The sequence below is a fragment of the Chanos chanos genome, chromosome 8 (assembly GCF_902362185.1).
Source record: "Chanos chanos chromosome 8, fChaCha1.1, whole genome shotgun sequence".
Lineage (NCBI taxonomy): Eukaryota > Metazoa > Chordata > Actinopteri > Gonorynchiformes > Chanidae > Chanos > Chanos chanos.
Window position 1 is genome coordinate 35,742,017 of NC_044502.1, and position 71,559 is coordinate 35,813,575.

General features: G+C 39.9%; 5 protein-coding genes and 1 non-coding gene across 6 annotated transcripts; 1 reads left to right on the forward strand and 5 right to left on the reverse strand.

Moving 5' to 3' along the window:
- Positions 1-8,616: 8,616 nt before the first annotated feature.
- On the reverse strand, positions 8,617-12,387 carry cfap418 (cilia and flagella associated protein 418). The gene is made up of 6 exons (XM_030783148.1): positions 12,248-12,387; positions 11,488-11,587; positions 11,267-11,325; positions 11,068-11,133; positions 10,506-10,601; positions 8,617-8,770 (listed from the first exon to the last, which is right to left on the reverse strand). Exons 1-6 carry the CDS (start codon positions 12,385-12,387, stop codon positions 8,617-8,619), a joined length of 615 nt encoding a protein of 204 aa, XP_030639008.1.
- Positions 12,388-12,591: 204 nt separating this feature from the next.
- trnas-aga (transfer RNA serine (anticodon AGA)) lies at positions 12,592-12,673 on the reverse strand. The gene has a single exon. It is a non-coding gene; the product is annotated as a tRNA-Ser (tRNA).
- A 1,635-nt stretch (positions 12,674-14,308) lies between these two features.
- Positions 14,309-15,988, reverse strand: cd83 (CD83 molecule). The gene is made up of 5 exons (XM_030782608.1): positions 15,899-15,988; positions 15,680-15,801; positions 15,118-15,352; positions 14,940-15,031; positions 14,309-14,731 (listed from the first exon to the last, which is right to left on the reverse strand). The coding sequence occupies exons 1-5, from the start codon at positions 15,948-15,950 to the stop codon at positions 14,603-14,605; spliced, it is 630 nt and encodes a 209-aa protein (XP_030638468.1). The 5' UTR covers positions 15,951-15,988; the 3' UTR covers positions 14,309-14,602.
- A 4,509-nt stretch (positions 15,989-20,497) lies between these two features.
- Positions 20,498-30,574, reverse strand: LOC115819646 (collagen alpha-3(IV) chain). Its single transcript, XM_030783149.1, has 25 exons — positions 30,536-30,574; positions 27,329-27,413; positions 27,150-27,218; positions 26,534-26,829; positions 26,347-26,400; positions 26,068-26,121; positions 25,818-25,871; positions 25,627-25,680; positions 25,297-25,350; positions 25,107-25,160; positions 24,833-24,886; positions 24,648-24,701; positions 24,503-24,547; positions 24,191-24,244; positions 24,029-24,082; positions 23,823-23,876; positions 22,982-23,053; positions 22,764-22,799; positions 22,403-22,447; positions 22,237-22,269; positions 21,966-22,112; positions 21,394-21,570; positions 21,122-21,212; positions 20,859-20,936; positions 20,498-20,703 (listed from the first exon to the last, which is right to left on the reverse strand). Exons 1-25 carry the CDS (start codon positions 30,572-30,574, stop codon positions 20,498-20,500), a joined length of 2,013 nt encoding a protein of 670 aa, XP_030639009.1.
- A 1,420-nt stretch (positions 30,575-31,994) lies between these two features.
- snrnp48 (small nuclear ribonucleoprotein 48 (U11/U12)) lies at positions 31,995-36,979 on the reverse strand. Its single transcript, XM_030782525.1, has 9 exons — positions 36,786-36,979; positions 36,447-36,557; positions 36,278-36,338; positions 35,817-35,897; positions 33,880-34,065; positions 32,914-33,035; positions 32,652-32,767; positions 32,266-32,448; positions 31,995-32,138 (listed from the first exon to the last, which is right to left on the reverse strand). Exons 1-9 carry the CDS (start codon positions 36,933-36,935, stop codon positions 32,069-32,071), a joined length of 1,080 nt encoding a protein of 359 aa, XP_030638385.1. The 5' UTR covers positions 36,936-36,979; the 3' UTR covers positions 31,995-32,068.
- Positions 36,980-41,674: 4,695 nt separating this feature from the next.
- Positions 41,675-47,128, forward strand: sri (sorcin). The gene is made up of 8 exons (XM_030781662.1): positions 41,675-41,815; positions 44,529-44,621; positions 44,869-44,938; positions 45,248-45,291; positions 45,760-45,907; positions 46,068-46,181; positions 46,372-46,430; positions 46,801-47,128. The coding sequence occupies exons 1-8, from the start codon at positions 41,768-41,770 to the stop codon at positions 46,825-46,827; spliced, it is 603 nt and encodes a 200-aa protein (XP_030637522.1). The 5' UTR covers positions 41,675-41,767; the 3' UTR covers positions 46,828-47,128.
- The last annotated feature ends 24,431 nt before the right edge of the window (positions 47,129-71,559 follow it).

Here is a 71,559-nt window from a genome sequence, read left to right on the forward strand (position 1 = left end):
AATGAGACTTCATTTAGACATCTGGTGAAGCATCTGCTAATCAAGCTCACTTTTCTTCTCATCTTTGATCGTTGCGGTGTTGTATACCTCTACGTCCATTCCAAGAAAGACAGATGTTCTTTACCTCCTGATAATTCAAATGCCCATCTTATAATGCGTCAGTGCTTTTTTTTCATCTCATCCTTAATTTGGCCCTCTCTCCATACTGGAGGAAATCGGCTTGCATTCCTAGTCGCTTAGCGAGAATTTACAGCGATGCATATTTATATGGTTGAATATTTCCTCTCAGGATTGTAGACTGACGTTTTCTCGCGAATTTTCACTGTTCATTATTCCAAAGATATTCCTTTAGAATCCAGTGCTCTTTTCATTTTTTTTTTCTTCCAAAGACAATTAGAATGCAAAACAGCACTCTGAAAGTCTCTATGCTGAAATATCTATGCTGTTTCAAAACGCTCGTGCCATGTTCCATAATAAACGGTATGTTCAGTGCGTCTGTTATTGACTAAGGTGCACCTTCACAGAAAATGAAAAATTGTCCTCAACTGATTTTGCTAAAAGATTTTAAAGTAAATCAAGTAGAATGGGTAAAAAGGTAAAAAAATAAACAAAATCAATTTTTTTTTTTCAGAATATACACAAATAGTTTTACTGTGTGTGATGCAACATTTGTAAATATGTCCAAAAGTTCAGTCGGTAATCACACCTTACAGAAGACAACTGAATTTGGCCGATTAAGATGAATTAAGGATGGGACGAATAAAAGAGAGAGAGAGAGAGGGAGGGAGAAGGATATTATTAAAAGATGACATCACTTGTAAGAACAACTGGATCTATGCTCAGTTATATTTGCCTGGCAAACTGATGTAACATATGTCATAGGATTTGAGTAGAACAATAATAATGAGGCATCAGATAAGAGCAATTGGACAATAAGTGATTACGTACTGTACCTGATCAACACCGGTATGGTGATTGCATAAATTCTGGCTGTCGCTGGAGAGTTCGCAAACGCCAAATTAACCTTAATGCGATAAGTAGGCCTACATACTGATCTAATGACAGAGTGATCTCACACCTCTGAGGAAAACATGCAAGAGGGTATATTACATTCACAGCAGAGTATTATTTCCTAACCTTTTGATTTTTTTTTCTTTTAGCTTTTTGAAAATGTATCTTTCAACTTGTGAAAGCGTCTCACCAGACCACAGTCCTTAACAAAAGATTTTCTTTGTTCTGCTTTTGCTTGTTTGTTTTGCAAAATTCTCTAAACTTTAAAATGTCTTCTGACTATTGTCTCACATACATCACACACATATTCAATATCTGAGCCTTCTGACGCTTAGAGAAAGGTATGTATTACTTTGATATTTAACATATGTGGGAAACGAGAGACATTTAACCAATGCCAAACCTCCACTCTCCACTTTTAACAAAAAAAAAACTCCAATAGAGTGACAGCACTGTTCATGACCCTGGGTAGACTTGCTGTGTGATAATTTACGCGTAATGTTCGTCTTGTCATTGTCATCACCATCATCATCCTCATCCTCATCCTCATCCTCATGATCATCTTTTAATCGATTACCATCTCTGTTCTTTTGAGTTAATGTCAGTGTAAATGCTTCACTAATGATTTGAGATCTGGAGATATGTGGAACTGTGCAAGTCTATGAAAAATCCAAGAATTTTCCATTAACTATACAAATAACTGACCACCCGGCCCAAATTTTAAGCAATGTATTGATCCCGAAAATGATAATTGATGTGCAATTAACCATAAAAAACTTTCCTGTAAGCGGTACAGGATATAAAGAAAATTCAAAGAGTCTTAACTCAATTAGCTTACCTTTTCCCTCCTGTAAGGTGTTCATCTAAATGGACACAAAGAACGTGTATGTCAGAACTAACTTATATTGTTCATTTTTGCATAAATTTTTTTCCTACATACTATTGCAATGTTGTAGAACATCTTAAATATAGTTTCTGTACCTTATTTTTGTCTCCAGCTTCTAACAGTACATCTGATAATGCTCAGGAGGGCTCCTCGGTGTCTGACGAAGACGGAGGACTGGTAAATCAGAGTAAGAAAAATGATCGTTATTATGCTAACGTAGGCCTGAACCTTTAACACTGCCAACAGTATGTTCAAGTTAATGAGCCTGTGTCCAGAACTTTGTCAAAGATAATTTCATCTCTCCGTGGAACCATATTACCATGGAACCTCACTATTCTTTAAACAAAAGGCCATTTAGCGAGGCTGTTTATGTAAAAAGTCTAAGATGATTTTCTTATAAAAAGAAAGAAAGAAAGAATAGTGGAAAATCCTACCCTTAGAGATATACGCTTGTTAGGACACAGCCAGACTCTGAAATAGATGCTAATTATATTAATGGAAAATCCTTGTTTTCACTTGGGACACCTAAATCAATTTCCAGTTACTTCTGCCATATCAGATGTCCTGTTTTGTTTAGAAAGAGTAATTCCTGAGGTGTTGGAATGTATTTTCCTCAGCAGTACTGAGATATTTTCATGCGTCAGTGTCTGAGTTGTAACCACCCCCTCCAAAACACTCTCTGCTGCCTGCAAGGTATACAACCATGCGAAAAGAACCTCATACTCTAAAACCACACTCGCTATTTAATGCCATAAATATTCTAAAAAAAAAACACAACTTTTTTTTTTCTCCCGTGTCCCCCATGCCACTGTTTGACATTTCCACAGGAAGTGACTCACGGGATGTGGCTGTGTTGCAGTCTAGTGCTACAAATTTTGTACCTCTGCAAGTACAAACACAACAATGCCATCAGTCTTAGGTCTTTTGCTATATTGTTTGCTGCTCCACCTAAGTTAAGAGGATGCTTTGTAAGAGAAACAAACCAGAGTCAAGTTCAAAGATACTGTAGATTGGTTTAATAATACCACCTCAGTGCTGTATCTCCTCAAGTTTACCCTAAACGGTGCTTGCATCACAAACAAACACAGAAAAACATTTAATAAAATGGCTATTAATAAAAGTTAAAACTCTTTTCATTTCTATTTATTTTAATATGCAGATGAAACCTGGATCCCAAGGCTGACTGAGGTCTGTTCTGGAATCCTGGTAGTTCCTCATCAGAACACAACAATACCTGTGAAATTTCACCAGCAGGACAGCGAGAATGTGATGAAACAAGTCTGCAAGAGTCTTGGCTGTGGAGGACTGTTTAAACTAAAAGAAAATGGAACAGCACCACATGCGTGCTTGACAAATTGCATCTACAAAAACTCCAAGCTGCTGAGCTGCACCGAAGCTGCACAGAGTGAATGCAACAACGTGACTGAAGTAGTCTGCGGTGAGTCATCCAACAGCATTTGTCCAGATTGCAAACACTGTTCAGTGAATGCGACAATAATAAAATCTAAATGAGCCTGATATGATATAAAATACATCTTGGTCAAGTGATTTGATTGGTTAACACGACTCTCTGCCCCTAGAGCATGATGTCGTTCGATTAGACGGCGGAAAGAACAGATGCGAGGGACGAGTAGAACTGCTCCTGAATGGGTTTTGGGGCACTGTGTGTGATGACGAATGGAGCCTAGAAAGTGGTGCAGTGGTGTGTGCCCAGCTGGACTGCGGCACGGCCCTGAGTGTGACGGGTGAGGGGTCTGAATTTGGAGCGGGTTCTGGTCGCGTTCATGTGAATGGACTTAACTGCACCGGTGCCGAGAGGAACCTTTGGGAATGCGAGGACCTGAGACTTGGAAATAACACCTACTACTGCGGCCATAAGGAAGACTCCGGGGTAGTGTGCTCAGGTACCCAATGCTAATAAGAACGTAAGAATGTTCGATGTTAAAGTCATTATATATATCCACCCTTAACTGACATGCAAATAAAAAGTAGTATAATCTGTGGTTTTTCTAATAACCTCACTGGCAGACAAAGTAGTAAAGTGAAATTACTATTGCATCATAATTGGTCCCTAGCAATGGAAAATTGTCTCTCTCTGTGTGTTGGAGGTTATGAACTTGCAACCTTGTGGTGGAACCGTTCTCTGACACAGTCCTGTTAGAGCTGTGTGGGCCCTGAGGTTTCACATCAGGGTAAAATGTTTTACATTTTGAGAGAGTAATTTCCATGTGTCTGGGTCTTCAAATGGGGCACTGAGGCATTAATGGTAATCACTGCCCAGAGTAGTTATCTGGGTCAGAAAGAGACTGGGACCTGGGACTATCAGCGGTTCTGATGAAATACTGATGGCTGCAGTAGGAAGTCCCAGCTCTCATCAGCATGCTAGCTCTCTGCAGTCAGACTCACCAGAATGAAGCCATGGTCAAATGCAATCAGATGAACTGCCTCAGTGTGACTAGTCTCCTTTCCCCTTCCCATACAGGAAGCACCACTGCTCCCCTCACAAACAACATCACAGCTGAGACAAAAGCCACAACCACTGGGACAACAGGTAATGTTCATACAAGGATTGTAATGAAATGGTCAAATTAACAAATAAACAAAAAAAAAAAGATTATAGTAGGTAAGAGATCCGTAATTTTACATTCATACTCTGTTGTATTCTTTTGAAGATGAACCCACAGCTGGGCCAGATGGTTTAAGAATTTAAACTATTCTGTCTTCCCTCTCAGAGTTTACTGTGCTCGTACCTCAAACCAGCCAGTCTGGCGTCTCTGCAGCTATACTAGGCTGTATCTTTCTGACAATTGCCTTGGTTCTGCTGCTCCTATCTAACGCAACACATTGTTTATTGCGGAGGAAAAGACGCGGTGAGTCTGCTTAACATGCTCGTGTTTAATTAAACTTCAAGACGCTACACTCAGCTCAAATGCATGAATGCACATGTCTGATTGCTGTATTAATAGTACTTGTGAATATGTGTGTATGTGTGTGTGGTTTTATCACATCTTCCTTCCAGCAAGAAGACACTTTAAGCAAGACTTTCATATATAACTCATCGGTAATAGGCTGTGTAATCTCCCTTGTCACGCATCATTTTACGCCAAAACATATTTATTATTTTAAAAGGGTTTATGTTTTATTAATTTTACGTATACAACCCTTTTTTACCAGACCAAGAATGTGAGAAAACAGATGCCCTTCATGTTTCATCTCCCTTGTTGAAATGATGGTTTTCCTTATTCAAAAGAAGCTGGTAAAGATAGTGCACCTCATCTGTTTTGTGGCTCTCTGAGGTTTATATCATTCTCTTACATGCTTGGTGTTTCCAGCATGTGTGATTCACCAAAGGCAAAGCAACTCCCACACATCCATAGCGTCTGAGCAACAGAGGGAGAGAACGGACAGCGTCAACCTCCTAGGAGTCACTACGCAAGCCTCTGGATGTAGCGGTCTGTCTTTTTTCAGCTTTTGCTTTCTCCGGTTAGACCCAAAAGCTTTTGCATAAAAAAAAAAAAAAAAAAAATATCACCAAAAAAAGATCCATGTTAGAAATGCATTACTGAACACAGCAAGGCGCCCCGACGTTTCCCTTCACATACATTTTCGACTCGTGTGTTTATTTCCCATCCGACTCTTCTCCAGATGAACATGTTAACAGGAGAGAGGAGCGAGAGGAGAGTACAGACAGCTCCTGTGGCTCTGATTATGAGCCTCACTGGCCCACCCTGCCACACTATGTCCAACAAAACCTGTACGGTGAGCTCATTTCAACTTTTATCTTATCACCTTTGCAAAATAATCCTGCCAAATGATGGAGATGTCTATGATCATGTTTGCTGGTGTAAGAAGTCACAGTAAGAAGTCTAAAAATTACATTCGTAGATCCGTTCAAATTATAATAACCAGTAGACACCCCCCCCCCCCCACACACACACACACTCTCCCCCCAACTCAGCTTTCTTTGAACTCCTCTAAAGAGTGCGGATGACAACATACTGATAACATGCCACGCTCATTGAAACGTCTGATTTCAGTTCATCCTTCGACAGAAGGAGCCAATTCAAGCCAAGCGTACGAAGGAAACTTCTGTGATATCCCCTCTGAAAAAAATACAGCAGTTAACACTGGTGAGATATTTTGCTGTTGCTCATTCTCCTGTGCATGTCCGTTTACAGTTACTCAAATTAGTCATGTGTAGCACCTGAATGTGAATTTATATGGAGTGTAACTAAGAAAGAGAACGGTGTATATACTCCATTAAAGCTTATCTCTGTGGCCCAGGTGACAATGCTGATTCAGAGAGCACATCCTCCGGTGAATGTTATGTAAATAGGCCTTCACACGAGACACTAGGTCAGTTATATTGATTTCACCTTCCCCCAGTCTCGTAGTTTTGTGTTATAGCGTAATTCTGGTGTGATCCTGATCCCTTTTGTCACTTGTTTGTAAAAGATGAGGTAAACACCTTTGATCCTGAGGAGACAGCCTCAACACACTCGTTTCAGAACGTCAACAGTTTTCCACAGACAGGAGACCGTGAGTGCACGCACGAAAATTTCCATAAAACTAAAAATGAAAAGAATACTCTCTACGGTTACAAAATAACCTGTTGCATAAGGCCGCAGATAAGCAAACAGTCTGTGGTTGAAACATTTCAAAGCCTGCTAAAAACTTAAACTGATGTAAAATCAATATAAATGTTACTAATCTGAGTGCAGCGAATTTCCAAATTATATTATCATCTTTAATCACCCATCAGGACACACCCACGGTTTGTAAATGCAGTGCACGAGTGTTGGTTGACTAAAGCGTAAGTGACACACCTCACACACCTCTACATCTTCTCCCTGCAGATAACGTCTCTGACTCTGACAGCACCTCGTCTGGAGAGTGCTATGAAAACACAGGACTTGCCGTTGACATGCTATTGAAATCAGGTCAGTAAATGGTTAAAACCACAAGTAAAATGGGCACAGGATACTGTATCATGCATAAAATATAGGAAATGAGAATTAAAAAAAAAAAAAAAAAAACATAGTTTACTCAGCAGGTTAGTAAGTTTTAGGTGTTTTTTTCCCCTTTTTTCATCTAAAGCCGAGGAAAGCCCACCACTTCCTGAGCAGCTGGAGCAAATTCCTGTGAACCACTACAACAGTCTACCAGGGCAAAACAGCCAGAGTTATCATCCGTCATACACCCACAACCAAGGTACTGATCTGACTGAATAACTATTAAATTCTCATCTATTCAAAATCTTAAAATTGTTCAAAATCCAGCACCAGGCTACATAAGATTACATTAACTCCAGTGGTCGTTCAGAGCAACTGGGAGGGAAAAAAAACCCTGCAGGACATTATCTCTGCCTTGTAGGTTTCATTTGTGAGTACCAGATTCAATTTAATAGGCATGCAACTCTAACGAGAGACATATCTGATTCATCAGCTACAAGAAGAAAATGTCCACTTTAAAAAAGAAAACAAGTCAATTAAGAGCCTCTTATACCTCACAACAAATCAAACAGTATGTTCTCAAACTCCGTGCATGCGTACTGACTGCATAAAACAATGTGTGATTAAAAAAAAATATATACATATGTATATACTGAAAGTGAAAACAGTAATAAGATCATACAGTGTTTTTAAAACCAAATTAGAAAAAAACCATACAATGTAATGTAATGTGGATGAAGTGAAGAGCTCTCTCCCTCTGCTTTCCAGATGACAACAGCACTTCATCTGAAGATGCTTACGAAAACGTTCCCGACATCGATGAAGAGGAGACCCACTCGAGCCAGTCCTCTTCAGACGGCGATTATGACGACATTGCAGACTACAGTCACTATTTACGTTCAGAAAACTAGTGCAATGGTTACGCTGGGACGATGGTTCTCAATATGGAAAATACCTGAGTCAGGTGAAAGAATGTGACACTGAGAATGTTTGCTTCAAGCATTTTTTTTTTAATTTATTTTGCAAAGTGAAGAGAATCTTAAGATGTTCATTTGTACTTCTGTCAAATAAAATGTTCAGTCCATTCATCTGGAGAAATCTTTGGTCTATAAAATAGTTTTCTCAGAGTATATACACACAACTAATGGATTAGTAACAAGTACCAAAGTAATGCGCACTGAACACTACATAAGACCTCCAACTGTGTCATACATTTGTTTATATCAATCAGTTGTATAACACGTTTTTGGCATACACAGCAACCACAGAGGCATACGTTTCTCTTAGCAAAGTACTCACATAGTACAGTACCAGATAATTTTACAGTATTACAGAATTTCACAATATATCCACAACCAAGCCGAAATATGCCATCTATGGACTGATCTGTGATCCATGGGATGTGTTTCACCTCCAGAGGCCTAAAGTCAGTTTTATCCTTTATTTCACACACAGACATGGGACACACACCTACAGTCCATATTGTGAATGAGACGACGTCTGCTTTAATTAAGCGGCAGCCCATAATCTCATTTCAGAATCATGAACTACGTATTAACAAAACCAGAGGAACTGATAGACAGACATCTTACTTCTTAATTACTATGCAAGGAACACTGCACATAGAATATAGATGACAACATGGAAAATGGCCAGCATTTTCTGAAATCATGATGGACTTACACAGACAAACAATACTGCATTAAAAAGAGAAATTGATAAAAAAAAAAAAAAAAAAAGGAAAACAAAGTCATAACTTGGTTAGAGTTAATGTTTGCCACAAACCCATTTAAGTTGGTGCTGCTCTCTCAAATCTGTGAGGGCAAGGGCAGAATGCCAGCTACACTGGCAGGCGTACGCCCGCGCCCCCTTCCTCCTCTTCAGCTTGGCTTTCAGCTTATGATGGTCTGGCATGTTATTCCTGCAGACAAAAAAAAACGCCCATAAAAACAGGCAACAGACTGTGCAAGCTAGAAGGTTTTTCAAGAGGTGAAGCAGACCACAGACCTCCAATTAAGCCCAAACCCCCCCCCCCCCCACACACACACACACTCACACTTATTCTGTTTGACCTCAGAATATGTCAGACAGTAGCACCATGTAGAACTGAATGCCCAAATGCATAAACACAGTCTCACTGATTCCAGAACAGGTTGACTGTGTATTTCTGCTCCGTTACAACAAACAAAACGAATCACTCGTTAGGAGGGTTTCAAATGCACCACTCCTTTCTCTTTAGAAAGAGGAGCAAGCTTGAGTGGCCGTGTGACCTGTAAACAAGCGTTCAAGAATCATCGCAAACTCGGTACAGAGCTTTTAAGGGTCAACTGACTTCGAGTCTACTCTGACAGCAAACCATACATCATACAGCTTAATACTGTGTAACGTTTACCCCACCGCAGTGTGAGTTACCATTTAAATACCAACACGACCTCAAATGAAAAAAAAAATGCATGAGTATTTACCAGCTGTAGGAACATACAGGTTCTGACAAAAAGAGTTTCTGGTGTGTTAGTTTTCAAATTCATGTACATATGTTCTGACAGGGTGTCGAACATTTTGACAAAAAGCCCTAATGGGGTAAGATGACGAAACAATTACATCGTTCCGTTTCGACAGCATTCATTTGAAAGTCTCTTTGGAGAAATTCACCTTAACAAAGCTCACAAAAGAACAAAAGCATGTCATTAAAACATTAAAGACTTGCGCATCCTTTGTGTTAAGAGCTGGGCTCAGTATATGCCTACTGCACAAAGTGCACAGTGCAGAGAAATCAGATCTCAACACAGAAAATGGCGTAAATGATTCATTGTGTGTTTGATGTTTAGGCTAAGGAAGCACATCGTTTTAAGATACAGAGAACAAGCTGATAAGGAAATGACGCATTCCTGTGGAAAATTGTGTACAATGCATTCTGTCGAGAATTCCGCTGTTTTTCTTTTGGTTTTTCTTTGTTTGTGTGTGTGTGTGTGTGTGTGTGTGTTAATGTTCCAGAGAGCGAACCAATACGAGACAAGACACAATGCGATGAGGGCTGTTGTGAGAAACAGAAACTTTTAAAGAATGCACTACTGCCTACCATGATGAATGGTCACAAACAGTGAATAAATGGGTCATTTCATAATGGATAACTATGAAATTGTGTTATGAATTCCAGAAATGTTTTGTACATATTTTTTCAAAGTGCCACTCCACATTATGATGTCATTCTAAGGACCACCGCTGTTGACAAACTTTCAGTACAGAATTATAATTCCTACTCTCAACACCGCAAATACTGAACATAGACACGATGGTTAAGTTTCGGGCTTACCCCAGCATAATACAGGTCTTCTTCTCTAACGAAGCCCTTACCAATGCTTTCTTTCTTGTATTGTTCTGTTTCTATTACCCTTAGAGTGCATGAATAATTCAATTACTCAGATAAATAGTTAAATTATAAGGAAACATTATTAACAATGCCTACATAAAAAATGTAAACAATCTGAATGTTTAAATGGAGAATATCACTCCTTTGTCATGCTTCCTCCTTCAAAATGCAGTTTAAAAGACATGCCACTGCTGCCCTCTCCTGATTACATGAGAATTTCTGTCTCTTCCTCTCCCTGACCTAGAAAATGATGAGCATCAGAGTCAAGAGTCAAACATGAGCTTACCTGAAAAAGAGATAATCACATGAACTGTCCCACTCATAATCATCGAATATGGCAATGCGGAAATCACAAGATGTACATCTTAGCTCATTGCAGGCTCTGAAAACACATGAATACAATCAAACACACAAAGAAAATGCACACCCACAGTGAACCTGCAAAGACGCCTACATCCTGAAAAGACAAACTGAAATGAACTGAATGTTACAGCAAATAAACTGCATACATATGTTTACAAAAGCACTACAACATTGAGCAAAAAGAAAGTGTTCGTTAAGTATTAGGACACATTTCCAGCAATGGCAAAGAGCAGCACTACTGTCTTTGTGTGTCAGTTTAGAAAAGTACAATCCTCCAAGATCTCCCGACATACCATGGCATTTATTTTCCCAACACTGGAAACTGGGTATACAGGAATGAAACCTATAGTAGCACACAAACATAGGCTGAGAGCTAAGTAACAACACATGCGCCCTCTCTGCTTCCATTGCATTGCTGAAAGGAATACTGTATGAGTCACATTCATAACTTAAACCTGCACATAGGTATATTAAACACATTTTACCTTTGTGATATACCTGTTCCAACTCCAGTCGCTACTGAGCTTCCTCCCAAAAACACTGGGTAACATCTGCATACATTTAAACAGTTAAATAAGATTTACATGTACAAAAGAAATCTGTGAAAAGTTTCTGTGCATGTTAATTTCATGAGGCCAATAACTAGGTATAGTTCTGCTACATGAATTTGAGGTCTTCACTTACTTTCTTAACTTTGTTTGTGGCAATGGATTTCTTGAGTCAGCCGTGACTTGCATGGATTTCTGTTCAGTTTACAAACAAACAAAAGGACACGTTCATCATAGTCTCTTTAAAGAGGGTGATTTAAAGTATAGTTTCACTTGTTAACTTTCTTATACTCTGTTACTGTGTGTTGGCTTTATAGAGGCTGCTGACACACTGGTATGAAATTTAGACTAACTTACATCTGAACTCACAGGAAGGTAATCCTCATCTTCCAGTATCTCTTGAATCAGGTTCTCGATTTCATTATCTGTTTCTTTAGGTGTCTGTGGTCGTGTGGCGCTGGGAAATGACCAATATATTATGAATAGTGATACTTTACTCTGGGGGAAAGAAATTAGTTAAAATCTGCATGTCATCTGCACGTATTGACTAACAGCCATCGTTAAAATAAGTCTTTCACCATAGTTTATGAGGAGTGATGCTTATTTTCTGTTTCTTAGCTGGAAACATAGAATACGACTTTTATCTGGCAGTGCAGTAGAGATAGAGGACAAGAGGTAAACTATTGTTGGTAATTTAATTCAAAACCCGATTAAACTTTCTACGTTATAATGCGTGCTTTTACCCTGCTTGCCAGATGGTATAAGTACACTGGCCGGCGAAAAGTTTATGTCTTGGGTAGACTAAGTGCTATGTTTACCTGCTCTGGCTCGCCAGCAATATCTGCTATTTAGCTAGCTAACAACATGGCTCGACCAAAAATAAATCCACGTCAACTGTGTACGATGTCGCTTGTAACAAACCATGTGCTGATAAAACCGAGTAAGTCGACTGCTGCTATACTACCCTTCCTATAAAGATTCCTTATAGACCAGAGCATTTAATCGGATGCTAATTGACTGCCAAAGCTAACGAAAATGCTAGTTTAAACGCACTCTACTTAAGATAGCTCCTTAGCTAACGTATACTAATATCTTGTTTATACTCTACAGGCAGTACCCGCTTGTTGAGCCTATCTTCTCAGACTGCGAACATTTCTGGTCCCTTTTAAAATTGCTGAGGGGTTGTGCAGATAACAAAGTGTTACAACAAAACTTTGTTTCGACCTCGTCCAGTAAGTCATCCAAGTCATCCGCCATAGTTGACTTTTTGTTTATACCAGTTGCCGGAGAGATGTGTGCGTCTGCGCATTAACTGTTTGCTTGGGAGTTATCCAGGAGGGGACGAAGCAATGTTGATCAATTCCTCAGGCACGTCAGTAGGTAGGATTATATGAAATGTACTGTATTTTACATTTAATTTGATAATTTCCTAAATTTTGGAACGTCACACTTTAAAAAGTGCGTTGTCGGCAGGATTCGAACCTGCGCGGGGAGACCCCAATGGATTTCTAGTCCATCGCCTTAACCACTCGGCCACGACAACCTGCTAACAAATCGCCAAATACAGCTATTTCAACTGAAAAGCTATCTTCTGAGAAACCAAAATTCTAATCCATGTATTTTGTACACCCTGCCCCAAACGACTACTTATTCTTTCAGTCTGTTTATTAGACCCTTAATAAGTTGGTCTTCTTTCGTACAGTATTCTTTTAAATCTTTGAAATCATGTGTTCTGTGTTTATGACCCCCTTGCATTCGAACGACATTTTTAGTTGTGTTTAATCTGTCGGTGTGAATGACCATTGCAACATCTTCATATTTTTACCAGTTAATACCTATTGTCATGCAGAAAGATGCAAATATCAGCATTTTGCCAGTGGACCAGATTTTTTTTTCAACAATGTGTCAGTGATTTCTAGATTCATAGTACACCTGACCGCCTAAAAACTAGCTCATCAGCACTCCCTCCACCACCATATTGCACACTGCCAATTTGCACAGCCTTACATGTGGCCCAAGGACCAGTCATGTTTTAACTGTAACAGAGCAGGCTGACACAAATTAAAACTCTGTGGAGTTCCATAACACAGTTTCAGCGACACAGTGATAGGTTTAAATAGTGTATCTTAAAAGAGTTTTTAATCTGATACCAGACCACTGAAATCAAAATTGACATTTCCAAACTGTTACCACCTATGAACAATTAACAGACATACAGACTATCAGGGTCATCACTGTGACTTAGAGAGGTTCGTTTATAGTGTGGTGTCAATAATTAAAAGACATATATATGTCAATAGCAAACAACCACATCCTACTGGCATTGATGTTTCTACAACATCCACTTATGGTCTATTGATTGTCTCTGCCTCCCATGTCCTCCTCATTATTGTGCTTGGAAATGTGTTTAACACTGTCCCAACAGTTTTAAACTGTCAACTGTATCCTTACAACTGTATTCACTGCCACTTTCTGTCCTGTGTTCATAATCTGTCCTCTTCCATCTTTGACATTTTAGTTGCTCCAAAAGAGAAGTATAGGATGCGTGCTTTGACTGTGCAAGTACACAGTCAGAATGACCAAGTTGGGAAATTTGATATGATTAGTTTTCCAATTCTTTTTTTTATCCTTTTAGTAACCATGTCCTGACTTGACAGGGTTAGTAACAGTTTTTCGTCTTTATTCTTGATAGTTCTTCCCTTTCCTCTTGTTGATAGACCTTATGTTTCCATCTCAGAGTAAACCATGAAGCCATGGGATGTCATAATTAATTGTCCTCACGTGGAGATGATGTGATTAAATAGCTAGTTACTAATAACTAAAATAAATCCATGTATCATTTAATTAATACTTAATTTAATACATTTAATCAATCACTTACTAATTGTTATGTTATCAAACAAATGTAACACAACCTTTTAGGAAAAAAATTACCACTTGATTTTTTTTTCAATGACCAATGCATTGACATAAATTCATTTTAATTTTCACATTAATAACGTTTCACTGCAGTAGCAACAAAAAGTCATCACTAAAGCTGCATCACATTCCCAGTAAATTGAAGTGTTACTTTTAATGAGGTAGTCGGAAACTTTTAATTATGAGAACTACACATAGTAGGAACACAGTGAACCATTAAGCCAAGAAACTGACTCTAAACTTTTCTGTTTTAGGTAAGAATGAAAACCCCAAACTCTCAAGGTACTGTCCCCGTTCCTCAATCTGGCCAGCACCAAGCACACAGTATCTGGTGTTTTCTTGAAAGCCTTCTCTTGTTCTTTCCTTCTCTCCTTTGGTCGTCAACACCAACAGTACTCCACACTGACACACTGATCTTTTTTCATGCTCCCATGTTGAAGATGTAGAGAGCCAAGATCCTGAGGCATCCATTCATCTCTTCTGGTCAGCCTCACTTTCTTTCACTGCACTGTTATGTTACCATTCAATTCTCGGTGACTTCATCACAGCATCATCACACACAGACCTCTGGAAAAATCTTGGATCCTGACTGTTTTGAATCCATGGTATAGATCAAATCCTTTGACTGATGGGATGTCTTGAAGAGTTTCTTGCTGTTATGTAGTGTATTCCTCAGGCAAACCTGTGATGAAGGTAATTTTTTGCTTAATAACTTCAATCAAAAATGCGATGAAAGCATTCAGCTCCTTATAACAATCAATCTTAGTTAAAAGTGTTTTACAGAAGAGAGCCTTAGTATGTTCCTTTTTAAAACTAAAAAGCAAGACCCTGATCGGTACACAACATTAAAATATTACATACAAGAAAAAGCAGTGGACATGGTTACTTACATAACTTATAGTGAACAGGAGCAGTGCCACCACAAGCAAAACTATAGCGCAGACCAAATATAATGTATCCTTTCTCCTGGATTCTGGACAACCTACAAAAATACAACTGTATTTTAGCATCAGTTTATTAATTGAAACTTTGTTTATATCTTCTCTTGTTATTCTTGCTCTTACGCACCATAGACTGTGAGGAGGACATCTCCCTCCTGGTTCTGATGACCCACAGGAGCTGCCATGAAGCATCTATATTTCCCAGTATCCTCTGCAGTCACATTGGGCAGAAATAGATCCAGGGAATCCTCAGACAGCTCTACATGTCGTGTCCAGCTTTTGTACCTCAAAACTGTGTCATTATTTTGTGTCAGCTTCTTCATCAGTAAACCAGTCAGCTTTTCAGAGGGCTCTCCAGTGACCTTTTCAAAGCAGATTATAAAAAAGTTGAGTCATATCAATAGAGGAGCAATGACTTTGCGGTCTTTGAACCTGAATAGCTCTCTTATTTTCACTTTTATGAAGGTAAACATACTGGCTACAAAACATGATATGGTTATCTTTTATTCAATGAATCACGGTAATCGCCAATCAAAAAACATGTCAACAGATGTAAACAAGAGTTTGTATTCAAACTGAATCCCAGTCTCTGTCAACTCACGGTCAGAAAGGTGACACTTATTATGAAGTTAGACGTCTCTCCAAGAATTTTATAAATTTAAGAGGTTCAAGTACAACTGAAATCTTACCTTGTACCATATCATAGATCTGTATAAGACTCCAGGTCTGGGTGATGCCGTACAAGTCAAAACAGCGTCTTCGCCACAAAGTTGTTCTGTCTGTTTAGTTGATATACTATCAACTGCTCTGGCTGTTAAAGTTAGGAAACAAACTATTCAGAATCTAATCACGATTAAATTTCGTACTCCGAACACATACACGCAAATGACAAATGTTCCGATTCTTACCAGTTATAAGAAGACAGACAACGTTGATAAAAAGGTAATCCATTCTTGCCATCGCAGAGGATCTCAGTTCGTTCTAGCGTAATAGCTCCGATGTGTCGTATGGTAGTGAAAAGGAAAGGTCTCATATACTTATATAGATGGACCTTAACTTCCCTAAGCGTGACGTAAGTGGAAGTTTTCGCACGCTCTCTCTCACATGCGTCAATGTTTTAGCTTTCCAGTGCGTACAGAGAAGACTGTCCTGGCTTAGAGTTTATCCCCGAGTACATTAGTTCAACATGAGAGTGTGGATCACATCAGCAGTAACAATTTTTCAAAGTAAGTTATTAAACCTAAATTTCAGTTAGGTTGTGGACGTAGATTTATTCGATTTGCGAAAGCGTATCTCAGTTATGGCTCTGGGAAAGATGTCTTAGCCTATGATTCCACAAACGAATTTCACGCACTCGAGTTGTATTACAAGCGGAGATTTATTTGTTTCTCGTAAAGGACGTGATATGATAAAGGCAGAATTATAGATATAATGAGTTTTAGGCTGTAGCCTAAACCGTGTGTAACGTTAGAACTGGCAACGTTTTTAACTGATATAAGTGTCTTCAGCAGATGAGTTAGAAAATAAGTCACACTAAATTACATGTCTAAAACTGTCTTCTAGTTTGGTAGGGAAAAAAATAAGTTACAAATTATGTTAATTTGTGAGTGTTTGTAAACAGTGCATGCATAACACGTCGTCATAGGGAAATCCCCTTGACAGGAATTTCCCCTAAATTCATGGAAGAGATCGAAAGTTCGAATTACTTGCGGTTTCGATTCTAAAATGTATGTATTCATTTATTTTTAGTCCAAATGATTTGATCTAATTTAATCTTGTAACTCGTTTTACTCCGGAATTTCGTTTAGAGTCTGCGAATATGTGTAGTAGTTCCACTGCCATTATTTTGGCCACGCATAGAGTGTTCAGAGGGGGAATCCAGTTGGTACAGGAATCCCCTAGATGTTCTGGCCCGGCAAGGTCACAGGCTTTTGGTTTCACTTAGATGTATGGGTGGTTTAATATTTATACAGTCTTGGTATTGTCCCAGTTTTCCATGTGTGGTCCACACCAATAACCGAAACATTTGAGGAATACTACTGCACCGAGGGAGCCTCTGAATATATTGCCAAATTTGAGTGCACAAAGGCAGATGCACACTGCGAAGAAATCTGGACGTTGAAAAAGACTGTAAGTGCACTTAGCTACATGTATAGAGCTAATTACAAATAACTGATGAAAAATATTTCAAATAACTATAAACTCATAATGGGCCCAATCCACCCACCCTGCATTAACAGTGGGCTGTCCAGCACCAACAGCACGTTAGGAGTGCCTCAGTAAAATCTGCAACTCTCAGTACACCTCACAAATCACTTGCATAGAGGATGTGAGCAATGCTAAAAAGGCAGCTTGCAGGCAAAGCGATCAGTGGTTGCTGGCACTAATTGCAGTAATATGTGGGTAAGAGATTAGTCAAAGGAATATTGTGTTTTGGTTGAGCAGTGATGGAAGTTATCTGTATGACTGTTGTATAATGAAATATCATCCCATTTACTGTTGACCAATCCAACACTAATGATGAACTGGTTAAAATGGCCCTTTGTCTGTCATTGATATTTCCTGCAGTCCCTTGCCACCTATTCAAATACTTCTTCTGATTGCAAGAGTCCATGCAAGAATGTACTGCGAGGAATAATCATTCTCAGAGATTGTGTCAACGTTACACTTACTATTCTGTGCACAGAGGTAAATCTTATTTCCTTTTTCTTCTACCACATTGGTTGACGTAATCAGTTGAAATGAAGTTGAAATGAACACGTTTTCTTTCCCCCCTAATCATGAAAAGGAGTTTGTTAGCGAGCACAGAGTACACTTCACAGGTAAATTTAGCATTTTCCTAGAACATTTTATTGTTTTTCTTTTTTTTTTTTTTTTTTTTTGTCAGACAGCAGAATTTTCATCATTCATTATTCTTATTCAACATTTGCTCTAGGCAAAATCTCTAAACTGTCATCAGGAGATATAACAAACAGAGGAAACTTGGAAATTAATGCTGACATAGGTAAAGAAAAAGTTTCATCCTATTGTAAATAACAAAAAATTTCAGGTTCTCTCGTGAAAAAAGTCTCACCTGACCACCCCCCCCCCCCTTCTCCACCCCTGTAGGACTTTCCCCAGCTGTAATTTTCGCTTTGGCCATTCTCACTCTCTTTGGGATCTATGCAGGCCTCAAGAGTCTTCCCACTAACACCTGAGGCACTCTCCAAGAATCTGCATGTGATTTCTTTGTAGGACAGTAAGATTTTTTTTTCTGTGTCCAGGATGGCTTTATTGTAACATGAACATGCAATACTTTTTTAAAAAAAGGGGCCTTTATTTTGCAGTTGTTAGAACATCACACGGTTCAGCAACAGGTGCTTCAACTGGTGGATATAGACCAGTTACCTTACATTGCCACTGACTGCAATTACCTTACATTGCAGTTTTTTTCTTTCATGTATATATCATGTTTTTTTGGATGTACATATCAAAACACTATACAGCAGTCATAGTGTAATCACAGCCTAATTTTATCATACACGAGTAACAGAGAAGTAATCATGCCTGCAACTGCCTATCTGTGTCCTAAATGAAATGACTAATTTTTGATCAAATAGCTCCATAACAAGTGAAAAGCAGCCTCTTACTCACTTCCATGAATCACTTGGAATGGTCAAACATGTAATGGTACATTTGGTCTGACATATAATGGTACAATGGTCCAATGTATAATGGTATTGTTGTGAGGTCTGGATGTGCTGTTTGTTTTTACACCAACAATCCGCCGTGCTATATTAGCTATGCCACTATAAGAGCAAAAAAAGAGTTCTCCCCATGTAGCAAGGGCTCCTGACTGTTTGCAGACTATCCTATTTGCTTTTCATCCTCAGGACCAGTTAGTTCACATCTATGCAAGATGTAGTGCAGGTGTGGTTATCCATTTTGAGAGAGGAACTGACAGAATGCCTTTAAAACTACAGATTAGAGTTAGTGTACCAATTGTTTAGGCAGTGGTCTGGATGTAGTTGTTATCTTTGTGTCTAATAACATTATTTTTTGTGTTGATTCTGGTACCTCTAAGAAAACAATGTATGCTGATATTCAACATGTATAGAATTTATCATCATGTGCATTTTAGGTTTTTAAATTCCTTCTACATAAAGAAATGTACTTATTAGCCTAACTCTAATCTCTTTTTATAGGCCAGTATATAATGAGTGTTTTTATGCAGACCTGATTTTTTTAAAAATACGGAGCAAGACAGCATAACCTGAACCAGAGAAGGTTAGGTGTGCATCCTGTGCATTACTGTGCCCTCTTTGCTGTCTGATTTGTGTAATTTTATAGTCACATCATATTAGCATACATTGTTTGTCTTATGCTGCTAAAATATCCATAAGTAAATTAAAAAATTAACAGGGAAAGTGGTTTTAGTGTCAGTTGTAAACCACCTGTTGTTAAAGAGACGTTGCCATCCCTACTGCCGAAAATTCCTTATTTTCAAAGCAGTAGCTGTTGTTAACCCATTAAACAGACCTGCACAGTGAAGTCTCAATCACATATACTTAAGTGCAAATGGGTTAAAGGTACCATGAAACAATACAATTGCTAATGGTATGATGAAAAGTATTATGTAAACAGCATTATTTAATTTTTGGTGGTAATTTTCATGCTGCTTTTTATTTTCAGCCATGTCTGTACTACACCTAATATATGTGTTTTTCGTCTCAAAAACCAAGTAATTTATTGAAAATCAATTTGGTCATTTGACCATATGTTTGACTCTGATATTGCCAGATGCATAGATTTTGGTATGACAATGGAGTGAATATGCTAAAGTTTCACAGACAGTGCAACATCTAGAAAAAAAATTGCTGAAGTAACCAGTGATATGATTTATTTTGATAAAGTTCTTGTTATACTGGTATAACAAACTGAGAGTAAAATAAATTTGATTACTCTGGACCGATAAACTAAACTTACCTTTGCATTTCTGTGATTGACTTGGGTCATCTTGTCTTTGAAAAGCTCTTGTCTCAAAGATACTCACATGCATGGTTACTAAATAAAAGAGGGCTCATAATTTCTTTTTTGAAAAAATTAAGACGTTTATCTCAAATAATGATTCAGAAAACACAGTCCATGTACATAAGATGCTTTACAAAAGTATTTACACGTCCTCTTTATTTACCATGAATCCATAGCACTTGTTAAATTAAAAAAAAGAGAGAGAGAGATGTGCTTTCTTCCAATTTTCTATAGCTAGTTCTTTTTATTCATCTTGAGAATGACTGGTCTTCAGTTTGGTCTTAATAATAAAGCTTGAGGATTGGTATTAACCATACTGAAATGTTAAAACGAGGATAGTATATTTCTTTGAGGGGTTGCGGTCCACATATTGCTCTTCCTTTGGCGGAGGTCTTTCTCTGTAATCTCTATGGAATAACTTTGGTGCCATGGACCATAACAGAGCAGACCACAGCTGCACTGTTTGTCTTGATTCACCCATTTCCTTCTCCTTGGGTTCATATCTTTGGGCTGAGGGGACCTTTCACTAAGCCCTGCTCTTTGCGCATAACCGGTGCATGAATGCTACAGTCTCTTGCCTCACACACTCCGGGCACACCTGCATCCCCAGCCATGCCAGGCTGACCCACAGGGCCAGGGAAACCACGTGGTCCCTGAGGACCCTCAGCTCCATTCTTTGGTTCTGCTGGATGGCCATGCAACCCTAGGGATCAAACCATTGACATCAAGTCTATGTGTATCATTTATAATTGAATAAGAACGAGTTGTAATACAGCATTGGAAGAACGGCTGAGCTCTGAAGATCAGAGATGATACTCAGAATCTTTGAGTGTTCAGAGTGATGTAAAGACTTCCTACCTCTGAGGCCTTGGTGTCCATCAGGCCCAGGCAAACCTTTTCCAGGATCACCCCTTTGCCCTTGCTGACCTTTAGGACCTGTAATATAAAACAGCCAAGTTTATTTATATGCACCTTACACCTGTTTATCTCAAAGACTTTTATCTTTCATAGAGCTATAATAGTTGGTTTGCTCAAAGATATCTCTTCATTAGTTTGTTTCTTTAATATATAATTAAAAAATAATGTTGGAAATGCTTCTGCAGCGTTTTGGCCTTTCATACCTCTATCTCCTTGTGCACCCTTCTGTCCCTCCACACCCCTAATTCCCTGTTGGCCTCTTGCTCCCTTGGCTCCAGCTTTTCCTGCTTTACCCTGGGTGAGTAAGATACACCACATTACCAGCTGAAGCGAAATACTCGGTCAGTCTGACCCAACCCACGACCAGGAAGATGAATGACGGAGTACACTAGATGAAAATACACAGCCAAATTTTCTTGTGACTTAATTATGATTAATGTTGTCATGAATATTGGTTGAAAATTTAACGACTCACAGGCTTGCCTGGCGATCCGGTCGGCCCTCTGGCTCCCGGGGGACCGATGAGGGTGCGGTTGTTGATTGGACAGCCCTGAGCACACTTGGCACGTATTGAGGCAGCATACTGGGAGATCTGGGAAGTGACCACTCCTCGACATAACTGCAGCACCTGCTCGTCTGTCAGACCGGGACCCTGCAGAGAGCGTCCAGATTAGCTAATTGATAGATATATTCATAATTTGCTCGATATGAATAAGAATACACAAAAAATGATAAAAAATATGCACTGGAGACTTTGTGATGCTAAAATGTGATGACATGTTCTTTCTGACTTCAGTCCAGAGGAAACATTAAGAGAGGGAACTGCTCAACAAACTCATTTAGAGTCATGTTGAAAATGACCAAATCATCATACAAACTACATGATAACGAACAAACCCGCTGCAATGTCTAATCAGTTAACTGTGTTGACTCTGTATTTGACGAACAGGATCACAAGAATCCAGTTCTGAATGGAGTGAGACTTGTAGGCTTGTGATTCAGGGTGTGTTCAGACTTAATAACAAAATCATCTGTGATGATACGCACAGGGTCACCTGGAAGCCCCTTAGGTCCACTGCGACCTTTCACCCCCAGGTCTCCAATGGGACCACGATCACCTCTGGGACCTGGTATTCCTGGTGGTCCCACACGACCTACAGGTCCATCAGAACCAGGCACGCCCCTCACTCCACGCTGATCCACAGACACATAAAAAAAAAATAATTCACAGATGCTTGGCAGTCAGAACATAATGAAAGGGTTGCAGGCTTCACTGTAAAACTTTGACAAACATAACTAAACAACTTAATGTACAAACCTGTCCTTTATCACCACGGGAACCAACACTTCCCTATAATTGCAAGAAAAAAGGAAGTGAAAGTGTTAGTTTTAAAAAAATCCGTTCGATGCAATGGAAACAGGAAGCGTAAAATTTGTGATGTCACTTGGGCTGTCAGACTGTCTTTTTTTTTTTTTTCTTTTACCTTCTCTCCTTTTACTCCCTTGATCCCCTTTCTTCCAGCACTTCCCTATAAGAATAGAAACATCACCACAACGGAAGTCAGAATGACATATGATAACCACTGGCTGATGGCTTGTGCTGGTCACAAGATATCATGGGATAAATAGCTACTTATCATGAACCCCAGTTGCGATGTTTCCATGAAGTATTTCAAAAAACGTGAACCAATTTAGCAATGTCAACAAGTTCCATTTGAAGGCAGATTACATGTCATGGCTAAGGAAAGGAGTGACAGCTTTGTGTAGGTGTGGAGAAAGTGAATGCCATAAAGCAGAATGAATAGAAACAAGCACCTGACTTAAGAGAAAATATTTTTAGATTACCTTCTCACCATCTGGTCCTGTCTCCCCTTTGGCTCCCTATGAAATAGAGCGGCAAAGTTCAAAGATAAACTTAAATTTGAAAATAATGATGTTAAACCGGTTCTGCCTGAATGAATTGGAGTGGTCTGCATTAGGTAGTTATACTAAATTGAAGAAACAATATATCATATATTGTAATCAAATAAATTTGCTTCAGTGATAAAAGTGAGTGTACACACAGGCTGGCCTGTCAAGCCCTTTGGCCCTGGCTTTCCTGGTACACCTGCATCTCCCCTCTCTCCTTGAGGTCCCTGCGACACAAAGACACACACATGTGAAATAACATGATCAGTACTCTTTTTGTCTCCAATCCAAACATGTACTCAGGGAAGAGAAAAAGAGAGAGGGAATGAGAGAGAGAGAGAGAGAGCAAGAGCGAGAGCGAGAGAGAGAGAGAGAGAGAGAGCGAGAGAGAGAGAGAGAGAGAGAGAGAGAGAAAGAGGGAAATTGAATCATTTTGGTTTATAGTTTTTCTTTCACTGCTTTACTGTGAGTAAACTACAGTAATTCAGGATGAGTGGCTGGGATACTCCCTAGTTGTTTACATAGTTTCACAGACTTTCGACAATATTTTTTTAAAACTACTACAGACATTATGCTTCCTCGTTCAAACTGAAAAATAGTGTCAATCTCTGAAATGTTAATAACAAGGGAATTCCCCATAGTAAGAGTAGGGACTTTCCCAAACAGATGTTTCCTATTTATAACAGTAGGGGGAGTATTTCAAGGCAGCACACGCTAACCAATATGAAACCAAAAAAAAAAATTCCACATGATTTAGATCTGATTTATACGACGGGGGGGATTTTCACTGACAGACTGGGAAAACTATGGCATTTGTATGTTTTGCATGTCTTGCCAATCTTGTCACTTGTTGGTTTGCCTCAGCGTTTCTGTTTTGAATTCTTTGGGATTTTTCTCTTATGTCGAAACACAGTGTGCTGATTACATCGTTTGATATTCATCGAAGCAGGTGCATCTTGCCTTTCCCATCACAAGTTATTGAAAGTCATATCTCACCACTGCCCCGACTCTTCCAGGAGGTCCTCTCACACCACGGTCCCCTTTCACACCCTGAGATTAAAAAAAAAAAAAAAGACAGTTTGTCTTCATGTAAGCTGAGTTATGATTACTACTGTTCAAAACTTAGAAAAGGACATAAGGACAACATTTTATAGTTTGTTTGATGTTGGACTCAAATGATAGAATTATCTTTAGGTATTTGCCTTTGATCCAAATGGTCCAGGCACACCAACGACTCCAGGAACTCCTAGGGGACCCTGCGGAAAGAGAGGACTTCTCAGGCTGTGTGGATTAATTACACTACTACATTTAAAAAAATAAATAAATAAAAATGAAATGAATGTCAGATATATAGTGTAACTCACATCCTCTCCTGGCTCCCCATCACTCCCTGGTAGCCCGCCCATGCCTTGATCACCCTATGAAAGACAATGGTGGAAAAAAAAAACTAATCCATTTTCAGAACACTAAATGTTGCAATAGTGCATCAGTTTATCACCGTCAGCCAACAATAAATAACAAGAGTCATAAAGACATATTCAGCTATGGTCAGTTTATAAAACTAAGAGAGGATAAAGAGGCATATCAATGCAGAACCGTTGCCATTTGTATTTTAGCCCTTTTTCATTGAGAGCACAGGAGTTATGCTCTTTAGGAAAAGTACTTTGGCATCTCACTTTTGGCCCCGGCACTCCTCTGTCTCCTGGGACTCCAGGATAGCCCTGAGAAAGCAGAGACGACACAGAACAGTTATGTCTCTCAAAGGACGGGTATTTATCATGACTAATTCCAATAATAAGAAAAACTAACTGATAATCATACAGTGTAACCCTGCTCCCCGCGATCTCCCGAAAAGCCCGGAGCTCCAATCTGACCCTGCATGAACAGAAGAGGAATGAGTGGTGTGTCGTTTTATTCAGATATTAGGAGCGATGTTGAACTAGTCCTTCAGTTTTTCACGGCTGTAATATAAAGTGCAGTGTTAATTTGAAAGGCCATGCTCTAACCTTTGCCCCCTCTCTGCCCTGTGGTCCCCGCTTCCCAGTTTTTCCGATGGATCCCTATAGATATGAGAATAGATGTGTTAATCCAAATATGTTTAAGACATAAGGCCATTGAAATATTCATCAAAGGTTCACTAAAACTGACTCAGTGTATGTTAGGTGTGAATAATACGGCCTTTACAACTGACTGTGGTTGTGAGACATTAAACGGTTTCTTATGTTCTGGATGTGACATGGCAGTATTTTTATTCTGTCAATGAAACACAGACTGGTTTACCTTTACGCCACCACTTCCAGCAGTACCAGGGGATCCTACTGGACCAACATGGCCCTAAATCACAGCAGGAATAGGACACTGAGATGAACCTCGTGCAGTTAGATCATAAGGGTGCATGTGTGAATAGTGTGATTTTGCAGCAGTTATACTCAGTTAGAGGGTTGTTTGAGGGAGGGTCCATTATACTCACTGTCTCCCCTGGAAGTCCTACTCCTCCAATGGGCCCCTCCAAACCAAAGTCACCCTGGATAACAGAGTCAAATAAGCATCTGTGAAATAATTCTTAAACAAATTTTTAATTAAAGACCTAAATCTTCAATGAATAAGGAATTTCCAAAGCATTCCAACAATGAGCATATAAAAAAATACAGTAATTCTCCACCCTTATGTAATTGGAATAGGTGTTGCATTGCAGCCCGTGGTCCATCTGAGGTAATGATTCAAACTATTCATGCAGAGTTAAACATTAAAATATCTAGACTGCTAGACTGCCCTGGACTGTGACTGTTGGAATCATTACCTTTAATCCAGGCACACCTGCTTCACCTGGATCACCAGGTAGGCCTGGCAAACCCTACACAGGGAAAATATCAGGGGAAAATAAAACAAAACAAAACAAGGGAGAGCATGTTACATTTTCATACAGAAAACATTAATAGACCAAGACAGACACTTTTATTTTTCATACACTGACTTTTTTACATTACTCACCATTGCACCAGAGTACCCAGATTCACCATCTTCTCCATCAGGGCCAGAGTCACCCTAAAACGTTGTAAAAATCAGCGAGGAGTTGATGAGAAATATCAGGAGTGTTTCTTAATTTTGACTCTGAATGTTTATTATTTTGCTGAGATTGTGAGGATATTGTGTGTCTACACTGCCTAGGATGTTATTAACAATGTTATTGTTATCTGCTGGATGGAGTCTGTCAGAAGTCATGTCTGATTTCAAGACTTACATCAGGGCCCGTGTCTCCTCCTCTTCCTGGTACCCCTTTGAATCCTCTGTAACCCTAATTACACAACACAATATATTGTTTTAGGAGTCAGCTAACAGCTAATTAAGAGTGCTATTATAGCCTGAGCTGTAAATTCTAACTGTATTCCAACAGCAATATAAACGACAAGAACAGCAACAATGCTACTACTACTTCTGCTACTACAATTACTACTACTAATAATGATATATAATCAACAATGTCCTCACAGGATGCCCAATAAGGCTGTTTTTTTCTTACCTCTCTTCCCTGAGCTCCTGGGAATCCCTGTTTGCCCTGTAATCCTCTGCCACCCTACGTGCACAGCCAAACAAACAGATGTACAAACATTTTATAAAGATTCTTTTCTGATACCAGCTAAACTGATAAAACATTGACGAGGCTTTGACAAGGAATGGGTGGGAATGAGGTTGCCAGGAAGATCTACCTTGGGTCCCGCAAACCCAGCAAAACCTGGCTCGCCCGGTTCACAGTCGCATTCAGTGGGTCCCTCCTCACCCAGCACCGTGTCCCTGCCACGGGAGGCGTATCGGTCCTCATAGGGTACCTGGGTGGTCATGGTGGTCACCTCTTTGACATAGTCATAGGACTCGGTGGTGGCGACATAGGGGTAAGTGTCCTCTGTGATCATTGTGACGACAGTGGGAGCAGAGGCATACAGATCATAAGCAGAGGCTGTCTGTTCATCCTCATAGCTGTGTGTGGGCTCTGGTGAATAGTCCACTACAGAGGCACAGAGAGGTCAGAGTGAGGCTGCGATTAGTTCTAATTCATTTAGAACTCAACGCACACCACCAAACAGATGCTTTATATTCACCTCTGATATAAAGAAATTATGCAGAGAACCTTTCCTAACATGAAATATAAAGTACAAGTATTGTGAAAAAGGTTATTTTACAGTATCATGCTGGAGTGATGTGACATTATTTCAGTCACGCAAAGACAGAAAATGACTTGTTGCCTTCTGTGTTATCTCTTTTTCTGTTTGTTTGATGTGTTCAGATTAACAGAACTGTGTGTTGTCTACTGTTGAGCCATCATACCAGGGTGGGGGTATCCGGAATGTTCATCATATCTGTCCACCAGGGAACCCTCATACGTATGCTCATCGCCTACAGATTTCAAGTAAGGGTAACAGAGAAGCTACTATAAGTAAGTGATATATACACTATAGTAAAGTGAGTTTGTATGCCTTTTGTTGCCATGACGATGTGACTCAAACCTGAGTGATAACCAGAGTAATCGTCCTGTGCATGGGAGTGGAGGACACACAGCAGGAGCACACACCACAACCAGATATCATGTCCCTACCATCAGAAGAACAAAAACAGCAAATATCATGTACCTATCATCAGAAGAGCAAAAACATCAAATATCATGTACCTATCATCAGAGGAACAAACACATTGGAACCAACAGGTTTCAGATATATTTCATATATACCGTACAAACCAAATGCATGTGCGGACATGAGAAATGTAGCGCTTCTACAGAAATTTTGGATTTTTCTTTTTTTTTTTGGGGGGGGGGGGGGTTTACACTATGGACATTTATCACTTCATTACAACAGTAATCTTAAATAAATAAATAAATAAAGTATAGTAATATAGTCTGTCTCAATCTCAATCTCATTTGGATGAAAAGATTCAACATGTATGAGTGTTGGGAGCCTTACTCTGATATGTCTGCATGACAATTGGTTAGACTGTATCAATGTGAACAAATGTATGGCACAACTTGGTATGACCCGAAATGAGTATTACTATTACTCATTACTCACTATTACTATTACTGAGTATTACTATTATTACTATTATGAAGAAAAGTGTGACCTTAACAATTATTTAACGCGCCATTTGTATTCCTATAAATTAGGAAAGGTGTAGGCACTTACACTGAATATTAATGACTCGCCCCCCTAGTGGTTATCTGTATGAACATTTTATGATTCAAACCAAAACATGTGTCTGGCTGTAATTCCCCCGCCTCTGCTATGCCAACATAGCCCATGTGTATCAGGAGCAGATGTGTGAATATATCCTTTGAACCTTAAATGCAAAGGTCATCAGCATAGGAAAATACCTAACCACCCAACCCACTGAAAAGGTGAAGTAATATCTTGTTGATATTGTTAAGTTAATTGTTATTGTTGTTTATACCTCAAAAAATCACTGGAAAGCCCGAAAAAATGAAAAACTTTAATGACATGTGTTGTTTTTCAAATGTTGTGTTGCTCAGCTAAGTACTATATGACACGCTATGACACTGCAATTCAACTTCTCACTAAAACAGCTAAGAACTGTATGACACACCATGACAACTCAACTTCTCACTAAAACAGAGGGGGGAAAAAACAGATTTCAAAGGAATCAGCTTTTACTTCTTGTAGCAAGACTTGGACCAAAAAAACCCCAAAACAAAACAAAAAAAGCAGAAAAAAACAGGTTTCTGCAGAATCAACAATGTTAAATGCAACACTTCCTACTTCCTCATTTATACATTTCACATACAAAAGAAATGTATTGCTGACTTTAAAGAATAGAGAGTTAAGTACTTCAAACCGACTGAGTCATCATTAGAGACCCTCTTCAGATATGTTGTTTTCTTTCTTCACATAAATGGATACATCACAACAGCATACTGCAGTAGTAAAACCTGTGAATATGTCTGTGAAATAGCAGGGTGTTTACCATTGTTTCTGTATGCATTATCAGTACCTGAAATGTCAGAGGGAATAGAATATGTTGCATTTTTCCCACTTTTTTTTTTAACAGGCTACATTAAAGCTATGTGTAGAACCTCTGTTCTGTGTATTCATTCAACCATAGACACTGTGTACGTACAGTTCATCTCTGAGCTGTGTAGAGCTTACATGGATGAGAATCTTTATAACTGAAGCATTAAAGCATAGTAGCGGCATCTGGGTACAGCAACACATCTCTGTATCTTCTCTATTTTTGGGGGGGGGCGGATACATCAGGCTTGATACTTGATTTTCACACATTTTGGGAATAAAGACAGTTTCTTTAGACAGAACGTTACTAGAGAGACATAGTAGTGTAGGAAGGAAGATGCAGCACATTTCAATCAGGCTTTTGTCTCAGTGCCAGACAGACATAACCCTCTGAACCTCAGTCTATTCTCACGCTGATATCACATTCCAGACCAGCCTGCGTGAGTCACCCCATATTCTCACTCCCCTTTTTAACTTTTTCAGTGGGCGACTGTTCTCAGTGACTCTCTCTTTTCTTTTCTCCTCTGCAAGAACATACCTCACCGTCTTCTGTCAGGACTGTGCTAAAGATGGTACTATCCCTGACCCATTTGGCCTCGGTCCCAGAAGTAAAGACTTTATTGAGTAAAGGAGCTGAGTAAAGACTTTATCTGGTGTACTTTACCCCAGTCAAACGTTGCTGTGATAAAACGCTGGCTAAAACACAATGCCTTTTTTGAGGTGCAATCTCTCATCTTAAAGTAGCTCCTTGAGAACAAATCCCGCGATGAAATTGTACAGCGGCGCTTGCACAGGCGAGGGGGTGGAGCCTGTAGTGTGCTGGTACCAGTCAAGAGTCCTAACCAACCCACAGGCCCCCTGGGACAGTAAGGTGAAAAACGGGATACAGACTAACTCAAACTTTCTGCACCAACTCATTCTTCTTTATTCTCATGACTGGTCAATAGTAGAAGTCTTTCACAAAAGCAGACACACCCAGAGTGCAGAGAACTGTAAAACATTATCCAATTGTGGGTCCTCACATCAAAAGCTTTTCATATAATACTTTTCGTGAACCTTCGTTCGAAGGAAAGGGTGAATTTGTTTGCTGCTGCACATGAATGAAGCCAGTGACATTAGGCAACAGATGAGGGCTTTTGCAACACCAATGATAAATAAACCTCCATATAAATGTTACCTAAAATAGACTTTTATAGTTTTATCATAGTTTTCATAGCGTCGTTTTACTAAGAGCCTCTATTAGATGTTAATCCTGTTTTTCCCACACTGAATGACTCTGTTTGCTCCTTCACACATTCATAACAACAGATCATTTGGGTAATTACCTCCACTTATCACCACACAGTTTACTCTTACTCATTCAACACTGATTCTTCACCTAGCTCATAATTTGGCAGCACAACATGGAAACATGCATAGAAGTTTACAGAATGTCTTAATTTCCTGTCTTTTTCCCCATTTTTAACAGATAAAAATACTTTCATCCACTCGTGACTGAAAATCAGACCAGCACAGAGAATGGTCATTCCTTCTACTGCTAAATACCATCAGGTTAAGTCTCATCCATGAAAGAGCTCCAAAATCTATTATACTCCAACAAAACCTTACTGCAATGTGGATGAAGCCTCGAAGATCATATTTCAGTGAACCTCGTTTCATCCATAGGTAATTACAGAGAGCGTCCAAGCTACTCACCTTCATCCTGAAGGTTCTCATGATGACTGGCCCCCGCATCTGTTTCAGTCAGGTCCCTGAAATCCACAGGCCTCTAACCCTGTGCAGCTCAGGGATATCACTGTTTCACCACAGATATCACTGTTTCTGACTTCCAGGTACAGTCTTCAGCAGTCCAGCATTCTCCCTCCCCAGGCGCAGCGCTGGTCCCCCTGTGCTGAGACACCCCTCAGGTCTCCTTGGTCCCTCAGACTCCCAGGCAGCCACGGACACTGCTCCCTCCTCTCTTCAACTGGGTGAGAAATACCTGATCCTTATTCAAACAAATACACACACATACACACACACACGCAACTGGAAGGCAGGAAAGACACAGAGACAAGGAGAGAGTGAGGGTAACTAGGAGAGAGATGAAAAGAAAAAAAATTAAATGTGAAATAAAAGGGAAGACTCCAGGGAGGCAAAAAGAGTCAGCAGGGCCTTCAGTCACACTCCTGTGTATTTAATGATTCTGACGTTTCTCTGAATGTCCGTAATACAGAATTTCTGGATTAGTCTGAAGCTCCTTCTTGCTGTAATTCAGTAAAGAAATAGGTCAAGTGTTGATTGGTCAAGTTATGCCAATATCTTTTGAAACAGTTGATTGCTAAATAACGAATTTAAAAACCTCACTAGTTCACCATAGCACCAGTCATATGCATCTTTGTCTTCTGCCCAGTAACTCTAACAGACATATAAAGCGTGTTTATTGATTATCTATTTGCTGTTTCACCTTAATTTGCAAAATGCAGATAATAAAAGTACAGATATCCAGGTGATGCAGCAGTATTCACTGAAGATGGTGTACTTCTGATATCTTTCTCTGGGGTAGTTACGGGTCCATCCATGATGTTTAACTTTGGTTGAAAACTGCTTACAGTTGCAGGTTTGTCTTGCATAGAAAATCCAGTGACCTCTTGGCCCAGTTGCAAAAATGTGTCAGCTGTGACACTAATGTTAAAGATTCTTCAGAATCCATATCAAGATGGGCGGAGTTTGGCCTTGCTGTGATGACGACAGTTGAGGCGGTACTCCAGTTAGCCAGTCAAAGTTTACCTTCACAGCTAAGCAGTTAAGCCTAAACTTAGACATGATCAAAGAGGACTAGATGAGTAATTTGTAATATGCTAGTAACTTTTTTTTTGCTCTGGTTGGCTCAACTGGGATTAAGTTATATTACTAGAATTTATCCAGTAATTTTGTGTGTGTGTGTGTGTGTGTGAGGCCCTCTCAGCTAAGATGTATCTTTAGGGACATCCAAGCTCATAAAAGTTTACTGATATTTAAATAAGAAGACAAAGACATCACAATCAATTTGTGAAACAAAGTTAGAAGATTTTATTCATTGTTAACAACATAAATCATTAATCCAAAACAGCCTATTGGCCAAAAGAAATGATATGGAATAAAATTCAACAAAATAACTGATTGCCCCTCTTCCATAGAACATTCTTATTCTCAGTATAGAAGAGATGAATGTCTTCACGTCAAGGTTTCCTTTGGGATTTTAAGAATTTATTTCTTCTTCTTCTTTTTCTTCTTGTGTTCCCTGTGTCTTTCTTCAGGGGACTGAGATTCTCTGTCCCTAAAAACAGAGAAATGAAAGATAAAAAAAAACCACAAACAATATTTGAGTTCCAGTGATCAACCTAAATACCGAGCAGAAGCTACTGCATCACATGGTTATCACTGATTGACATCAAAAGCCACACCTCTTCCTTGAGCTGCTCTCTTTGTCTCTGTTGCGCTCCTGGCTCTTCTCTCGGCTGCCTTTGTGGCTGCGTTTGCGGCTGCGTTTGCGATGGTGCTTGCTGCGGGAGCTGTGCTCGCCTCTGGAGCTGCCATGAGATTCGTGTGACTCCTCAGAGGCAGAGCGTCTGTCCTCTGACCCCATCCTGCAAGACAGATTCACAGAGTCAGACAGGCCCACAGAGTCAGACAGATCCACAGAGTCAGACAGGCCACAGACAGATCCACAGAGTCAGACAGGCCACAGACAGATCCACAGAGTCAGACAGGCCACGGAGGAGGGCCAGAAAAGGAGTACGGCTAATAACATATATATCCTGTGATGTGAAGAGTCGAGTGTTTTGTTTACCTGTGAGTAGAGTGTTTGGATGTGTGGGACTCCTTCTCTTCTTCCTGCTCTTTCTCCTCCTCTTGCCACACTCTGGCCAGTTCACTGGAGTGGACGTCAATCACCTCTCGAATAACCTGCCAAGCACATAATGCCGAAAAAAAGAGCCCGAATGTCTGTCAGGACGGAGATCTGAGCACACATGAGTTCATGGCAGAGAGGGGACGTCTGGACCACATTACAGCTTTGTGAGAGGGGAGGGTGCTTCCCTGTCTGCACTAACCTCAGTGTAGGACTTCTTGGTGATGTGAACGTTCTTAGCTCTGTACGACTGCCGGCGTCTTCTGTAGTCCCTCATCTCAGCCAAGACCTCTAGGTGAGACTTCGGACCACTCTGAGCCTCGTCTATATTTAAAAAAACAGGGCTCCATAAATCACACATGTCTTTTTTCCCCTTTTTCAAACAACAGTTTCATTTAATTTAATTGGGACCTATTCCCTCGCACCACCAGGCTTCTCCTCCGATACATGTGGGGTTCTCTGGGAGGTCATAATGAGGGCAGAGGTTCACAGTAAGGTTCCAAGATCCACCAATCACTAATCTAGCACTCTGACCAATCATGGGAGTCACTGGTGCAGCAATGGGGATTCAATTCACTACTGGCCCACTATTCATTAACACCATCAGTTGTGGTCTTATGGATGCCCAACAAAGCAAGAAGCACTAGAAAGACCTGGACTCCAGTCCAAGGGGGGGGTGGGGGGGGTGGGGGTGGGGGGGGGGGGTGCTGGTGTCATTTTCACTACGCCACAAAAGTGCCCAAAAATCACACATTTCCAATCCGTTTCTGACTGAACAACTTGCTCCCTGTTGTGGAGGAAAGGATGTCAAGATAGAGAAACTGCAGTGGGGTTACTTCTCAGTGACTTCTCATAAACTGAAGACAAAGATGAAAGGAAGATAAGAGGACAGGACAAAAGCAGGTTAATCTAGAATTCACAATATTTCTGTGTAAACGCAGTTTTGTTCAACAGGGATCTTACCATTCAATTTGATCATCAGGAAAAGGAGTGTCTGTCAGGATTCTGGTAAGAAGCACTGCTGTGACTGGACATGTCTGAGCTTGAATCGACGTGCGGGAAAGTGAGGTGTTGTAAGGTGTGTTTAATAGATGAAGTTACGATTAACAGTCAGTGAGGTAAGCCTGTGGTTTGGACATGTTGCTGTGAAACATAATCATTCCAGTACCTTTCTTAAGCTTTGCAATCAAATCCACATAAAGGTCCTCAGTGGCAGCAGACTCGGCTTTGACTTTCTGTTGGCTGGCTTCCTGTATCACATTATCATAAAGAGCCAGTCGGTCGGCAACTGTGAGGTCACAAATGGCTCGCTTGTGATTCTGAGGTACATCAGGAGGATCTGCTGAGTAATCACCTGAGAATACAGACAAGAGTTTTACACACCAGCAAACAGACCAAAAGATCATCTTCTATGACTCATCCAGTCAAAACTCCTTACGATCTCTCTCTAGCTTGTCAGGACAAGATAAGAAAAACCCTTCGAACTTCCCATGCCATAACTGAGACATGTAAACGATCAGATCATTCTGCAGATACAGACACTGATGACTGCCTGACAAAGGGTGTCTGCCCACTTAGTGCTGATTAAAGAACAGCTGAGTGTGAGTATGTGAAGTGTTATTCCCAACATGTAAAGGGAACCTTGTCAAATGTAAGCAGTGCACACACACTTGGAAGACTGTGTGTGTAAAGGCGCTTTCGTACCGGAGGAACTTTTCCATAGTTCTTAGAACTGTAGGAGAAAGTAGCCCCTTTTTCGCGTGTTCGCACCGCAGGAACTTAGAACGATCATAGTTCTTGGAACGCCGTTTTGAGGGGCTTTTTTAGCTCCTACTTCAGGGTAGGTACTTTCGCAGCGCAACAGGAATCTTGTGGCGTAGGTGTACAGCCATTGGTCCAGACGCAGGTATACGATGATTGCAACCGCCATTTTTAAAGATCCGTGCAAAATAGAAAGTCTTAGAACGTACGACATTTAGTTTTTGATATGCATGTATAAAAATGTCTGGAATTGTAGGAGGGGAGACATGGTTTTTATGTTTAATTTTACCGGTATTTTATATCCCCCAATAATGACCATTTCTGCAACGTACAATGTATATTTGTACATTGAAGAGGTAGCGTACTTCGGTAGGTGCTTGTGTGGCTGTGATCCGCATTTTAACCTAAAATAAGAATGTGTTTGTCCAGCTTACGATTTGAGGGCTGCGATGGGGAAAAAGGAAGAAAAAAAACACGATGCTGCGAGCAAGGGTCAGGCACAAGCGTTATGCTAGCACCCGAAAAGTACTACGCCCATCAAGTCATTCACTGCTACTGCGGTGGTAAATGCATAAATGCAGGGGGACATTTTTTCCATTGGACTGGGTCTATCGCCATACAGTTTTATTTTCGTTAATCAGAAGGCAGTTACATGTTATCTAATGTGCACTCAATATTTCTGTCATTCAAATTCAATAAAATTCATTAATTTTGTATAGTGTAGTCTAGTCTGTCGATTTCTTTTGCCACAGTAATGGTATTTTTTTCCTTTTGGATGTATTTAAAAAGGTCTTAGAAGTCATTAATTTGTACTTAAAAATGTGCAGCTATCCTAGTTAGTCGTAAACAACAGCCAGCTGCTATACCGTCGGCCGGCTTACGTCACTTAGCGTTCCCACTGGTGGTGAGAGTGCAAACAGGAAAAAAAGCTCTAGAACGTATGTAGTTCTAGGGGAAGCTCCCCAGGTGGTAGTTCCTATCAAATGAGACCCTAGAACTGTTCGGTCCGAAAGCGCCTTTAGTGTGTGTGTGTGTTGCATGTATTTGAGCTTTCTGACACAAAGTAATACCGAAAAAAGAAAAAAACAAACTGAGCTTGTGAAAGGATATTGCATAAAAGGATACATCAAGTACTCAGGCAAGTCTTTTTGAGAGGAATACAGTTTAGACCAGACTTCCTCAAATACTCACCCCTGTTACTGAAAGAAAAACACAAAACATAGATAAAGTGTTTAAAAACTCCTAGAAACTGATTCAGAGTAGCAGCACGTCCAGTGTTTTCATGTCACCAGTACTGTTTGCTCTGATCATGTGTGTTCATAAGCACTACTTCAGGGATCTTACTTTGGCCATAAAGTTCCATTGATCTTTCTGGTGGAGCATTTGCCCTAGCTTGGAGAATCACTTGACTCTGTGAATCCTTATCTGTGGACAGGTGAAGGGAGAACAGTGATTAGTCAAAAACTAATACTACATAGCAGTAAACTACCACAGATGTGTATTATATGCTTTACACATCTATGTGGTGCAGGCTTTTTAAGATAATAAGGAGATCATGAGTACAGTCGTGTACATAATTAAGTAGTATCTCAAAATTGGATGCCTTAAAAACCCTCTAATAAAGAAAAACATGGTGTGAATCAAGTTCTGTATCGCACACACATCAGAGTGCAGTAAGTGTTCATCTCCCACACAAATGGTCATATGTTACCATTAAATGCAACAGTACTCGCACTGCTAGAACGTCTCCTTGTGGCGTACACGTGTAATTAAAGGCTCTTTGTGTATAGCTTATTAAAACTTACCCATACTTATACTGGGAATATTAGCCTTTTCATAGTACACTGTAGGATCATACATCTCTTCCTAGAGAAATACGGGGAAAACATAATGTTTAGGGAATATACTTCGGGGATCTTATGGCAGATTGACAAACAGACACCCCAAAAGACACCCATTACGACGGGTCGTTACCTGCTCTTCTTTGGAGTAACACAGCTGGCTGCGCTGACAGGCGGCTTTGTGTCTCTCCATACTCACACTTGGAACTGTGTGATTTGGGTCGATGGGGCATGTTTCCATAGTCTCCAAAAGAAAAAACAGACAATAAACATCTAATAGTTGACACGTAAACATCCAGAGCAAGGCGGCTGGCCAAGTCGTGAGTTGTACGCACTGTTTACAGTGCGTTAGCTTCTTTGTCGCGTGAGATAATAAACAATAGTGATATCACCCACCAAAAATATTCACTCAAAAACATCTACAAGTTTAAAGTAGATTGGTAGCACCGATTAGCCAATTAGCAAACGATACCTGCAGAGAGTCTAGCCCCACGTCTTGGCTCCATCCCAATGTGTCAAAAAGTTGTTTCAGCTGTGTATGACAACTTTCTGTGAATTCCGTAAGTTCGTCCAACATGTGTAAACGTCCTTGTAATGTTTCAGGTAAAGCCGTATCAGACATTTTACGATAATATCGAAAAATTAAGCAATTAATTAAGCCATGGAGCTCTGTAGTCAAAGAGACTGGTTCTTCTTTGTTAAAAGAAACAACAACAGCTTGAACGGCTATTCGGTGCACATCGCCACCAACTGGACAGGAAGTAGAGAGTCGTTGAACTATTTTGTAGAACGATATCCCCCTGTCTTACATTACAGCTTTATTATTTTTTATGTCATTGTATCCCACTGGAGGCAGTGATGGCTAGAAAACGTAATAATACCTGTTCCGTTATTTCTGGCCTGTGACAGAAATCACAAAGCCCATCTATGTGTCTTATACCAAGCCTGAGGCTAGTCATAACTGCCTCTCCTTCTAAAACAGCACAGTCAGGTTTAGTATTATCCAATAATCCACAAATTGCAATATTACCACTAAAGACATCATATCAGTGGCAGATACTGAAATACAGTTTCTTAATTCTTTGCATGTGAATACCAAAAAATCTGGAGCATAGGTTACTGATCCTCTTAAACCCTTTCTTGGTTCTGAAGACCTATCTGTTTACAAGTGGATATAGGAGCAGTAATCCATATCAAACAGAGTGTTGTATCATCTCATCTAAATTGCCAGGGGTTGACATTACTTGTGATTCTATATCCACTGCTAATCTTTAGATGAACCATAGCAGTAAGTGGGATGACAAAACAGCAGGGGTAAACACCAAAAGCTAAACACCTAATACTCTAGGGCGAACACTCAGATGTCCCCACATAGTCTGTGCATAAATGCAAACAATGGTATTGTTTGATTATCTTGTTATAACTATTGTTATAGAAATAATAATAATGGGTGAAAAAAACACCCAAAATCCCACCAAAGACTAAGACAGCGGAATAAATTCAGTCCACTGGTCTATGATTGAGGCTTACTACAATCCTGTTCATTGCTGTTAAGTTGTGTTTAAAATGAACAAGTCTTGACAATTTTTATTTGGCATATATATCTGATTATGCTGTGGAACCTGAGTCAAATTTGCATTTTTTAACAGAAAATTAATATTCCCACAACAGATTTCTTCAGCCTCAGCACCATCTCTTCAGGTACAGTATTGTTGTTGTATGTATCTTATTACACATCAAAATAATAATATATACTTTTCTCTAAAACAACATCCTCTGCAGTCTTTTTTCTGTTTTATTTGAAACAGTGGAAAGGATGTAATGTATCATTATTACACAGAGTAAGACTGACTACACTCACTTGAGGGGTAAAATTTCTTGTCGGTTCTCATGGTCCATGCACACAAGTGAAGGGTTATCCTAAATGTTATTTCGTAATTTAAAATTTATCAAGGAAATATTAGTTGTCTATAGTTAATACTTTATATCGTTGCAGAAAAAATGAACAGTAGATCACACAATATGAACAATACAAATACTTCCACACGAGGAACTTATTTCTCCCTGTTCATTACTGTTCATTGTTGTTCTATTTTTGCCTTCTTTATTGTTTTTTATAACATGGAGCAAACCTTCATCTCGTTGTACTTGTGCAATGACAATAAAGATATATTCTATTCTTTTCTTAAACAAAAATAAAATCAAGAGTGTTTTCTCAAGCATTTTGCTTGATGTCTCATAGAATAAAAATAAAAATAAAATGAAAATTATTATTAAAATACAAAATATCAATGAACAAAAATAACAAAGGTGAGGTCAGTATAAATGAAAGTCATTTATATTAGTTGTTCATCATGTGTTGAGGTTTTCTCCATCACAGGGCTTTCAGAAAATCTCTCCAACCTAAAACATAAATATTACACAAAGTGAATGTAGTTGATAAGACAGGATACGCATCTACGTAATAAACTAATAAAGATTACATTGCCAGCAGTACACTTATGATATATGAAACAGGATGAGAAATTTTGTGGCTCATTTATTTCTTATACGCACATTGTCTGCTCTTGAAGTATTTCTGCATCCTCAAATATCACTTCCTCCACAACATCCACTTCAACTCCAACTACTAATGTCTTCCTCACTATGAAAAAAGACACATCAATCATTTAACAATCTCTCCCCTTGGGTGTATTGAGATATATATATATATATATATATATATATATATATATATATATGACAGATGAACACCTACCACCAAAACAGGGGACAGCTGAATGAGGCCAATGGTAGGGGTTACCCATATCCCATCTTCTCACAGGCCTATGCAGAAACATACAGTCATGAGTCTCAGTGACTTCACTTGTTAAGTGACTGGTGTGAGGCTGTGGCAGATCTTGGTCATTGACATCACACCATGGCTGGCCTATAGGACCCATCCACACATCAGTGACATCCTGCTCCTGCTCCAGTTCCCCTAATCTTAAAATTCCTACTTGATTGTTGTAGATTGGCCCAGACTCCGCCGGATGATTAATACTGTACCAGTCTGGCTGGATGTGTATGTGTTCTTGACTGTGGCCTTGAACACCTGGTTGAAGAACACACAAAAGGGGAAATAAGCTAGGAAGAAATATAGACAGAATGGTAGTTTGTTTTTGTTTCAGTCTGACGTAATGTCATGCATCTGCCTGTTCTTGATTGTGACCTTGAACACCTGGTTGAAGAACACACAAAAGGGGAAATAAGCTAGGAAGAAATATAGACAGAATGGTAGTTTCTTTTTGTTGCAGTCTTATGTAATATCATGCGTCTGCCTCTTCTCTTCCCTGTGCCAGCAGGCCTGCTGAGTTTGAATATGGTCTCAGTTTCAAGTCATCTGCTCATGCTGGCAAAGCAGAAAGGGAGTGGTTGATACAGAAATAATTCAAATCTCCATTATCTGCAATAACCACGTACATATATCGAATAATAAGTGAGCAATGGAGATATTCTACGGAAAACACACACTATTGCACAGTGAAAACACTAACATGTAGAAATACAAGACTGTAGCTTACTTTACCATGATCTTAAGACATAATGACAGCACTATACTTATGTAACTGCACAACATAGAGCACATTACGCTATTTTAGGCTATTTCATTTTCTTATCGTACCTGTATAATAGCACCTTGTTGGGTTCTCCCATTCACACATCACCTCCTCCTCCACCACCACCTCCTCCTCCTCCTCCTGTTGTATCGGGTGATCACAGCTGAATTGGCAAAGATGTCTTTCCCTTTTGCAATTGTTGAGCAATTCCCGATTTGATGAGCACCAGTTGTGTGGATGCATGCTGGTGAAATTTTCAATCAACAGTCAAATCAACCGTCCTTGAGTATATTGGTCAACGGACCTCAGATGTCTGAAGTAGCACACAGGGCGTCACCTTGTGTAAGGATGTACAGGTCTCACACAGCCAGTAGCATGAGACACGACACAGAGTTTCCTGTCCAAGCAGGATGAGGGAGGGACAATGATAGCCTTTTACAAGTCAAAATGGATGTATGATAGTAACATGTGACCATTCATTGACATAAACCCTTTAGACATTTTTAAAATGAATGTCAGTGTGCATAGACCAAACAGCTTAGAAGAAAAAAACTGTTTTGGTTATGAATACTTCACTGTATTGTATCTCTTCTCATAACAACATTAGACCAGCTTATTCTGGATTGTTAAGGATCGTGGACAGACTGTGATAGTTAAGGAAGCAAAATGCACTTTGCAGTCATAATACAGTTTCATAATAGTGTAAACCACAAAGGTTATAAGGTATACGTTTTCTACAGCCATAGGAAGCTAAGATGCACAAACTCAAACTGAAAACTGAGACTGAAGTCCAGCCAACCCAGATGAATTCCTCAAATGATCTAAGTAGCTAACTGGAAATACTAGAATACAGAACAGTATACAGTGAATACAGTGATTGGAGAATGAATAAGTAATATATCATTACAAAAACATTATGGTGTTTTCCTACTCGTGTTTTGTTTAATAAGACAAATGAATACTTTCTTTCTGTCTTTCTTTGGTTGGTTAATTATGTTTGAAATTACAGGTGTGACTTACGTAGCATAATGTAGTTGTTCATTCATTTTGATATATGATATTGCCAAAGACCAGAAATCTACTCTATATATTACGTTTATGTAGTATATGTTGTAGCAGTAATTGTCTGTTATGAGGTGTTTTACTCACTTGATACAACAGTATGATGTTAATGATATAGACTGCTATCAAATATAGTTGCGAGGGCGTTAAACCATGAACGTTTCACGTCTTTTATTCTAGCGAGGTTTCCCCTTGAATTCTGAGAGAAACTTGTTTTTGCCGGATATTTTCTTACTGTCACTAGTGTAATGCTGTACCTCATCTTGCAGTTCTGCGTGAGTGCTGCGCAAATATTTGCAAAGACGGTCGGCATGTGATTCCTTCTCAGCACAAATATGACAACGATGCGTTGTTCACATTAAGTGGTGTAAAGTACGACCAAACGACGATTCACTTTCTGGCCATGGCCACTATACTGAGGTCGACCCTCTCCTGAATGGGACCGCAATTGTGTGATTATGTGCACAGAAGATCCCAGACCATGTAATATTTATGTGTGGATGACATCCTATTCATGTCGGCTTTCATAGGTTGCACAAAGAACAATCGATATTAGTACACATCAACGTGTTTCTTGACGTGTTTTTGCATTTGTCTACAAACGAGAGTGATGCCGGTATCAGTTCTTTAGATAGTGCGTAAGAATGCCCGCCCACCATCCGTGAACACTGACCCTCCCTATTCAGGAAAAAGGAGTGGCTTGTGAGGTGCATAGAAAGGGCGAATCTCTCAAACAGAATTAATTAACTGAAGAATTTCGAAATTTAAACATTTTCCTTGAAGAATAGAGACAATGAGTTATCCAGGTTACGGCGCTCCTCAGCCGGGATACCCTGGAGGGGTAAGTATGTAAATCCAAGGGCTACCGAGCCAGGCTTATGCATCAAGTGTTGCCGAAGTTGATTGAATTAAGGTTAGATACCTCATTAAGAATCTAAGAATTAAGGATAGCTACATTAATCAAAGCTTGGGATATAGGTCACCTTACAGTCTATTGCCTAGATCAGTATTGTTTCAGCAATCTATGAATCCTTTTTCGCAGTTCTGTGAGCCGTCAAGATGTTTCCCTGTGTATATAACGTATTAGTATTTTTATTGTCTCATCAGTCACAACACTTAGTGAAATAATGTACTTTGTACTTTCTGACTCTTCTTCCACTACCGGAAAACGTTATCTTCCAACCTCATTTCTACAGTTAACTACTTTCGGATTTATTTCTACAGCCATGGTTCATACTGGGTGTTTTGGAGAACAATCTTAGTCCGCAAAATCTGCGCAAAGTTGCCGATTTACATAACAGCGCATAGCCAATTAAAAAGCGCATAATCCGTGTTTGGTAATTCTCGTAAACACACCCTTTTTGAAGAGGGCTGTGTCGTCATGGCCGATATCTATAAAGTAACACAATGTATTTCACATCTCTGCAGGCTTTAGGACAGGTAGTGTGAAATGTGGAAATACTTAATGTCTCAGTTCTGCACCGGAAGACCCCAACTCAGAACATATGAGACTGTTCCCTACTTAAATGCAGCAAATGAAGGCCTTAACAATATGTTGATGAGTTCAGTCGTGTTGAACCGGAGAAAGTCGTAAAGTGCATTGCTGTGGGCGTACAGGAACGGGATTAGGAAACACACGGGGAAGTTCCAGTGAAACATAGGGTTCCTGAAACACGGGGGGGGGGGGGGGTTTGAATAATAGTACAACCTAAACATAAAGTTTATAGCAAGAGAGAGTGCAGTAAGTAATTACACGATGTTTGTTAAAGCATTGAGAGCCCGTAGTTATCACTTATAGATCAGCCAAAATATGCTATTTTACTATAAAGCCTCGTAAACACACTTTTGCCATATATTTCTGTTCGCTGTTCATTAATATAGTAAATATTGGGATAAGTAACGAAAGTTTCCCATACTTCATTGCTAGTGAAGTGGTTCAGTTGGTTAAACTAACAATAGAGTGAGAATCACAGATTGGGGGATAATCAAACAAACACAGTGGAAGTATATTCACAAGCAGTGGCACTTGGACAGCAAATGAAATTTACTGTTACCAGTTGAAATTGACAGTCCAAATACAAATACGTAGTCCATGAATATGATGTAGTGTTCAGTTAGGACTTGAGACTAATGTGAAATTCATTTTAAAAGTTATTTGCCATTCTAGACCCTTATCCACAATCTAACAAAGACCTTCTGTTATTGGGGAGTGCTTATCAGGGCCTCCAGAAAGTTCTGTTTGTAAGATTTGCCTTAGCAACCACTGATTCTTTTGCAAACCTGTCTCAGGTTTGAAAAGGAATTTTATGACTTCTTACAGAGATTCAAAAATATAGCCCAAAGATGGAATCTAAAAAGGCACCTTAAGGTTTTGTGAGTCTCACTCTTACAATGCAGGACAAAATGTACCATGTTCCTTAGAACCTCTTGAATGTGTCAGTTTTAGGTGAAAGAGAGTGTAGCACATGCCACATAAAATCAGTTCATGACTGATGCTTGTCATTTTAGACTTTGATATGGATAAATAAACAGGAAAATCAAGACGGCCTGATGAGTTTGATCTTTTACTACTGAGCTAAATGTAAGTGCGAATGAGAGCGCACACTACAATGAATTCACGGGATGTACTGTTTAAATGTTCTTGCTCTTTTTTCTCTGTTCTGGAGCTTTACAGAAAGTTCTCTGTTAGCCATGCATCCACAAAACAGTTCACATTCTGACAACCTAGAGAAGAACTGTTGAAGCGTTCAAATCATTTAAGATGTTGTATGGCTGCTGTACATACCATCTATAGTGATCGACTGTATGTTTAACCTGAACAACTGGTTCAACAAATTGTAATTGCATAAATTATTTTTACAATAATTCTTCATAATATATAAGATAACCAATAAATCATGAAGTGGTACAATATTGAACTCATCATTTTATACAGAGATGTTATGAACAAATATTTACCTTTTATTGAAATTTCTTTAATGATTGTGATACTTAATGTACTATCAAATACTGAAAGTTAATTGGAAGACCCCAGGGCAGATAAACCATAAAAGCCACAGAGATTGTACTCTGAATGGAGGAAGGTTGTGTGAGATATGAAAATAGGTCAAACCACTACACCACAGACTTTTCATGGTAAACCTTGGCAGTCCACTCAGATGTGGCATAAACCAATCTACCTCTGTTCAGTGTTGCTCTAGATAACTTTACCATGCAATCTGTGTGCAAGGTGAATGGAATCTCATATATACATGTTTATATGTGTGTGTGTGTATATATATATATATATATATGTATATATGTATATATATATATATATATATATATGTGTGTGTGTGTATATGTATATGTATATGTATATATGTGTGTGTGTGTGTGTGTGTGTCTGTCTGTCTTTATGTGAACAACTTGTATAAAAAACAATTTATGTTTGATATAGATAGATGGATATAGATATAGATATGCACGTAAGTTGTTTATGAACTTTTAAGTACAGTATGGTAAGTTTAGTGCAAAGGAAATTCTTTAAAAAATCTTTTTTTTTTCCCCAATAGTATGGAGGTGCACCTGGTGCCCCTGGTTTTGGAGGAATACCTGGGCAGCAGCAGGACCCTCTCTTCGGATACTTTACCGCCGTCGCTGGCCAGGTGAGATGATCAGAATTTTCTCTAAGTTATCCACAATCACTTTCGTCGGAATGAAGCCATGTTTCTAATGTCATGGAAAATGGACTTTGGATGACAATTTGTTTGTTTTTTTTTCATGACTTTTATTGAGGTTTTGTGAAACTCCCTTCAGATAAGATATGCATATGATGGTATGTTTCCCCTCACCCAAGTGTCATTTTTTCCTTATGACTGACTGCGGTTATTTGTTTTTTTTTTTTTTTCCTAGGATGGTCAAATATCTGCTGAGGAGCTTCAGGCTTGCCTCACTCAGGCCAATTTTGCTGGTGGCTACAAACGTAAGATCCTTTGTGTCTGCTATGTGGGTGTGCCTGTGAGATGTCATCTTTCTTAGGTTGTAAAAGGGTTGCTAGGAACACCTGTTTACAACCCCCTAATGTCCCAGGAAAAAAAAAAGTCTGAAAAAAAGGGGAAAAAAACAAAAAAAACAATGGCTGGTGATATTGTAAAAATTCCTTCTGGTTTTATGTGACAATCATTTCAAAATCCATAATAATGCTTTTACATTGTAAAGTTGTTTCATGCATTAAGACAAATTGCCTCAAAGAAAAGAAAACCTCTTGCCCAACCGTCTTTATCTTTGACAGCTTTCAACTTGGAAACATGCAGGTTGATGATCAACATGCTTGACGTATCCTTTTGTTAATGCTGTGGAGAAAGTTCAAAACGATCTTCAACAAGCTGTTATAAAAGAATTTGTCACGCAAATTCTTTTCACTCTTTTAAGGTAAAGACTGTTAAATGTTTTTTTGTTTGGATTTGAGGATCACAGCTTCTCCAAAGACATTAAGGACTTTGATTCATTTTTCACACTTAAGTAATCATTCAAAACACGTTTCTTTCAACTTGCTTTTAATGTTTCATTTCACAGCACTCATGTTTGTCTTTTCATTTACCTGCTCTCGTCTTCACTCTCTCCATCAGCCTCTTACTTAATGAACTGATTAGTGCTCTCTTTACAACATGCTCTTTGCTTCTCTTTTATCTAGGCTATTTTAATCTGGCTATTATTATTATTGTTGTTATTATTGTTGTTGTTGTTGTTGTTGTTATTGCTGTTGTTATTGTTGTTATATGCCTTGACTGAGTTACTCTTCAGAGAGACATGTCCTGCACAATGGGCTTTAATGAATTTAAGGAGCTCTGGGGTGTGCTGAATGGTTGGAAGCAGCATTTCATGTCCATTGACAGAGACCAAAGTGGGACAGTGGACCCCAATGAAATGCGTCAGGCTGTCACTTCCATGGGTACCCCACATTACCACAATTTACCATAATAACTGGAAATTGAGGAATTCCGATCGCTTATTTTCAGAAGAGTTTATATTTTTCAGTCATATATATATATATGAACACACAGTCTGAAGGTATTTTGATTATTCATATGTTATTTTTTGTCCTTGTTCAGGCTATAATCTGAGCCCTCAAGCGATGAACTGTATTGTCAAGCGCTATAGCACTCAAGGAAAGATCACTTTTGATGATTATGTGGCATGCTGTGTGAAGCTGAGAACATTGACTGGTAAGGTTCTTTTTCTGTTTTTTTTTTTTTTTTTTTTTTAATTAAGCCTTACTTAGTAATAAAGCGATATAAGGTCTTTCTGTGCAATGTTTGTGTGTTTGTGTGTGTGTGTGTGTGTTTGAATTTGAATGCTTACAGTTTTTTTGTTTTGTTTTTAAAATCCATCTCTCTGCGGTTGTGTTTTATTCAGACATCTTCCGAAGGAGAGACCAAGCTCAACAGGGAGTGGCTACATTTCCATACGATGAGGTAAGGCTAAAATAATTGAAAACATATGTCCTTTTTTTTTAGGATAAACACAATGGAACTTTATCTAGTTATTACAACCATCTGTCAATATTGCATTATTGTGCTATTCCTTATTTTTCTTTTACCCCACACAGTGGGTCAGCACAGTGGGCAGAGAGCTGACAGCCTGTATAGATACTCCTCTGTTATGTCTAATGTTGCACTGCTTCTAGTACACGGTTTGTTCCAAAGATATTTGGGTAGAAAAATCAAAGTCTTACTAGACCACACCATATAGGTAAAATGGTCTGCTAGCAGTGGTGTGTATGCAGTGTGCACTGTGCTTATGCATGAGTAAAAATACTCACCACTGACTTTGGTTCTTTTCCAGTTTATCCAGTGCACCATGAGTACCTAAGGGAATTTCACTGGACAAGAACTCCCTGGACTGTGGCTTTGAAATACAGGGATATCATCTATGTGCTTGAGCTTATTTTTTTAAATGCTTTTTTAAATTTTCTCATATTTACAAATGACCACTTCTGTAATATCAAGTTTGTCATTGTATACATTTCAACTGATGTATGCTTATGTTGATTTTATATACTAACATCAACACACATATAAATGGTGTAATCCAAATAATTTTCCTGAATTCGCTTAATTGGATAGAGGAATCAAAGTAAAGGAAGATGAATAAACATAGCTTTGAAATCGCATCTTGTTTTGTTTGTCATTTCTGATCTCCAGCTTGGAGTAACAAACTGAATTTCATTGAAGTTATTTGCTGCTCAACATTTTATCATTGTATTATTTCATGTTGCTTATGCAGTTTCTCATAGTGTTAAATTGTTAATTCTCAAATTGTGTAGTCCAGAAGACATCAAAGGCGTAAACCGATTCTGCCTCAATGCTAAACTGCTTGTAAATATTCAGTCTCGCCTGTCTGCTGCTTGAACCGTATGTGGCATGTTCATGGCTTTTTTGTGGTAAACAGGATACAACTTAGTAGCCACAGGGCTATGAGTTTAGCTGTAAAACACAACAGATCTCTGCCACTGTCTTTCACACAAGGCTCTTAACCCCAAGGTTGGTCCACAAGCGTGCAAATTCTGACTAAAAAAAAAAATAGCTAAGAAGCACCAGCTAAATCAATGAATTGTTAATGCAGTGTCTAGCCCACAGGGAGGACTAACAACTTGATGTGACGTTAAAAAAAATCATAAAGTATTAGTTTAAGGGGTGTTACTTACCAAATCTTTGGCACTGACAGATTTGGTCTGATCACAATTTCTCACACCCTTTTTTTCACAACAGATATTCTAGATCAGGAAGGTCTAGTTACTGTTTGGTCTAGATTGTCTAAACTAAATGTTAATAATACAATCAGATACTATTCACACTAAATAAAAACAGCAACGTCAAGTGAGTCACACAAGTCCAACTAGTAATATCAGATTATTGACATGAACTGTAAGAGGAAGAAGTACTTTTATTGGTCACACACATATTAGAGCGGTGAACAGTGAACTGCCACCTCTACATTTAACCCATCCTGAACACCAGTGAGTACACACACACTAGAGCAGTGCACACACTCTCACGCTCCTGTCAGTGGTCAGCTGCAGGTGCCTGGGGACCATCTCCAGGTCTTTTTGCCGCTGCTGTGGTTAAGGTCACTGACAGGAGTATTAATCCTAGCATACGTGTCTTTGATGGTGAGAGGAAACCAGAGCACCCGGAGGAAACCCATGCAAACACGGGGAGAACATGCAAACTCCACACAGAAAAGGCCTTTCTGTGAGGCAACAGTGCTAACCACTGAGCCATTGTGAAGGGCGAATTATGTGGTGGATTCTTTAAAGACCAACACATCTGAGTGTAGTCAATGTCAAAAGCTCAGCCTATTCTTCTGCAGAACCAGAGTAAGTCGTACCAGCGGTGCCTATGCTGTATAGAGTGCTACTGTTCTATAATGCACCCCATTTGCACAAAACTGCACTGTCGTCAAGAGTTTGAACATGAATTCTTTTCAGAGAAACTGATTTTTCTTTATTTAATTTACAACAATTATATTGATAGATAAATTAAGCAGGGTCTATACTTGGTGAAAAAACATGTATGGTTAAAATGTGATTTTTCCCAAATGTTACAAACGTCTCAGAGTACACCGTCTGAACAAGGTGAAATACTATGAAAAAACAGACAACGGACTTGACTGATAGTGAATCACTGAAGGAGCTGACAGGTTTCTGGCACAGGTCTGCAATCTTTCCTCAATTACTGCACTGGTCACTTTTGCATCACAGATTTACAAAACTGATTCATACACTTATCTGCTCAGTTACAGCCATTTTCAAGACGATTTCTACAGTCTGAAACTGAGATGAAAATGTCATTAATCAAAGATATTGTGGTGAAAATCTATATTTTCTGTACACACATAAACTTGCTGACTTTTCCTGTGAAGAAGTTTATAACTGTGAGAGCATAATCCAAAAAAAATCAGGCTCACTGAGCTAAATGAGAAATGGTAGTGTACAAAAAGCAAATCTGTGTAACAAGATTATGTGTACTTACTGCATTACCTCAACAATATTTTTGTCATTTTTTTTTCATCAGTTTCATACACCAGTGTAAAACACAAAATCAGTAAAATGTGAGAATGTATGAGCTGTATTGTTGACAACCTAAAAAAAATTTGGGATTGTACAAAGAGTTCTCAATGAACTGATCATGTTTTAGTTCCAGAGAGTGAGAAATACAAGTTTGTGAATTCTGTCATATCTCAGTGATGCATGTTGCCAAGCAAACATTAACAATGAATGTCTTTTTTTTTTTTTTTTAACATATTTTGGTTCTTGGTAGCTAGCACAGGCATGATTCAGTCATGTTGGTGACCTTTACACAACTGACTTGAAAGAGAACACATCTCTCCCCTCCTTTCTCTTCTCTGCCTAAGTCCCGCCCAAGAGTCCAGGGGAAAATATAGTCTCTGAACAAATTCCTTAAGTGAAAAGTTTTAGTCTAACAAGTCTATTTCAAGAGACCTGAACCAGTGGAGAACCCTGCTTGATGAGAAATGAGGCTGATTAAAATTAAGGGGACGCTACCTGCTTTGGTGTTGGGATTCCTGTTTGCAGTTTCCATTGGACATTGCAAAGAGAAAGTAAGTGCATCCTTGAGTTTGATTTCCAGATGTTTCACATAGGTTGCGTAATCAGATTTGTAGTGTTGAAGGAATACTGTAACATAAAACCAATTTTTATCTTTACACAGGGAAAGGAAACTCAACCCTCTTCAGGATCTTGCCAGCCAATTAACATTCCATTATGCAAAGATTTACCCTATAAACAGACAGTGATGCCTAACTGGCGCGGACATTCCAGTCAAGAAGACGCTGGCTTGGAAGTACATCAGTTTTATCCTCTTGTGAAAGTCCAGTGTTCCCCTGAGATACAGTCATTCCTCTGCTCAGTGTACGCTCCCGAGTGCGTGAATGGCAAAGCAAAGGCTCCATGCAGATCTACCTGTGAAAAAGCTAGAGGAGGCTGTATTGGACTCATGAACAAATTTGGTTTCACTTGGCCCGAAAGTCTGAAATGCGAGTCCTTCCCTACAGATTCATGTGAGGCTGTAAGTGCTTTGTTTCAGTTAAACTGAACATGTTTTTTGTTTTTTAAACAATATTCAAACATTTGTGCTGTTCAGATGGGTTTCCAATGTGTTCTTATATTAGGATTTTTCACACATTATTCCTTGTAACATAAAGAAAATTCTTGATGTTAAGACAAGCACTTCATTTTTAAAAAATAATGTTTTCTTTGGCCTTTACTGGCATAAATGGGATTTCTTAGAGGTATAAGCTAGACGATATCTGCTAACCCAGCCTGTTACATGTTAATTGTTTTATACTGCAATTATACTGGGTCTGGCAAAGAATTGTGAGTGTGTGTGTGCATGTGTGTGTGTGCGTAATTGTGAGCGTGTGTGTGCGTGTGTGTGCGTGTGTGTGTGTGTGCGTAATTGTGAGTGTGTGTGTGCGTGTGTGTGTCTGTGCGTAATTGTTTGTGTGCGTGTGCGTGCGCGCGTGCGTGCACTAAAAATTCCAAATCCCTGCTCTGGCCTCAGGAGGCAAAAAACGTGTTCTCATAAAAAAGAGCCATTTTCTCCAAATGTCAGTAATAAATGGGACCTGCCAGAACACGCGGTAGGAGGTTAGGAGGCCGCTCAGGAGAGCATTCTTCTCTAGTTATGGAGACCTTACTTAAACTTTGTGTGGTGTTCATATATTTGTTACTCACCCAATGTTTGCAGGTCTGGTGGACCCACAACATTAATGAGTTTTTAAAACAATATGGCCATAATATTTATGTAAAAATACTTAATCGATGTTGTTTGTCTCAATTACAAGCAGTATAGACAGCATATATGGTTAATAATAGCCATTTACCTCTGCTAGGGCCAGCTGTGGTCTAGAGGTAAGCAAACTAGTTCGTGACAAGAGGGTTGCTGGTTTGATTCCTAGGACTAACATCCACGGCTGTGTGTCCTTGGGCAAGGCAGTTAACCCCAATGTCCTCCGTGTGTGTGTGTGTTCGCTACCGGTCTTAAATGCAGAGGACATCACAGAGATTTGCATTTACATTAGATCACGTTTATCAATAAAAGTGCTACTTGTTTTTTGTGATAAAATGTGATTTTGCTGGTCCAGGGGCTGGCTGAGGCTCAATCTCATCCTCTTCTGAACTGACAGAAACGCGATAGAAACGTGATCCTTATATTCTGAAAACTCTTCATCTTCATCTTCCAAAGCTTCTCTCTCTTCTACAATCATTTTTTTTAAACTACAATTCCCACACTTATATTACCCTCGTGTCCAGTGGACCCAAACACCACACATGTAATATAAATGTATGTGTGTGTGTGTGTGTGCGTGTGTGTGTGTTTGGGGGGGGGGGGGGGGTGCACTCAGTGAAAATGTGTTCTTTTACATGTTCTTCACTTAACAGAAAATGAACCAGGGCCAGTGAGTCTGAGGTTGAAAATATAATTCACTGCATCATTTCTCTTTTAGTAAACATTGAAAATGGGTCCCACAGACTCGAACGCCACACAAGGGTTAGGTTACTCAGTGTTACGCAAGTTGAGCAGTTTTACGTTGCCTTGTCCAGGCCCTGTTCCAGCACACTTTAATCCCATCTCTCTCCTTACAGAGCACTAAGTGGTAAGCACTTCAAAGAAAAGTAGCTACTTAAAACTCAAGCAAGAATTCATTTTCAAGACCTTTTAGATTTTGTTTCTATCTATCTATCTATCTATCTATCTATCTATCTATCTATCTATCTATCTATCTATCTATCTATCTATCTATCTATCTATCTGTTTGTTTGTGCACATTATTTTGTTGTTTTTGTGTTTGTATTTGCGGCTGGAGTTTTACTTTTAACAGTTGTATATGTTTTATGTGTCAGTTTTTATGTGTCAGTTTTATGTGTCTGTGGACAGAGGGACATGCAGTCTTGATGCTGGGTGTCAAAGGTTGTTATGCTTTGTTGTTTCACAGAAGACATGAGTACTGCAAACCAAAAGAGAAAACCTGTTACCTGCAAAGTGGCCTAAAGCTTCGAATTCCACTTGCGTGTAAATTTTTCTTGTAAATAAGCCTGTTTCTCATTGGATGCATTGTGACACTGCAGTTCAAGGGAGATGGTTTTGTGCAGAATTGTAATCACAATGTATTTCTTTTTTTTTTTTTTTAATCACAATGGCCAATTTGTTTAAACACCATTAAATCGAGTACAAATTTATTCATAGTTTTACATGTATTAATCATAAGCACATCAAATGTAGTGCTAAGTCCTTCACCTGTGAAAAATCTGCTCGCCTGCTCCTCCCTCAAAGAGGAGAACCCGCTCTGCCCCGGCGGGTCTTCTGAGTGGAGCATGTGATGAACATAGGTACCGACTTGTCACACTTTGTTCTTCTCTTCAGACACTTGATCAGTAAAACATTTCTGGACGAAAGAAACCAATCCAACACACGGGCCCCTTTGCATTTTGAATCCATTCAATGGTCAGAGTTATTCCATCTAAATTTAGGGTTTAAGTTTGATCTTGAGACACATGAAAGAATATCCGGTTAAAAGTAGTTTGCTATTGTGATTAAGGTGAATATTGTGATTAAGGTGAGCTTTAACAGGAGGAAACAGACATTTAAAAATGCCGAACTGATCCACTTGCGCGTATCCCTGCGTTTTACAGCTGTTGAAATACGGCCCACACACACGAAAATTTGTGTTTATGCCCTTGGTGTCATGTTGTGCATGACCGAAAATCAAAAAAATGACTTTTGGACTTTTTTTTTTGTTGTTTTCAGGAGAAGGGAGCTCCTGAGTCTTGTCAAAAGATCACAGTTCCATTCTGCGATGACATGACTTACCAGACCGTCATGCCCAACATGTTGGGACACCAGTCTCAGGAAGCGGCGGGTAGCGCTCTGCTCAGTAAGTTCTCTTCCATCGTAGACTTCCAGTGTTCACCCGAGATGAAGAGCCTTCTCTGCAGCGTGTACCTCCCTAAATGCGTGAATGGAAAAGCTCAGCCTCCGTGCAAAACCACATGCGAGAGAACGAGAGCAAGCTGTGAAAAGGTTTTAAAGGAGTTTGGCTTTGACTGGCCAAGCGAGCTGGCATGTGACTCTTTCAGTACTGCATCGTGTCGAGATGTAAGTGACATTTCAATGCTTCGTCTCTCTATCCCAGGGGTGGGCAAATCCGGTCCTGGAGGGCCATGGTCCTGCTGTTTTTCTTGTCGACCAACTAAATACAGTCTCTGATTGGCTGAAGAGCATGCACACCTGTTTTCAAAGTGAAAATCAACAGATAGCTAAGAGGTGAAAACAAAAACCGGCAGGACACCGGCCCTCCAGGACTGGATTTGCCCACCCCTGCTCTATCCTTTTGGCTGGGAATGAATGATACTGTTTCACTACGTCTTCAGTTCTTCTTTGATCCCGTAGTTCAAAAGTTACTAGGGGTTCATTACTGTGCCACAGGGCCGGCCCAAGCCTTTATGGGGCCCTAAGCAGAATATGATTTGGGGGACCCCCACTGCCTTGCCGCCACCAATACTATAGACTATCGTCAATATTTTATCATGTGCGCACCTACTGTAAATCTAACACACCGATTATCAATTTTATTAGTTTTAGCTGTGTTGCTTGCATCATAACAATGTCAACCTGACATGTTTTTACCCTTCTATAGTTTTTAATCTTAAAAGGTACCAAACTCACAAGAGTGGTCTTGTGTTAATGTGCACTTTAATATTCAAAGTAATGCAGTACTCAGTGGCACACTGAATGTGGTGTATTGAAAAGTAATGAAATAAACCAGCAGACAATGCATTTACTGTAAACAAGTTAACCACTTTAATTTTTTTTTGGTTTAAAAAAAATTTGCAACATGCAAAATTGCAACTACAATTAAAATCAAATAACTTAGATAAACAGTACCTCCCTCAGTAAAGTTTCCTTCTTATATAAAAAATAAATGCAAATGTAAAAAACAGACAATATTAAATACATAAAAAAAAACTTAAATAATAACATTAAATGAACAGAGGAAGCTGTAGCAAGATGACAATAATGGTTCAAGAATAAAATATAAAGCTGAATAATTATTCTTGAAAACTACATTACAGATGTGCAAAAGGTTCAGAAAAAAATGAGAAAAATTCCAAAATAAACTACTTTAATTCAGGCATTTACTCTTCTTATTTATTCCTCTTACAAACTACCTCAGTATTCCACTTTCTCCTCAGAATCTGTGCTTCCTGGCTTTTCTGGAGGCAAAGTCATTTATGGCAATGCTGTAAGAGATCTGACAGCCGACTTTGTTGTTGATACTAATTAGTGCAAGTCCACTCAGTCTTTCTTGTGCCGTGGAAGATCTCAAGTAGTTCTTGATCAATCTGAGCTCAGAAAAGCTCCGCTCTGGACAGACTGACCGTGCTTGCATCAAAATGCAGTTCGCATCTGTTACAGTGCGCATGAGCATGAACGTGACACGAGCTCTGACAGAGGCAGCGGGAATTGACTAGACCAGTAGTATTAGCTAGCCAGCCCGTTAACATAATATTGCGGTTTTGTATCATTACCATTAACATAATAAAAATAATAAAAAAAATTTCAAGCCATCTTGTGGGACATTTCATGCGCTCTTGGGGGCACTCTGGTGGCCACGAGGGGCTCAAGCAGGCGCTTAGTTGGCTTACGCGTCGGGCCAGCCCTGCTGTGCTATTTTTTTAGGGGGAACGTATAAAACTTTATATAGACCTCTATAACTTTTATAGGGCAGCATTTTTTTTTATCCTGATCCTGTAATTCAGGATAAAAACTCCAGTCAACATTATATTAACTTTGACGAGTGAAGTCAGTAACTAACGAAATCCAATTTGTGTTATGTAAATGCAGATTTATTGTCTGTCTAAACCCTGACCTCTGATATTCACCTTCTATTGTTTATTCACAGCTAGACAATACACTAAAGGTGAGTTTGCAAATATGTTCATATACTAAGACCTCTTGCATGCAATTATTTGACTCACTCAAAGGTGATATTCATGCTGAAACAGTTGATATTCGCATTTTTATCAGGAATTAAATTACATTTTGTGCATTCTACCCCACAAAAGGAATTTACTGCCGCTGATATTAAAGAAAAGCTCAAAGACTTGGGCTACTCACTTGGAGACGAAGGTTTGAAACGCATTAACGCCTGTTCTGTGTTCATATACTTTGTTAAACTGACAATCTCCAGTGGTCTTGTGGCTTGGCTAAACAGCGTTATGCATGTATATTTAAACATAAACTAATGTGTTCTTTTTCAATTGCAGTTTTGAGTCTTCAGACCTCTCGCATATTGATGTCTTACAAGGATGTATCCTTACGATAAACTTATAACAAAAACTTGAGCTGAAAAACTTGAAAACAAAAAGCTGACTTCTGTTCACCACATGTTTATTTCTCAACAAACATCTCCAGAGAGACAAATCTGGAAAACTGGACGCTCAAGAATTTCAGCGTTTAGAGGATTATGTGTCTGCAATAAAGCGAGAATTTTCTGACTATAGGGCCAAAAACAGTGGTAGCATCACAGAGAGTCAGATGAAGAGTGCACTTCAGGTCAGAGGTAAAATGTTGCTCTTATTTTCACATACAAACCATATACGTTTTAAACAGTTTGCGGGCTGTGGGTTAGCAATGATGACCTACATTGTTAAGGGTTCCACGTAAAACCAATAAGGCCAATGCTCCTCTCATTGTGGTGTTGTTGAAATATCTATATCCTTTCGTTTGGTTTGCTCTGCAGACCTTCGTCTGAACGACCTGAATTTTAAGCTGATGTGGGAACGCCACAGTGTTGCTGGAGAAATCAAATATGATGAGTTTGTGGCCGTTCTTACAAGACTTGCTACTCTGAAAGGTATTTGGCTTTTTTTAAATCAGGTTGTGACTTTGATGGGGTTGAAAAATGATCCCAGAAGATTTTGGGCATCGTTGTCAATGATTTCTAAGACGTCCAATTTTAGTGTGTAAAATGCAAAAGGGAGGATTTCCCTGACTGTGAATACAGATGCTTAACCAATGTCATTGAGAGAAAATAAACTTAAAATAATAACAATAATAATAATAATAATGAAGAAACAATTTTGAAAAATGTTTATTTTTTAAAATCTAAACCTAAAAATGTATTTTTTTTCTTTTTTATTTCATTTCAGAGCGCTTCAAATCTCATCGGATGTCAGGCTTACCTTGTGACTGTGTAATGGCCAGTTTTGCTCTGGATGATGTAAGCAGTTTTTTCCCCTGAAATATTCAGATGTCATTTTATATGTTCATTCTCCTTTCAGTGAGATTTCAGAAAAGAAAGTGAATGACTGAATGAGAAGGAGATCAAACGAAATGCTAGAACATGCAAAATTACCGTCGACCAAACCTGTCAGTACAGGGGGTTACATTATTATATTATTACATTATCACATTTAAGTTCTCATCACCCAATAATTATCATTAGTGGTTTAGAGAATCTTTGTGCGTGTGATTATGATGTGAAATGTCCTGGATTATTGCACGACCTATAAATTGCACTGTAGCTTGACGCACTGACCTAAATTGAGGTCTCAATTTCAAGATAATAACTTGGATTCATTTGAATTTTCAGTTCATCAGAGACACTCTCCTGTAACCCACATCTCACTTCTTCAGAACACTGCCGGACCTCAGCCTCTCATTCTGTGCATTTTCCCTTCAGACCATATCTGATAAAGACTGTCTGTCCTAAATAGTTTATGTATCAACTAGAAGACATTGTTTTTACTTGACCACTGTTTATAAAGGAGTCCTAATTTGACAAAAGTAAATGTTTAAATGGTCTGATTAGAAAAATCAGTAACAGCAACACAGTGATGCTGATCTGCCATTAAACAGTGTTAAAATGTAACCTCTGAGACTTATTCACTTTCTGTTATGAATAGTCCATTTGAATCATATAATATGCTTGTTTATCATTTTGTTGCTTGTTTTCACTGCCCTAGCTGTATAATGGTGTGTTGATACCAATAAAAATGACAAATGTATTAGTCACTCTTGTCATGCTGTTTATTTTATTTCATGCCATCAAAGAGGGTATATCATTATCTAATATATTAAAATATATTTTATGTTTATCAGTGCAGTCCAGTTATTTGCTCAGAAATCTGTGTTTGATGCAGTCATCGTATAACGTAGTTGTACGCACCATGTCAGTTGTTCGGCTGGTTTGAGACACTGGAAAGATTGATTCTCGTCTGAGACACATTATAACTCAACCTGACTTTAAATTTATTTCAATTTAGATTGAAATTGATCTGAGTTTATTTTTCAATAAATTGCAATTCAATGTAAATGTGAATTCAGGGTTACATAAGTTATCTTCTCTTCTGAATCGGTTTGAAATTAAAATATCAAATTATTCACACATTAACCAGTAGAGGGCGCTAGACGATTTGCAGTAAACATTAGGCAGTCACAAAAGGCCACCTACAGTTTGAGGTGAGCCTTGCTTGGTAAATAAGCACCCCATGTCACTTAAAAGAATTTCACAATTAACTAGGTCTTATGTTTTGACATCTTAGGATAAAAATTGTGCTCTCACACTCTACTTACTAGGAGACTCAGAGTTAAACCTTTGGAAAAAAGTGAACTGGTAATAAGACAGAAGTGAAAAATATGCGTAGCTCTGTATCATATCGATAAATCAAATGAAAGAGCCCAAACTAAAAAGAAAAAGAAAAAGATAGAGGAGGAAAGTCATGAGGGAAAGCGGTGTGTATGTTAATGTACAGTTCACTGTGGATGTATGAGAGGGAGATCATAATAAAAGCACATAAACAGAGTGAATCTCATTCAGTAGACTCTGATGTTTTCCGTTGTTTTGTGTCTCTGACCAGATTAAAGGGTGTACATGTTACATATTAAACAATACCAGAATTACCCTCTCTATTCTACATCCGCAAAAAGAAAAGACAAAATTGAAACAAACTCAGTTAGCTATTAGAGTGTGTTGTGTTTTAGCTCAGGTGAGAGAAAGAGTTGTGTGTCTGTGTGTGTGTGTGTGTGTGTGTGTGTGTGTGTGCGTGCGTGCGTGTTTAAAGAATTCTGAGTTAATAAGATAATGTTTGAGTAACCGTGTCTCTGGTTGACCTAGGGGCCCACCCTCTCACCAAACAAACACACAGGACTCCAGTGGTCATAAACGCCCAGCCAGAGCCCCGACACATACTAATCCTTTAGGTGTTGTATATACGCTTCTTATTGGGTGCTCCTCTTCAATCCACATCCACCTTTTTTTTTTTTTAATGTTCATTCTGTAGAATCCCCATCAGCTTCATTTGCATATGAATTCCAGTACCTGGATTGTGTAACTTAAGGGGAGGCACCTCAAAATGCTTTTCACAACCCAAAGTGTTAAGTGTTTTGACCCAGAAGGTGGGTCACCTGGTTATCAGAGGGCACCGGTATAGAAACTGCAATACTGTGAGAGAGCATTGCAACCCGTTACACCTTTGGTAAAGAAGCCGATTTAAACTGGGTGGAAACATGTGAATGTGGATGTCGGGCGCTGTTTCGGTTTCAGGAAATATTGTTCACGTGTGTGTAAAATGCGTTTGTTTTGACGTACATGAGGATGTATGAGCATGTGTGCTTGCACTGTGTCAATAAAGTATATCACACTGACATATCGGTCATTTAAGAGGCTCTGGGAAGCTGAATGGATTTAGGAGCAATTAGTCAGATAAGGTTTGACGATTCATGGGGTAAGTTCGCAAATTTAATTAAAGAAAACCATACAAGGTCCTTGAGTGTTTGTCTCACTTTCTTGTTTCCTAAGCGACTGTACTTTGGAGCTGGTGTGTTTAAAGTTACACATTAACAATCAGCTCATCACTGTCATTTTCAGTTTGAAGAAGACCCATTTAATAGTGTCTCTCTTAAAATGACTCCCCTACACACTCTGTAATGTCAGTGTCTCTCTGTTTGTAGATCGTTCTTGTGAAAGACGGTGTCACAAGTAAGAGGCAATAAAGGCCAACTAACAATTTCGTTTCCCTTTTTATTGTCTCCGAAGTTTACTCTTGTCTGTGGTCAGAAAGACCTCTTTTCTTTACTCTCTCACTCTCTCTCTCTGTCTTTCTCGCTCTCTCTCTTTATTTCTCTTTATTTCATTCTCTCAGTTCAGTTCAGTTCATCTCAATTTAATACACGTCAATTTGAGGATATGTATTCGCATCATTGCCGGTGACAATATTGCCGAAGAACTGATAGGAGCAGAACTAAGGATAGAAGAAAGGTCAGACAATAGCACACTTCTCCCTTTATAGGTACTTCCAGAAAATTCAGATTATATACACAGAGGAATAAGTACTTTGCCTTGCTCGTGTCTAGTGTTGGTGTAGTATTTTGTGTCTTCTGATGATCAAGCCGATTACAGGAAACTTTAAGTTGCATGCTGAAGTTTTGTCGGTTAAGAGGACTGCCCGGTGAGTGATGGAGTGTCCGTCATCTCCTTATTGTGACTCCCTCTCTCTGATCTCTTCACTGCACTGCACTGCTGCAGCAGGGTGAGGGGTCAAGGAGGTATGCCCAGTTATTGTTCCTCATCTTCATCAATAGCTGTAGGTCCTCTCTCTCTTTCTTTCTTTCTCTCTCTCTTTCTCTCTGTCTGTGTGTCTCCCTGCCGTAGTCTGTCGCTCAACGCATCTCTCTCTCTCTCTCTTTCAAGCCCCCCCCCTCCTTTCTCTGTCATCACTAAGACCTTAGTGTCCCTCCTGACCCCTCGCAGACCCTCCTGTCTATTCTCAGGGGCTATCGGAGTCATCAGAACCTCCATCAGCAGTCCCATTCATCACGCCGAGGCTCTCCACCAATCACCATCCTCCTCTGGATGCAAGACCCACCAACATCAGGGTATGGAAACTCCACTTGAAAATGACTAACTTCACGTGACTATTACCCATCGTACATTTACGTACATGCACTTAATAATTACGCTCTCGTGACGCGTGGTCTCTTTTCGTTGTTTCTCTATCCCGAAAGCAGACGTCGTTTCTGGAAAGCTCTTGGTAACAATAAATTACGCTGCTACAGAGCCATCAAAGTGTCACATTTGTAAGATGAGAGAAAACAAGTCCCTGGTTGAGAGGAGAAAGGACAAATAAAAAGTCAAGAGGGTAGAATGTCCTCTTGATATAGTCATCAGGCAGTAAATTACAGAGAGGAACGGAGCACCCTCTAACAGGGTCTACATACTCTGGCTCTGTGGGGATAATGTGTTCTGGCTGTCTCGCTGTCTCTCCGAAACGTAAATGGCTCAAACAAAACAGAGGAAAGTCTGGCAAAATATTTATTGGGTGAGAGTGAACAAAACAGAACAGCTCTGATGAAAGAACATTCTTACACAGTGAATTTACAAGGGAAAAAAAAACCCAAAACAAAACAAAAAAAACGTCAGCACAAAGCACACTTTGTACATTTCTCTCGAGAACGAGACAGTTGGTTGAGCAACGAGTCTTTGGAGTGGACGTGAGTTGGACGGTGACACACCTTTGAGTTGACTCTCTGTCCCTGCTGACTCTTCGCTTACCTTCCTGCCGTGGTGTCGATTTTCAGAGGGTGCAGGGTTGGAGGTCAGCCATTAGGCCTCACTGCATGGTCCTAAGACTGAAGCTAGAGGTCACCCTGCAGTGCAGTGATGGGATGGGTAAGAGGGCAGAAACCATCATCACTCTTTTCACTAGCTCATGGCCCCAGGGGGGTTGGGGGTACCTCCAGCCCCCCAAAATAGACCCCCTTCTCTCTGCCCTCCAATTATCTCCTAGCCACCATAGTGGCTGCACCTACATTAATATATAGTACTCACATGTTCCATAAGTTAATGATCTGCACATGTCTAGATTGTTTTATCGATCAGTGAGACTGTGGAACCAGTTTACTGGTTGATACACAATAATGATAATGCTCCTCTCTTTGGTTTTGAAAACTGCAATTGTTACTGCATTTCTCCTCTGTTTAATCTTTTACGTTGGTATGGTTCAGGGCTAGAAAGAGGATGATGCTTTTACACTGCACAGACTGCATGTCCTGCTATGACACGTTTTTCATGGTTTACACAAACCATATATTACATAACGTAGTCTACCATAAATCCCCAAATGCAATCAAAAGACAAACACACATAAAGAAAAGGGACAGAAATGCAAATTAAGAAGCAAAGAAAACCTTGATCCTGTCCCAAAGTGCTCATTGGTTCAAACCATCCGGAGCAGAGGCCATTTGATTGGCCGGACAATGTAGTGGCGATAGGGGCCCCGCCCTGACCTTTGGCTACAGTTTAATCTGCCCAAGGGTCAAGGAAGGGTTGCTCCCATCGTAATTACTTCCTCCTAATAAAAGTTTGATATATGGTTCCACTGATATGCTCTGCTGTTGACCAGTGCATCACCCTGGTCAGGTTCCGGAGGCCAAATCCCATCCAAACAAGAGGCCTGGGTCAGTCTGACCAAATGTGGAAGATACAGAACAATTGAACTGCCAGCCCCAGACTTCACCCATACAAGTGCACACACACACACGCACGCACATACACACACACACACGCGCACACACACACACACAAACACACACACACACACACACACACACACACACACACACACACATACACACACATACACACACACAGACACACAGACACACACACACACACACACAGACAGACACATACACACGCACGCACACACACACACACACACACACACACACACTTATACACATATACACGCACACACCCACACTTATACACATGAACACACTCAGTCAGAGCGATAATGGGCTTCCTGGGTATATTTCAATGTAACTAAGAAAAGAAAAGAACGCCACATTTAAGCTGAGTAATAACCTTTGTACATGTAATTTGAAACTCATTCAGATGCAATTAATGTTATTGTTATTTTTAATATCATCAAACAGGAAAAATACTGATTTCAAATAAAATTTTGAATAAGCGAAACTGAAAACATAAATATTAGTCACCTCAGCCCATTGCGAAAAATCACCTTTATTGGTGTAATAAGAACAACACACAGTGTGACTAGGTATTTTCATTTAACAGTCATTCTTCTCCTTCATAACCTCTCATTAACAGAAACACACACACAGATATTCCAAAAATGAGCAGCTACACAAGCATGTGGTAAAGTCTGACATATAGCTCAGGGCAGAATGTGTTGATGAGTTGTTGTCTGGAGTGTGGCGTCATGGTTGTAAAGTTTTATCGCTTTTCTAAGTAGTTGTATGTGTACATTCTTCCTTTGGCAAGACCGAAGGAGACTGAATTCAAAGTCATCATCTCGGCATCCTCACCAACAGACTATACCTTTTAACCCTCCAGATCCCTCTCTCTGAACATGTGGGGAAAGGCGGGGGGGGGGGGGGGGGGGGGTTGAGAGAAAGAAACAGAGACAGAGAGAGAAAGAGGGAAAAAAGCAGAATGACTAATAGATGACGGCTGACCGGTAGACAGAGACGTTATACATTAAGCACTGCACTCTCATAAAGAGACATATGGTTGCCTGTAAATGTTGGAGCGTCAATAAAAGGAAAGACCACGCTGGTGTCTTTAACTGGGCGCGTTCATAACTTTGTCCAGCAGGTGGCAACACACTGACATCCTGTTGGCTGAGGGGCCGTAAGCCTGACAGTGCACTGGGGCTACGCAAGACCTTTGATCCGCAGAGCTCGCTTCTGCTCCGACTCTTCTCCACAGTCACAAGCTGTGGTGTATTTTGAGTCAGTAACTCTGTGGTTTCTGCTTCACACATGAGACATATAGACACACACACACACACACACACACACACACACCACTCATGTGAAAACATGCACATACAGCACCATAGAGACACGTGGTCGCCACAGCTGGGGAGAAACCCCAAAGACCCATCTCCTCTTCCTCCATCCGAGAAACAATGGCTGTTTTCTGAGCTGTGAGAACGGGAGAACAAGGACAGGTGTCAACAGAGCCAGCTGGAGGAGAGCTAGTGAGAGAGAAAGAGGGAGAGGAAAGGAGAGAGAAAGGGAAAGAAAGAGGGAGAGGGCATCTGTTTCCCCCAGTGCATAACACCTGGATGGAGAACAAACACTTTCATGAGCACAGTAGAGAACAGTTTGACTTTAACTTCCTGGGAAAAGAATACCATTTCCTCTGTTTTTGGGAAATCTGACACTCTGCTTATAACTGCTGATGAAAAGAGTTCCAAGCCTATTTTATTCACAGTGGCTCTGAACTGTACCTTCATAAGGTAGGGCTGTCCAAATGACACTGCTTGTATATCGTTAGCGGCTATTCTTAAACTCAACATAACATATGTAAACAAAACCTAATTCTCAGACAGTTCAGTGATAACCTTTTTCTAAGTTTGATTAAACTGCTGTGGAATTGTTGTTTCTTACTTTTGTTTTTTGCTTAACAATTCAACAATCCCCTAGCCACTGCATATCAATATATTATACATTGTGCATCTTCTGTAGATATGAAGGCAGAGCAAAACAAAATAAAGTATCAGAATTACATTGTCATGTCCTCTTGCAATACACCTTTACAGTGTCGTTAGACTGAGCTAAGGAGTGTAGCAGTCCGACATGTCCTGATTTGTTTATTCTTCTCACACACTTTTCTTCCTGTCTTGGCTGGATTTAGACTTCCTCTTCCACAGGATCTATTCTAAGAGCTGTTCTTTGCCTTCTCTGGGGCAGGAGCTGAATTGCTGTGTGTGTGTGTGTGTGTGTGTGTGTGTGTGTGTGTGTGTGTGTGTGTGTGCGTGTGCGTGTGCGCGTGAGTGCACGCGTGTGGGCGTGTATGTGTATGTGTATGTGTATGTGTGTGTGTGTGTGTGTGTGTGCGTGTGTGAGAGAGAGAGAAAGAGAAACAGAGAGAGACACAAACAAAGACACAGACAGAGTCACAGAGAGACAAACAAACAAACAAACAGACAGACAGACAGACAGACATACACAGACAGACACACAGACAGACAGACACAGACAGACACAGACAGACAGACAGAGAGGGGGTAGGATGCAGGATAGACCTAAAGAGAATGGCAGCAGGTGCTTCTTCAAACAAAACTCACATTACAAGTGTCACAGGACATGTTGTGAGTGCACAGAGATCTGTCACACAATGTTTTTATGTGTGTTGAAAATGCTTACACACACACACACACACACACACATAAACACACACACACACACACACACACACACACAGACATACACAAAATTCTCCTCTCAAGATCCCCTGAAAGTGTTTTCCTGTGTGTATGGCATAAGTATATTGAGGAGTTGCGTGTGTGTCTGGGGAAGCTCTTTTTTCTATTCCCGTTTAGCAGTGTTATTCCTCAAGCCCTAGAATTAGATTACAGCTACTGTCTGATTCTTTCCCTCACGTGTGCGTCATAAAGTGACTACATCTAAATACATAACTTCATAAATGCGTCAGGTTTTGATGCCAGCGGAGGCATCTCAACAATGCTTACTGAACCTGTTTTAAAGGCATACTTGACTGCCAAAATATTCCCAAACTCTTGGGCTGGTTTTTTTTTTTTTTTTGGATATGTTAACAAGAGAAAGTTACAAGGCAACCGCTATAAAATAACAGCACATCACAACTGTGGATGTTCCAACTGAAAGTTTCATTCTAAACAAAAGAAATGTCTGGAAACAGTAACTGACCCACGGTTATATTTAACATCTCAGAACATATGAGACAGATGTTCTTGTTAATGATCATTTTCTGCCTCTTTTGACAGCATAAATGCTTTACTCAAAAACTTTTGCGGCAAAGTTGAAAAATGAAAACAAAACCATCGCCAGACCGAACTATATTGTCTCTCTCACACCAATAAAACATTATTTTCATTCTTTGTTTTATGTGAAATTGTCGAACATGCCTCGTTTCCATTTTAGGCAATGGGGGTTCGTTGAACATGTTTAACGAAGAAGGATTTAACGCTGTGACCCTTCGGAGTTCTGCTATCCCTCAACCAGCTGAGAGACACTAATTACTGCTCTGGATGTTTGTGTGTCTGCAGGATCCTCCAGCGACAAAACAAAAAACCACAACAAAAGTTTTTCCCTGTTTTCACAATGCTCTGATGTTATTTATAGGGCTGTTTATTAGTCACTCAGACAAAGAGAAAAAGAGAGACAGAGAGAGAGACAGAGAGAGAGAGAGGGAGAGAGAGACAGACACACAGAGAGAGACAGAGAGAGAGAGACAGACAGAATGACAGAAATAGAGAGACAGAGAGAGAGAGAGAGAGAGAGAGAGAGAGAGAAACCCTTATTGCAACAGAACATTCATGAGAAAACAAAACGACGATATCATTGAATAACGGTGTGCACGGGTGATAAAGATAAGAGCGCAACATAAAAAGACAGACTGTTCATTTGCAAAGTTTATATACCTGTTCCTGCATATAAAACAGGCCTATGCTGTAACAAATTCTGTTGGAGAACGTGTACATGTGTAGGAGGCCTGGACGGAAACAAAGTCTCTCTCACTCTGATTTTTCACTGCTCTAACCATTCATGCAATACCGTCTCATTACAAGTCAACCGTCGTCAACTGTACGGTCCACCACAAAGAGGGAGTGTCCTGATAAAGGCCAAGATTTTGTTAATGACCACGACAGTCATTCCGCTGGCATGTTTCATAACCCCAATACACTGGACTTCCATGAATTTAGTCTGGGTCTGTGGAGATGGTTTGTACAGACTTTGTGTTGTCCGCGTGGGTGGTGTGATGTTTTTGCTAGTTTGAGAATACAAGGTTTTGGCCAACGAGATATCACCGAATGTGAAAAGATGCTCTGCTTATTATGCGTTGTTGTTTATTTGAATATTATGCGCTCTAATGGAAATGTCTTTGACTAATACTTGTTGCTGTAAAACTCTTTGCTAACTCTTTTAGAGTAAAAAACTTATCTTAGTGTCTCAAAGCTATCAAAAGGGCCAGGTGCCTATCATCAAACACTTCTTTTTCATTAAAAAAAAAAAGACAAAAAGAGAAAAATACGAGGAAGGAAGTGGTCCTTTTTACAGAGAAGAATGGACACTCCTTCATGAATCACTCCTTCTCCAGAACATGACTGCACTTTCTCACATTCAAATAAGCTTTTTTTTAAAATCTTTATTACACCGTATGGACGTGAAGCGTGGTCTGACAGTTATTACGCTGATCTGAGGCTTTACAACTTGTCTGTGCTGGACGTAAAGAAAAGTGTAGGCTAAAACCCAGAGAGGTAACTGTTCTTTTTTTTTTTTTCTCGTTTTTACTTTACCCAGTTTCAGTCTCATAATCACCCTTTCTCTTGATTTCACACTTACTCGTCTTATCACCTCATAAGATCTATCTTCTGCTCATTTGCATTCCTATCTCTGTGTGTGCTTCTAAGTGGGTTTGATTGAGTGGTTGTGTGTGTGTGTGTGTGTGTGTGCGCGTGTGTGTGCGTGTGTGTGTGCGTGCGCGCGCGCGTGTGTGTGTGTGTGTGTGTGTGTGTGTGTGTGTATTTCCATTTACTGACTCGCAGTGACTATCATACGGATGTGTCTTCTACGTCATGACTGAATGTGTACATGTTTGTTTGTGTTATTTACAACTCTCAGTAAAATGTAAACCATCGTTTCGCATCAGCATTTTAATTTAGGCAAACGCTGCTGTGATACGCACATGGCATTCCCCAAATTCTCCAATCACCCTCAGATTTCCACATTACCAGGAATGCTAATTACTCACCGTTGTAATCGTGCCGAACAGAGGGTGGCCCTTTACCTCAAACTGAACAAGTCCGGACCGCACACGCACCATAGACCAAACACATGAGGAGAAGAAGAGCATTAGTGTTTACTGGGTCAGAGAAAGCGCTGAAGGTTTGGGACTGTTTACAGAAACACAGAAAAACACGGAGACGATTAATCAGACCCTCGTCCAGACTCACTTTGTTATTATTAGTTCAATTACACCAGTGCTGACATCAGATTTTTTCCTGTTCATCAAGGCCTGTAAACCTGCTCCCACAGAATCCCAAGTGGATGTTTGACTGTGGCTCCTATAAATGATCTGAAAATTGGAAAGTCGCACGTATCCTTTCTCGAAAAAGGCGATGGCAAATTCCTAAAATGATGCCATTTCGTTGCACCTCCATCTCTTCTGTCTCACTCTTCCTTACCCCCCCACCCCCACCCCACCCCCCCATGCCCCCGCACCATGTGCTCTGACAACATTGCAGCTTTCCTTGGATTGTTAAGTGGGAAATGATTCAGTGACAAACACAATCAAAGTGTTCTGGTCCCCTCTGGCTCCCATAATATCCGTGACCCCTGGGTGGTGTGTGGATGTTAGTGTGATTTATCAGAGAATCCCGGATGTGAAATGAGAGTGAAGTGGTTTGGGGCAGAAAAAGCCCACTTTTCATCACAACTCATCTACCATCAAGGCCAATATGACAGGACTCCACCACTGCAACACATAACTCTCCACCACAGTGATCAAAACATCCAACTTCATGTCTCCTTACACATGCCAGATCATTTCAGTTTCATTATTTCACCTGTACACACACACACACACACACACACACATATAACAAAACATAAACCTTCAATGACATTAAACTTGCCATTGTGTGAGACCAAAACATAACCCATGTAAACATTGTACAATTGTGTTGCAGTCATAGATAATGCTCCTTTGAAATATAATGAAGGAGGTGTCATATAAAGGTTTTTTTTTTTATATTTGCAGTGTACTATAATCCATCTGCACTTAATGAATGTGTTCTTGTTAATATAGTCTGCTTGGCATGTAGAAAAACAGGGATGGGAATCATGTAAAAGGAATAATCCCAGACACTCATCAACAGCTGCAAACAAAGAAAGTACAGTGTACACACACACACACACACACACACACACACACACGCACACACACACACACACACAGAATATGTTTCCTGTGAGTGTATTATACCAAATTTCCTTCCTTAACACTGGTGTTGCGTAAATTTAAATCTGTTCAGAGTATTCTGAATGTACACACACACGCACACACACACGCACACACATACACACACACACACACACACACACACACACAGCAAACACACTCTCACCCCCCACATTGGTCGTACATCATCTCACAAAGGAAAACATAAGGGCTCCAAAGGGTTGTAATGTACAATAATTACCCAAAACAGAAACCAAAAATGACACACTAGCGCTGTTTCTACACAAAAGGGCTAATCCATCTTAAGGCTGAAAGGCATGTGTAACTGGAAAAAGTGAAAGACGAAGCAAAAAACAACCGAATTAATGTCCTTGCCCACTTCAGTGTAAACACAGTAAAGCTCTTCCCAAACATGACACTTAAACACATAGTTACTCATTGTATGTTCACTTGGGTGAATGAATGACTGGGTGTGTGTGTGTTTAAGTGATTGTGTTAATACAGTAGATCTGTAAGGACCAGAGGGACTGTGTGTGTGTGTGTGTGTGTGTGTGTGCGCATGTGTGTGTGTGTGCATGTGCGCGCGCGTGTGTGCGTGTATGCAAGCGCGTATGTACATGCGTGTGTGTGTGAATGCGTGTATGTGCGTGTGTGTGTGTGTGTGTGTGTGTGTGAATGTGTGTGTTTATGTGTCTGCGTGTAAAAGGAACTTAGCAGTGGTCAGATGTGTGCAATATTAGTTCTGCTGTTTATCACATACTTTCACCTTGCATGGTTCAAAACAGAGAAATCAACACATTCTATCTTGGATACAGACACTTATCAAGTACTGCTGTGTGGTGACTACTGTCTTTGTAGGTTCACATTCAGCTGAATCAGATGAAGACCTGCTGTCTAACACCATGACTCCAGATGAGCTGTGTATGTTAAGGCACTGCAATACTGTAATTAAAGACTGACTTCCGCTGACAAGACTTGCAGTCTGTGAGAATTATACCCCTGAGACTCAGTTACAAAGTGATACACCAACACATCCCACGCAGTGCAAAATCAAGACACACACGCACATACACACACACACACACAAGTGCAGACACACACAGGCAGCTGAGAGACAAGGCTCACTCACCGGGAACCCTCTACGTGCCTTTACGTAACACTGATTCATCATGACAGGATTGAACTGTTTGTCATCTGAGGCGGATATTATCTTCCTGCGAGGAAAACAAATACCTGTCAGTACAACACTGAAACATACAGAGAGAGAGACAGACAGAGAGAGAGAGAGACAGAGAGAGAGAGAGAGAGAGAGAGAGAGAGAGAGAGAGAGAACCCTTTAATTTACAGGTGAAACATTCGCGTTGACAAGGACATGAGAAGTCAAGATAATGACAGGAGAAGCATTGAGAAGCTTTAATACAGGCAGGTACAGAAAGAGAGAGAAAAAACAGAAAAAAGCCAGTGATTGGCAAAGCAACATCCCAGAGTGTCATCTGAAAACCGTCCAGACTTAGTGGCACCCAGCAGTGTCGTCGCACTCTGACTCATTCTGAGTGGAGCTAATATGTGCCCATAAATTTGCTTTTAAAGAACTAAACTCACTGAGATTATACAAAGAGGAAAAAAACAAAGGAATGTACCATTTGGTAAGTGTTTTTCCAAGCTCTCTGCCCCGACCAGCGTTTAGCATGTGTTACGACACGGTTCTCATCGCTTTTTATTTTCCTGGGACTTTCAGGAAACGATTCATGACTGTTGGCAGAAAAACTCTGTGGTATTTAAGTGCTCGTGTGTTACATTAGAGAGAGAGTGTGTGTGTGTGTGTGTGTGTGTGTGCCTGTAATAACACGTTCCGGTGCAATTCACGTTCAAATTACATTGCAAAATGCTGACATGTTGACAAAGTGACAAGTGGTTTGGACTGTCTTTCCTTAAGCAACATGATGTTGGACTTAACGGGAAAAAGCACCTGATAAACAAAAACATCCCGTGTCCATGGTGGACACATGCAAACATGACGACCGTCACGGAGCCTATAAACACACACATTTATCTCAAAGGCTGGAATTATCTAAGAGGTTTTGGAAAAACCACAGACATGTGGCTGTATTTATGAAAAGCCATCAGGCTGTTATTGTCAGGCTTCATTACACTCTTCTGTCAGAAATATTAACAATTGTTTGAAAGAAATGAATGTCCTTAAATAGGCTCTGTGTGTGGCAACCCACCTGAGTAGTTCATAAGCATTAATGAGGATTTAGGAGGTTTTCAGTCACTCAATAGTGCTGTGTACTTTGATGAACATCTTCACACACAGGAAATACATAAGCAGTGCAGTGTGAAAATATGAGTGACAAGGGTCAATCTCAGGTTCCCAGGACAAAGTGTCTATACCTCCTAGAGGACCGTCAACCCCCCCCCCCCCCCCCCCCCCCCAACACACACACACACACACACACACACACACACACAGTGGCCCCGAACCACCTCACCCCCCACTAAGCGAAACTGAATACTCCAACTGCACGTGCAGCGTCACATACAAGCTGTGTACACACTGGCGTCATGACAGCTCTCTCTCATGTGATCCAGTTACGTCTCTGATGGAGTGCTTGAATCAGCACCAGAGTGTTGGATCTCATGTTGACTGTTTGATACCAAAGCAGAACGTGTGGTTATCATGGTATCTAAGGGTGTCTGTGTTTTGGGGAGGGGGGGGGGGTATCCGTGATGAAAGAGGAAGCTAGACGGAGGTAAACTATATTTTGTCTGACTTTGGCGGTGGACTACGCGAGGTGCTTTTGATTGAGGAAGCTTTGATGTGTGGACGGAAGTGTTTAAAGCTGAGAAGGACTTAAGGGTGGCGGTGGTGGTGGCTGGGGGAGGGGGGGGGTGGTTGATATGGGACAACACTGTCAATTTAGACTACAGGTGTGCCCAGTGTTTTTTTGGGAAAGACGCCAACTTCAAAAAAGCACCTCCTTCTGAGAGGATGAAAGGGGTGGCTCTCTAATTGTACACCAGAGACAAGACACAACAAATATGGGCAGAGACAACTTTCTAGTGGCTTTTTTAGGAGCTCATCACCATAACCACAACAACAATGCACAGACATTGATGCTCTCGTTTAAGGCCTGGCCAATTCAACAGCTGTAGTATATACACACATACACACAAATATACAATAGCTCAAGAGAAGGGTACTATGCCATCAGAAATGCCATTGCTCAGACAATTTGAATGTTCCTGAGATTAAGAACATTCAACACAATTTACTCACTTGTCCTAATACTTTAACCAGCTCCACCAAAACAAAGACACACATAGCCAAACAAAAGAGAGAATAGCAGCAATCTAGAAAGCAAACTCCACAGAGATTTACAGATTAACTGGCAGACCGTGCACAGTAGCGTAGGGTGAGCCCTGCGTTTGGGCGTGGGGCCAAGCAGAGACACTGAATTGATTGCAGGGATTTATAAAAAAGAAACAGGGTGACATCAGTACTTCTCCAATACCAGAGTGTGAACTGAGTGGAAGAACACT

Coding starts and splice junctions, on each gene's coding strand:
- sri (XM_030781662.1), top strand. CDS start 41,768: ATGAGTTATCCAGGTTACGGCGCTCCTCAGCCGGGATACCCTGGAGGG. Junction 45,292..45,759: donor TGATGATCAACATGCTTGAC/GTATCCTTTTGT, acceptor GTTACTCTTCAG/AGAGACATGTCCTGCACAAT. Junction 46,431..46,800: donor CTACATTTCCATACGATGAG/GTAAGGCTAAAA, acceptor GTTCTTTTCCAG/TTTATCCAGTGCACCATGAG.
- cfap418 (XM_030783148.1), bottom strand. CDS start 12,387: ATGGCGGATGACTTGGATGACTTACTGGACGAGGTCGAAACAAAGTTT. Junction 11,588..12,247: donor AAGATAGGCTCAACAAGCGG/GTACTGCCTGTA, acceptor GTCATTTCCCAG/CGCCACACGACCACAGACAC. Junction 11,326..11,487: donor ACCTTCCTGTGAGTTCAGAT/GTAAGTTAGTCT, acceptor TAAACTGAACAG/AAATCCATGCAAGTCACGGC.
- LOC115819646 (XM_030783149.1), bottom strand. CDS start 30,574: ATGCGGGGGCCAGTCATCATGAGAACCTTCAGGATGAAG. Junction 25,872..26,067: donor GAGGAGACACGGGCCCTGAT/GTAAGTCTTGAA, acceptor ACAACGTTTTAG/GGTGACTCTGGCCCTGATGG. Junction 24,702..24,832: donor AGGGCAGAGAGGGGGCAAAG/GTTAGAGCATGG, acceptor CTGTTCATGCAG/GGTCAGATTGGAGCTCCGGG.
- cd83 (XM_030782608.1), bottom strand. CDS start 15,950: ATGGCAAGAATGGATTACCTTTTTATCAACGTTGTCTGTCTTCTTATA. Junction 15,353..15,679: donor GATCTATGATATGGTACAAG/GTAAGATTTCAG, acceptor TGCTTTGAAAAG/GTCACTGGAGAGCCCTCTGA. Junction 14,732..14,939: donor TCCTGTTCACTATAAGTTAT/GTAAGTAACCAT, acceptor CCTTCATCACAG/GTTTGCCTGAGGAATACACT.
- snrnp48 (XM_030782525.1), bottom strand. CDS start 36,935: ATGTCTGATACGGCTTTACCTGAAACATTACAAGGACGTTTACACATG. Junction 33,036..33,879: donor GATTGCAAAGCTTAAGAAAG/GTACTGGAATGA, acceptor TTTTAAATATAG/ACGAGGCTCAGAGTGGTCCG. Junction 32,449..32,651: donor TCCAAACACTCTACTCACAG/GTAAACAAAACA, acceptor TCTGTCTTGCAG/GATGGGGTCAGAGGACAGAC.